Source organism: Gopherus evgoodei, chromosome 8 (assembly GCF_007399415.2).
Source record: "Gopherus evgoodei ecotype Sinaloan lineage chromosome 8, rGopEvg1_v1.p, whole genome shotgun sequence".
Taxonomy (NCBI): domain Eukaryota; kingdom Metazoa; phylum Chordata; order Testudines; family Testudinidae; genus Gopherus; species Gopherus evgoodei.
The window spans coordinates 23,332,231-23,399,146 of NC_044329.1; the positions used below are offsets into that span (position 1 = coordinate 23,332,231).

Genomic DNA, 66,916 nt, shown 5'->3' on the forward strand with positions numbered 1-66,916 from the left:
GGACCATATAAGGGTAAATATGCATGTGGTTCTAAGATTTTGCAGTATCATGCACTTACTTTGTCTATCTAGTGCCCTGGCTTTTGTTGGTTATGTAATGATATGTCAACAACTCTCTGGGGAGACAGAATTGGGGGGTGTTGCTGAACTACAGAATATATTCTAAACACAAAATTCTGATGCTGCCAGCAAAATTTTAGGTGAACTTTAAGGTAATTCTGTACCTTTGCTGGTTACAGTTTATAGAGACCCAAATGCCCTGAGGCCCAGCTATCCCAGGGATTAGCTCTCCTTCTATATCCTGTGGTACAATTTGCACTCATCACTGGAACACTTACATTCACTATCTCAAAAATGAGACTCAAAGGAGCCAGGGAGCAGACTCTCCTATTTGGAATTTGCTATATATAGAAATTGCCTAATCCTGAGCCAGGTCATTATAGTTAGGAAGCATGGCCAATGCCTCTTAATGATGAACAGCTCATTTTCCCTCACTGGTAAGGTACATGTTCTCTTTGTGTTTTTAAATTCCTGGTGCTAAAAAAGGGTTATGGGTAAAGGGTAACTGAAAGGTGTCAGATAAATGTATGCAATAAATAATAAACATTTAGAAGTAGTATTCTGGTGGGAGCTGTTATCAAATGAAACAACTTAGGTTCTTGTAAAAATATTAACATCATCATAAAGCAAACTAGAAAATGGTTAATAAACAGGAAATATATCTGAATTATTAATTAAAATGGATTTTTCCCCCGTTGCAATACAAAGAAATCATGTGAATTTCCTGGCTTGTACCCAGATTTGTGCTAAAACAGATTGCATTCTTCTAATTTTCATTTGCAGCTGGCTGTCCTTGGATAAACAACAGTCATATGTGGCATGCCGTCCTTTTAAATAAAGAATAAGGCAAATTTTCAGGTGAGACAAAGTAATATTTAAGCAGCAGAGATCTTTCTCATTCTGCGGATGAGCATAGAATAAAGCTCCATATCATTGATCTGACACTACTGAGGAACTTTGAGGCAATACATGCTCCTATTTTCTATTTTTAACTGCTGTTCTGCTTACGTTGAAAATTAAGATAAAGGCTTTCATGGTGACTAATATTATACCATCAAGATGTGGAATAAGACAGGAAGAGGAGGAATATATAGATATAGATATTTACCTAGAGAAATAAAATTGTTTCTAGAGAAATAAAAATTAATATATTTGACAGGCTTTAATGAGAAAACAACATAAAACTTTTGTGGAAAGTAGCAAATTTCATGATGATTTAGCATTAATGCAAAGAAAAGTCATGTTCATTTCAAAGGAACTATATAAAATAAATCCAGATGTCTTTTCTGAAAGGTTTTCATTTAATTCCTTTCTTGGAACCTCTCAGATCCAACACTGGGATTCTTCTAGAGATTCTTATGGTCTATTAGAACAGAGGACTCCTAGGTTGTGTTTAACTCTGCCACTGACTAATGCATTGTGTCATCTTGGCAGGAAATTTAACCTATCTGTGCATGCCTCTTTTTACACTCAACTTTCCAATGTATGTAATACTCATCTGTACTATCTCACAAGGATGTAGGGAGACAATCAGGGAATGTTTGTAAAGGACTTTGAGATCTTTAGATGAAAGGCAATACATAAGTGCAAAGTATTATTTTTTAAGAATGAGGGTGTTCTTGCCCTACCTGAATATCTGAATCACACACTGAACCTTTAAGAGAATTAACTTAAAGAAGTGCATTATGAGAAACAATTCTGTTCACTGCTTAAACAAGGGGCTGTAATTATCCACAGAGCAAAGGAGGCAGTATGTGTTGTGAGATGGCTCATTTTTCATTTTTTTCCAGTGAATTTGTAGAATTTTTTTTCTATTCTCAGTTCAAAAAAAAAGGAATGGTTTAGCCTTGTGCATGACTCGTTTCTCTGGCTTTGGCTAAATGTCAGTTTTAAAATTGGATGAACTATTGTATGCAGCAGTTCTGCAGATGTCCAAGGGTTGTTTTAGAATTATTTTGTTTTGCTTGAGTTTCCCCAAACACTTGTCTGCTGCAAACCATCCACACAATGAAGCTTGTTCCATTAGACCTTGATCCCTATTCTGTTGGCTCTTCTCTTCCCCCACAGTGTTTCTTGAATCCCCCTATTATGTTGACTGACAGTGCAATGCAGCATTGCAAACGCATTCTTACTTGGCCCTTATGCAGTGCCAGGATAACTTTCTCCACTTTAGATATGACATATTTTTGCATCCTAGAATTTGTTTGTATTTTGTCTCCTGCTAAATAGTGAAGGGTTGAGTTTCATCTTTTGGCCCAATGGTATGCAGTCTGACCTTGAATGAAGAATTCCCTCATCTTGTTTTTTGGACCTTGCCTCATTATTACCTTAATTTTCTCTGCATTAAGTTGCACAGACTCTTCATCTGCTCGTTTTCCTGGTCTAAATCATGCTGAGCTGTGTTATTACCCTTTTCCAATGTCATGATTATTCCCTGAGAAATTTGCATCATTAGCAAATGGAAAGTCTATCACTGGGGCTTGGAGGAGAAGCACAATCCATCCTTCCCAGTTTCCTACTTGTACCAGGAAACTAAAGGAAGGTGTAGCTAAAGCTTTGAGATATTGGCTTTCTTAGAGTCTGCATTATTTTAACACAAGTGGAACTCCAAAATGCTTCCTCAAGAATAAATACGTTGGTTGGCTCCAAGAAAGACATTCTGGAAGATATCTAATGACAAATCTATGGAAAGTAATAGACTAAATTAGATTGAAATATTGCCAAAGACTAATTTAAATTAGGATTTGTGTGTCACTGTGGTCATTTTAGGAACTATAATGTTAAATGTACAAAACTCATTTTCTTGCTCTTATAAGTGTATGCATGAAGGCAAAACATCTAATTAGCCAGCATGCGAGCATGGCAAATTGCAGTTCACTATCAACAATAATGAATCTTCAAGATTTAATTGGCAGTGATAACATATTTAGATTGTAGGTTCAAATTCTGAATGTGATGTTAATGTACACAGCAGGCCTGGAAAGTAACATGTCTGCAACAACAGGAAAGAAACCACAAAATCTATTTTTTTTTAACCATTGGCAAAATAGCAGCCAATCATTTAAATTGGCTTGTGTTGCAAAATTCAGATCCCAGTTTCAATCACCCCAAAGTTTAGGGGCATTTAAACCCCAGGTTTGGTTTGGCTCATTATAAATGCAGAGAACATTGGTAAAGTTCAGCTTTGGTTCCTTAGGAACACAGGAATGGCTAAAGAAGAGCAGCTGGCCCAGCTCCTTCATAACAGATCTGGGATAAAATGTTCGACTGTCTAAAAGCCAGATTTTTCAAAGATATTTAAGTATCTTAAGATGCAAATAGGAGCCTAGTAGGTTTTACAGACATGCCTAAGAAGGCTGGGAGCCTTATTCCCATTGATTTCAATTGGGAGTAGGCACATAACCTGCCTAGGCACTTTTGAAACACCAAGTAAGGGTATATCTGCATTTTTAGATGCCTAAATGCATGAAAATCTGGCTTTTAGTCACCTTTGAAGATTTTACCCCTAACCTAATATCCAGTTTCTGACAGTGTCCATTACTGATAGCTTCAGCAGCATGTGCAAGAAACATAGTAGTGAATAATTATGCAATAATCTCCAAATAAGGGAAATTTTTTCCTAACCTCTGTGTAGCTGCAGGTTTGTGCCCTGAAGCATGAAGGTTCACATCCATTTTGTCATCTGATCTAATCTAACTGTGGATGTTTTTATTACCCATATAAATGTCTAATTGTTTCAGATTCCTACTGAGCTCTTGGCCTGACTTGTTTTATGACAATGAGTAATTCCAGCTAATTATGTGTTGTGTTAAAAAAAAAAGTGTACCTCTTTTTCAATTTTAAATTTGTTGCCTTTCAATGTCAAGTTAAATATTTCAGATGGAGATTGTTTTAATAAAATACCTGAGTAATTATTTTTTTAAAGAAAATACATCAGTCTTTAGCTCTATGATGTACAACAGATGTTATTACACAGACTAAAACCACAAGTCAAAAATCATAGTAATTAGGCTATCAAATATTCAAGTTATGAGAGAGATTTCTCCTGATTTTTTTTCCATTTAATTATTTAACCTACAGAGCCTGGCCCTGTGTTAATGCTGGACTTTCATCTGCCCTTGACTCTACAGGGAGTGAAGAACACGTAGAACTGGAGCTGGATGGAAATATCTTGATGAAACTTCTTGACCAAAAAATGCCCTTTTTGTTTAAAATTGAGATGTTTTGCAAAAAGTGTGGCTTTGGAGAAAATTTCATTTATCAAGAGGCTTAGTTTCATTTTTTTCTAATGTTGGAATGCCCCATTTCAATATTTCCGGGTTAAAATTGTTTGATTCTTTTGCTTTGAAATTACTTTTCAAAATGAATTTTTCATGAAAAATATTTTAAAATTGTATAAGAGGTCAAAATCAAAAACTAAATGTTTCAATTTTATTGAAACAAAACATTTTAGCTCTCCTGAAATTTTTTAAAAAAAGAATTCATTTCCTGGGAAATTTTGTTTCAAAATGGAAAAAAATTCAATAATCACAGAATTTCCCATGTAATGAAAATAAGGTTCTCTTGCAGCCTGCTCAGAACCCTGCAGGATGGATCAGAATTTCTTTACTTTTAAAAAACATAAAGAAAAAAGTTCTTGAAATAAAGTACATGAAAATTGTATTGTAGTTTTTGAAACAAAGTCTTGTCAAGCATTGGCCTACAGAACAGGATGCATTGTTCAACTGCCAAGTTTTTAAATCTTTGGCAAAGAAAAACAACTCTTTTTCCATTAAAACCCCAATAATATTTTGGCAAACATTTCAGTGACAAACCTTTCCTTAATTTATTTCAGTCACAAATTTTACAGGGGATTAGAATGTTTTTATTCATTTTAATCCTAAAATAATTAATTTAGGGCAAAGGGAAAATTGCAGGGGAGGTTTTCATTTTAGGAATTGAGGAACATTGTTCTGAGTGAATACAGTTAGTGGCTTTCTAAATAGAAAGCCAATGGTACATAAATCCAATAGTATTTGCTGCATTAGGACCTTTTGTCTAATATGATACTGTTTACATAACTGTCTCAGGGAATATAAATGATCTCATCAACAATCTATCATTTGCTCTTGAGATGTGGATACATCCTATATAGTGAGCTCCTGGGGACAGTGATCAGGTCAAATTCATCCTTGACATCAATCCAGGACCCCTGATGTTCACCCAGAGGTCTTCACAGAATCAAACATATTCTCCATGTCCAATACATTGGGTGATAGTATACTTTGATAAAAACCATTAGAAGCCAGAACTATGTCTTAGAATTCAGGGCTTTCCATACCTTTAGCTCCAATATTGTTTCCTCAGTTACAGAAAGAAAGAATATACCTCTTCATGCAGAAGATTCTCTTTCTTCTTTGGCTTTCCTTTGGATTGCCGGTTCTCTAGAGCCACAGGCCGAGATTCTCTGGCCCAGCTTTGCTGGATTCAGTGCAGGACCAGAGAAGTGGAGGACAAGACTTTGTGCCACATGTGTGGCTTCCTGAGCCTCGGGCTCATCAGGGGCAAGTTCAGCCCCAGCACAACTTAGAACAAACTCAGCCGACTTTAAAATACACACAGTTCCAATCCAGCACCTGGCAACTGTCCCAGTGCAAAAGCACAGCAGCTGTGCCCCCTTTGTCTGCTCCCTACTTCAGAAGCACAGCGAGCTGCTATATACCACCCAGGGAGTCTTCTAATGCAGCAAGAATCCCCATGTGATCAAGAAACTCTTTAACGTTGTAGTGGATTCTGGGTAAATCAGCTCCCTATTCTATCTCCAACTTCAGTGTTTGGACATTCACCTGCAACCAGCGACTGAGTCATTATATTCAGTCTTCATGTTTCAGTCCTTGGCTACAAATCTGAAGGCCCTGCTATACATTTGGTCTTTCATTGGTTGAGAGGTATGAGTGACCAGTTTCCATCCTCTAGCTGCTTCACGTTATACATTGCAGGAGCTAATCAGGGCATTAATACTTAGTATACAGCTCCCATGCCACTTACAGACTGAATCTGATATGATAGCAGAAGTGGAAGGATTCGAAGAGGGGCAAAATAGCAAGCAAGGCAGAGAACTTTAATGACAATGTTTTGTCTAGACTAGGGGCAATATGGGCATTTGGGAGACCAGACAGGAAATGTTGCTGTAGTCAAGATTGGAAACAAGGGCCTGAATGAGAGAGACACTATAGTGGAGAAAGAAAAGAATGTCTCCTACCAATGTTCTGGAAAAAGAACCCACAGGATGGGGACATGGTCTGGCTGTGTGATCAAGGGAAAGGAAGATAACTCCCGAATCACCAACTTAAGTGATAGAGAGAATGGTGCTCTTGTCAACAGAGATAAAGGGTGAATTGGAGCAGGGTTAAGAGAGAAGAGAAGCAATTCAGATTTGGACATTTAATATTTAAGCTGAGAGGAGATGTCAGAGTCAGGCTGAGAAGCGGGAATGAATGGAAAGAGAATCCCAATTAAACCCTCAAAATAGGACTCAAGTGGGATTGAAGTGATGCTCAGGTCTTGTGCTTCAGCATAAGGGGGACGAGTAGGCTTATGAGTCATCAGAGAGAAGGTAGGTAAAGCCATGTGAATGGATGAGACTGCATAGAAACACAGTATAAATTGAAAAGAGCAGGGGGACAAGGACAGACTCCCTAGGGATGCACCCTCCCCGCATGCCAGTAGCAGAAGGCAGGAGAAAACCCACTGAAAGAACAGTCAGAGATAGGAGAGGACCTAGGAGACAGCAGTCCCGCAAAAGCCCAGTTAGGAGTCAAAAAGATGACCTCTCTCTCTGCCTTTTTTTTTATACGGTCTTCATGCAAAATAAACCCAAGATTATAGAAAATTTTAATGCTTTGATAAAAATTTCTTCTTGTTTTTGAATCTATAGTTGATGGGTAGATTTGTGGGTGTGGCTTTGTTTGTTTAGTTTAATGCTATCCTACATGGCAAACCACAACAAGCAAAACAGGCCTAGCAATTTTGGCAGGGAGGTGTTTCATGGGATTTATTAAAACAATTGCACTGTTAAATCAGACCTTACATTCTACCGTTTAGGAGCAACACCCCATAGCATGCAATCAGTTCTATTTTGTCATGCCGCAATAAAGACCCAATGGAACCTTAAAACCAGTTGTATGATTTAGGATTGTTTTTTTTAACTTTTTGCTACAGGTCCCACCCCAGAGCAAGCCCCATTTGCACAGAAGTAACTCACCACATAGCACTCCCTGGTGGCTGGGTGCAGAGTTGCTGTGCATTCCCCTGGGTCATCCCCTCCTGTTGGTCACTTCTGTCTGGGTCCCATGTGGCCTAGCCTTCTTAAGAGCTGAATTCCTTTCTGGAATAGCCAAAATTCCAAGTCCAGCAGTAACTGCTCAGGCCCTAAGCTAGCTTCTCCCAGCTGGCCTTTTCAACACCCCTTCACCCAGCTTCCCCTTTTGGCCACCAACAAAGTCTTTCTAAATCAAACAGAATCCCACTCTTCATTCATAAAGCAGCGGGTCCCAGGGCTTCTCCTGGGCCCTCCAATAGAACTCCAGCATTACAGACAAAACTAAACACTACCAGACCAACTTTCAGGCTCCAAGACTGCTTCTCTAGAGCTAGGTCCCTGGTTCCAGGGGCCATCACAGGAGTCAGTTCCACCTCTTTGGCTCAGCTCCCCAGCCCTCACCCAGTTCAACTTCTCTCCTCCATGACCAACCCCTAAATGATGAGCTTCCTCTTTTTTTAAGTCCTACACTCAGCACAGGTGTGGCAAAGCAGGGATTATTAAACAGGATTGGCTAGCCCCGGGCCTCGTGGCTCTGTTATACCCACATAACTTGCCGAAGCCAGTGATTTAGCAGTATGACTGCATACTCTGGCAAAGGGCTCCTGGACTTTTAGCAGCATACACAGATTACCCACTTCGGAGGCTAATGGAGATCTAGCTGGTCACATGGTGGACATTCATAGAGTTTAAGGCCAGAAGGGACCATTATGATCATCTAGTCTGCATAACACAGGCCACAGAATTTCACTGAGTGATTCCTGCATTAAACCCATAACTTCTGGTCAGCTAAAGCATATCTTTTAGAAGAGATCCAATCTTTATTTAAGGACTTCAAATAATGGAGAATCAGTCATGTGCCTAGATAAGTTATTTCGAATGGTTAATTACTCTCACTGATAAAAATTTGCACTTTATTTCTAGTTTGAATGTGTCTAACTTAAGCATCTGGCCATTGGATCTTGTTATGTTTTGACTGCTTAGTTATAGAGCTCTCTACTATCAGAAACTCTGTCCATTTGTAGGTACTCACAGATGGTGATCAAGCCACCTTTTAACCTTCTGTTAGATAAACTAAATAGAACGAGCTGCTTTAGTCTCTCCCTGAAAGGCGAGTATCATGGTTCCAGGGTGAAATGTACCTTAGCCCCCTTTTAGTCCCTTGTGAGTGCACCCCTCTGGTGACAGAACTGGCATTTAGCACCTTACTCTAGGTGGACCATGCAATCCAACCATTCTTAGACTGGATCCCTGAGCTACAACACCCTGTTTCCCAACCATGTTTGATGTGACAGGCCCAACTGCATTTGGTACCTGTACACTCTTTCACTCTGGAGACCTGTGATCAGTGAGTTGATTAAAGCAACTCAAAAACAGTGTCTTCCAAACAAAGCATTATTTATTAATTCCCCCAAAGGTACAATGAACATACAGCAAAGGACAATAATAAAAAAGGCCTGTAATTTGCTTATACCTTAATCTTTCTTTGCCAGCTTTTGTAAGTTTCCCTCAGCTCAGATAACCCCCATATTTGGCGGGAAGAAACAGACTGCCTTGTTCTCAGCAGACTCCTTCTATCTCTGTGTAATTCCTTGCCAACCTGTCTGCATTCACTGACACTCTTTGGGCAGCCACTCATCACTCACTCAACTCCCACCCTTTTCTAGGCACCAAGTTTCTCTAATGTTCTAGTCTTTCCTTGGATCTCTCTTCTCAGCTCTGGCAAAACAGTTCTGTCACCAGCACTGGGCCAAGGAGTTGCCTCTTCACAGCGATAAACCTGGCTATTGGGTTTGAGTGTTTGCTGGGATGCTTCTTATCTAGGCTATTGTTTTACTTATCCTGCTTGCTCTGGCAACCCCTTGTGATCTCACTCCATAGAAGTGTCCCATCATAAACAAACACATAAGCATGGATAACATTCATAAAAAAAATACAGATGTTTCCCAGTTCATCACAACAGGTTTTCCAGATCTCAAATAATTCTTGTGGCTCTCATCCCTCAGCCTGCACCACTACCCGCAGCCCCCATTGGCCTGAAGCAGTGTACAACGGCCAGTGGGAGCTGTGATCAGCCGTACCTGCGGACATGCAGGTAAACAAACTGGCACAGCCCGCCCAGGGGCTTATCCCTGTTATAGGTTATAATTTCATGTATATAGTTATGAGGCTGAAAATATGTCTTCATGGCTTAAAATGAGCCCAGGCAAAAACTCTCTAAAAGCAGAGGGGAAGTTAACACCTCATCAGGGCATGTATGGGACAAACTCAGCCCAGCCTCACAGGAACAAAGGACGCTGGTCTAGGCAGCAACAAAAGGATCTGTTGGACTCTTGAGTGAGTCAACCCTCTTCTTTTGGTCAGTTTGGGACTGCGATGAGGTAATGCTTACCTGACTCTGAAGGGGAGGATAGGCAAAGCCAAAAGGGAAGAAAGAACATGATAAAAGGGAGAGACGTTTGCCATGCTATCTCTCTCTTCCACTTACATCTACAGACACCACACCAAGCGACTGAAGGGCTGATCAAAGGGGAGAGCCTGGCTGAAGAGCAACTAGCCAGCCTGTGTTGAGAAGCATCTACGTTTGTAAGGGCATTGAAAGTGTTAAAATCAGCTTAGAATGCATTTTGCTTTTATTTCATTTAACCAAATCTGACTTGTTATGCTTTGACTTATGATCACTTAAAATGTATCTTTGTAGTTAATAAATCTGTTTGTTTATTCTACCTGAAGCAGTGTGTTTGGTTTGAAGCTTGTCAGAGACTCCCTGTGAGATAACAAGCCTGGTACATATCAATTTCTTTGTTAAATTGATGAACTCATATAAGCTTCCAGCATCCAGCGGGCATAACTAGATACCGCGAAATGGAGGTTCCTAGGGTTGTGTCTGGAACCGGAGATATTGGCTAGTGTCATTCGGTAGCACAATCCAAGGAGCAGCTTACGTGCCAGAAGCTGTGCCTGAACAGCCCAGGAGCGGGGGGTTCTCACAGCAGAGCAGGGTAAGGCTGGCTCCCAGAGTCAAGGATTGGAGTGACCTAGCAGATCACCGGTCCAGACAGCACCAGAGGGTAACGCCACAGTTCTTTTATACAGGCAGAATCATTATAACTGAGGTAAGCAGCGTGGTATATTTCATAAAAGGACTGGACACTAATTTGACTAAAATAGTGCTTTCAGGGACAATAGTTAAGATAAAAATCACAAAGGTAATCATCCTTCAGTCCTCAGGTTGAGGGCTGATCTCCAGCTGAGGTCTGGAAGAAATTTTTCCTTGGTACAGTACAACATAGTGTGGTGAATTATGTGGGGTGGACGCAGTGGCAGAGTAACAAATTTGCTGCCCCTAAGCCCTCAAAAAATTGCCGCCCACCCCCGCCAGCTCACCTCCGCTCCTCTGTGGCAAGCCTGGGAGGGAGGGGGGACAAAGGGAGTTGTGGCGCACTCAGGGAATGGTGGAGGTGGAGTGGAGGTGAGCTGGGGCAGGGAACCACTCCCTGTCCCCTTCCCCCCAGGGTTACATTTTCCTTTGAAGCATCCTGTATTGGCTACTGTAGTAGACAAGATATCAAACAGATTAGCGTGGCCATTGCTCTATTACACAGTGACAATTTTATTTACTGATGCTCACCAAACTAGGACCAGTTAGTTCTTAATAATGTCATTGGTGTAACCTTTTTAGCTGTTCTGTTATTGTTTGTTTAAAATGCTGTTCCCTCAAATGACAGAAGCTTTATAGTCCTCCTTTATGTATCCAGCCTCATTACATCTGTAACAATCCCAATAATTAACTTAAAGTTAAATTCCCTGGAAACAAGTGGCTGTGCTGGAATTTGCTCCTAGCAGTCTTACACGTGAATACTGCAAAACTCAGCATTATTAAATGCTGGACTACTGAACATTAATCCGCTTATTCACTTCGCCCCCAAATCCCCAGTGATTGCTATGTTTATAAAATCACCTAAACATATTTAAAGAAGTTGTAGTCAGGGTTAGAAGAATTTATTATCATAAAATGGAGTTGAGAAGTGAGGAGCAGAGATGAAAGAGATAAATTGAACTGGACTCTTGCTAGCCAACGTACAGTCAATTAATTGGGAATTCATTGCAGGTTATGAATTCGCCATCGGTTAGTGCCCTGTGCCTCAATCATGACTCCTTACCTAGTCTGTGTAAAGATGTATGACTGCAAGATGAGCTCACTGCAGACAAAGCTAAGTAAGCTTCACGTACTAGTAAACTGCATTTTAATTCCCACTGCTCGGGTTGCAATTAGTGTGTTGTGGAAAAACAGAAATTGTCAAATTATCTCAGTGGTAAGGGAAGGTCCAGTTTAAGCTCCAAACTATAAGTCTCATGAAATTGGCAAGGAGACCCCACGTGCTACGCATGCCTTCTGTGTCTTTTTTAATTTCAAGGCCTAGTTTATTTTATTTTATTTTCCTTTCAATAAATCCACATTTTAAGCAACAAATACAGCAAGGCAATGATTTGCCTATACATTTCAGAGTGTAATTTATATTATGTTCTTAATTCAAGTCACAATGTATTGTGACCTACCAAAACAGAGCTATTTATACAGCAACAGGGATGCCTGAACTTTCAAAAACGGGTAGAAAGGATGCAACAAAAACTATCGGTGCACATCCTGAGTAACTATAAATGGGCAGTTAGTTGCACAAGTTCAAGGAGCATGAGTGCATTTTTGAAGACAACTTTGTACCCAGACTGCTAGGCCCAATTTTCAATAGTTTGCATCCTCAAAAACATGTGTGTAGTACCAGTAATCCTACAAACACATGTGGAACATGGCCCCCAGTTTCTAATTTTCTGCAGCTTCTAAGGCCCCACAGCTCTAGATGAACAATGTACTATGAAAACATTTGTAGTTCATTATCGTTGCTTCCTTTGTCAGAAGACCAGATTTACACTTGGCTAATATGGTTTTGTAATAGCTCCATGATCTCTTCACTGTTTTCAGCTAACTTCAAGACAGCATGTCTTCCTGGAACATGTCAGGGAAGAGCTAATAAAAATGAAATCCTCCTCATCCACCACAAGAATTCATTTTTATGCACCCAAACATGTACAATTTTTGACACCAGTAAGTAGGAATACTTGAGAGCAGAAGTGCATTACATAAGAGCACTACACAAGTTATTGTCTCTGTAGAAATCTATTTTGATTATTGGTATTTATTTCTAAGGTTGGGGGGTGCTACGCCACAGAGCCAGGCATTTGTTCCACTGAGAGTCACAGTGCCGTGAGGGGAGAAAAAACATTGTTTGAACTGATAAGAGGGATGTAAATAATAAAAGAATGGCATGCTCATGCTGCAGGCCAGTTTGCCAGCCAGGCAACAGGAAAGATCGGGACTTCACCATCTTTCATGTCTTTGCCGTGCCCCCATCATTTTCCTTGTGATGCCTGTCTGTAGCTGCGTCCTCTGCGGGACCAGCTGCAGATAACATTCCCTTGGGGCGGAGAGAAGGGGTGAGTTTTTAAAGGTCAGAAACCGGATCTGGCTTTTCAAGGGGTGGCTGAAGGGCAGTATTGACAGCTGTTCAGTGGTGCTCCTGGCCTCGGGATGTTTTCCTTTGATATCGAGACTGTGTGCAGGGAGGAACATTGCTTTGAGGTGAAGTTGTTTGGGCCACAGGAGTAAGTTGAAGGATACTGGCTCTGGCTTGTCACCTCTCTCCTCTATGGAGAGAGAGGTGGCTGTTTCAGAAGGGCTGCTGGTGCTGGGGCACATGTGACAACAGCATGAGGTGGCTTGTAGGGATGTAAAAGACACGGTAGGAGTAAAGCGCCCTGTGGTGGTAGACAGGAAGTGCACACTGCCCTTCTTTTGTGAGATCTCTAGAGCAAGAACCTAGCTGCAGCACCTCTTTTGCCTTGAAAGCTCCCATTTTGGGGTGGCCAAGACAGCCTGATGTTATTGACACTCTTTGGGTATCTAATGTGCTGTCCTGGGATGCTGGGGAAAAGTGAGGAAAGCCAGAGCTTGTCCAACTGGAGACTGGGCCCACCTGACAGTGAGTGGGAATCCCTGAGATGGTATTACTGTGATCTCTGCGGCTTTTTGTTCTGTTTTTATTTAGTCTGCTTAGGTCCCAGAATTTGGACTCATCTCAGGCACTTTCTGAAAGGCAAGTCACACTCCTATACATTTAGACATCAGAAAACAGTGTACGTCTGTGACGAGGCTCTGATCAGAGTGCTGCAAGGTTGACAGACACATGCAGGCACATGACAAGATTGCATTTTCATTGATTTGAGCTGTATGTGTTGCTGGTTCCAGTTTTCTGCATGAAATGATTCTGATAAAGTGCAGCGTGCAGTAAAAGAGTGCTTTAATATGTATGAAAGATTATGCCATAAGTGCGTTTTCTTTTTGAATTTGTATATAGATATAATTTATAGGCACAGAGAATAGTTCCACTTTGTCATGTCATCATATTCTTGTGTTAATTCAATGACTGGCTAAGTGAGCAATGACTTTTAAATGAATTAGGTTTGCTCATCAGTTTTCGCAGAGTTTGTGAATCTAAAGACACACACACACACACACACACACACACACACACACACACACACACACACGTACGTGCTGGTATAGAGCTAAGCAGTCTTTTTTCACTTTATTTGTAAAGACCCACTGACAAACACAGGCAAACTTTCAAGCAGATTTTTACCGCACCTTCAATATACATGCATACATTTTTGTGCCTTTCTGTTCCTAGCATTAGTGTTTATCAAAGCATTTGTGCCCTTTGTAGGGTCTTTTGATACCTCTCAGTATGAAGCACTATATAAACACAAAATACTACTACTAGTAGTATTTATTACTTGTATTGCAATATAGCCCCAGTCATGGACCAGGACCCCATTGTGCTAGGCACTGTACATTTATTAATATTATCACCTTACCCTCCTGTCCAATTCACGGCACAATACTCATTGTTGACCTTCAAAGTGCTACCTACCATTTAAAATGCTTTTGTAGTTTGCTGCTTTGGGCAGAGTCAGTTTCACTCCTTCCCCTGTGCTGTTACTCAGTTAGACCTCCATTCAGCAACTGACTACAGGTGGGTCAATCCCTCTGCCCACACACAGAGCTCCGTTGAAGTCAATGGGTTCTGCACAGCTGAAAAGGTTCACCTGCATGAAACCACTTTTGGGACTGGAGTTTGTATAAGTGCGTTCTGTTAATTGTGTAGGTCTTAGGCACAGCAACAGGGAAGAGAAAAATATTTTAAAAAATAGAAAATGCGAGTATAAAAATAAAAATTGGGAGGGGACTTATGGGCTGGAGATGATGACTGAAATGATTAATAACTTTAAAAATTAACTAGCCAAGGTGGATTTTTTTTAACTATTGTGCCATGGGCAAGACTGTGATGTCACCAGTGCTGGATTGAGGCACTGGAAAATACAGACTGTTCAAAATTTTGAACATTGTTTGCATTTTGTTTCAGTTTATTTCAAGCCAGCAAATTTTGCTTTTATTCATGGTTTTTCATGCCCAAAACAGGAGAAAGTACAAGTGAATCTGCCTTTGTTCAAAAATAGGCCAAATGTTTCTTGAAATGTGACCCATTTTAACGCAATTTTTCTCAGCTCCACTTGAAAATGGACCCTTTTTTGAGGAGCATATGTACAAAAAAATGCAAAATGGAGCAATTTTCAATTTCACAGTGAAATACAAAAACACTCAGATACTGAGACTTCAGTGGATATTTTTTTTGCACAACTCTATCTAATGCCAACTGATTTTTAATACTCACCATCTTGTTAATTGGCAATGAAAGGAAAGGAAGAGATATATGACAGTTTAATGAAGTTTTTGTAAAATACTGTCTCTGGCTTTAAAAAAGTTTGGCTGAACATGTCAGGGTTTCTTTACAGAAAGAAAACAGATCTCAAAAACGCTGTAAAACAAGCATATCAAACTAGTGGTACCATTTTATGCACCACCTGCAATTAATAAAGCAAGCAATAAAAAGACAGAATCTAATGTCAGACAGCTTAGATGAGTAATGTTGCGGTGTCCAATGATAACAGAAAAAAGTTTTATCATTTTCTACATATCTTGTTTAAATGTTAACTTACACATGTGAGTAAAATTGCTGACATTGTTTATAAGAAATCCCTTTTTTAAGCTGCAGTCAAATGTCAGATACCAGCATGTCACTAATTCTCCCTAACCACAAATCTGCCATATCTCACAAAAAGAAACAGGCTTACCCCACTTCTCAGGAAAGATTTAATAGCAGAGACAGACCTTCAGTAAGGTCTGATATTACAAAGGTTTCATCTGTACCCATCTGTTATCTCTTGTCTTATACTTAGATTATAAACTCTTCAGAGCAGGAATAGTGTTTCTGATTGCAGAAAACCGAACACTCTTGCCCTGCCTTCTGCCCTATCCCTTCTCCAAGGCCCTGCCCCCACTCATTCCATTCCCCTCTCCTTCCGCTCTCCCCCACCCTTGTTCACTCGCTCATTTTCACAGGGCTGGGGCAGAGAGTTGGGGTGCAGGAGGGGGTGAAGGTTCTGGCTGGGGATGCAGGCTCCAGGGTGGGGCCAAAAATGAGGTGTTCAGGGTGCAGGAGGTGGCTCCGGTCTGAGGTCGGGGTGTGTGTGGGGGGTGAGGGCTCCGGTTGGGGGTCTGAGACCTGGGTTGGGGCCGGAGATGAGGGATTTGGGGTTTGGGCGGGGGCTCAGGGTTGTCTCCAAGGGGTTTGGCATGCAGGAGGGAGTTCTGGGGTGAGGCATTGGGTTGATGTGTAGGAGGGGTACAGGGTTCAGGCTCTGGGAGGGAGTTTGAGTGTGGGAGGGGGCTCCAGGCTAAGGCAGGCATTTGGGTTGCGGGCTCTGGATGGCGCTTACCTCAGGCAGTTCCCTAGTAGTGGTCGGTATGTCCCTGTGGCTCCTAGGCAGAGGCGTGGCCAGGCAGCTCTGGGCGCTGCCCCCACTCATAGGCACCACCCTTGCAGTTCCCATGGGCCCTGGTTCCTGGCCAATGGAAGCTGCGGAGCCAGCACTTGGGGCAGGGGCAGCGCACGGAACCTCCCTGGCCACCCCTGTGGCTAGAGACTGCAGGAACATACCAGCCACTTCTGGGAGCCAAGCAGAGCCAGGCACGGAGCCTGCCAGCTGTGCTGTGCCACTGACCAGACTTTTAATGGCCCACTCGCAGTGCTGACTGGAGCCCCCAGGGTCCCTTTTCGACCGGGCGTTCTTTTGAAAATCCCACCAGGTGCCTAACTCCCAGGCAGTGGTGGAAGTAGAATTCATTTCTTACCAGTACACTGCACTAGCTAAAGGGGGAGCACATAACCTTCCCATGTGACCCCTTTCGTGACTCCTCATGTGACCCCACCCTGCCCCAACCCCAGGGTCCCATGCTATCCCTCTCCCCTCCCCATGATCCATCCCATGTTACCTGGGGGGGGAAGCGCTCCCAGTGGGTGGACATGGCACAGCTGCTCTATGGGCTGCTAAGAGAAGAGGAGGGCTTGCTCTCTGGAACAATAGCCAGTTCACAGTAGCACCTGCTTTGGGAATTGCCAGCAGAAGAACTTCAAGCCAGGTCCCTCTAACTGCAGAGAATTTTTTTTTCAGACACGCTGGCAACCGAGCCCCACACCATCAGCTCCTCTGGCACAGTTGTACTGCCCCCAGCCCCGCCGCCAGTCCATCCCTGTAGCAGGTGTTTGTCCACCTGTTCTTTAAAACCTCCAGTGACGGGGATTCCACAACTTCCCTTGCAAGCCTATTCCAGAGCTATAGAAACTATACTGAGGCACTAAAATACCTTTAAAAGTCTGGCCCAAAGTGAACAAAAGACTGATACATTTTTAAAAGCACTTTGGAAAACTTTTTTAAAAAGCAACTCTACTAATTCCAAAGCTAGGCCCTGATGAGAATCTTTTTGCATCCTGGATCTGATATGGTAAAATATATTTTAAAGAGTTCAGCACATTTCAAGTTTCAAACTAGTCAGAGTCCCTTTAAAGATGTATTCCTTGTTTCCACAAATAAGTGTTCTATATTCAGTCTCTCGTTGCTTTGGAAATTTATCCATAGCACACTCACTTTGAAAGGCTAAGAGGAACAGCAATTTGTCTTACAGTAGAATGTGATTGAAACAGCTTTGAATAGGAACTCCAAACTCTACAAATCTTTTTTCAGGGAACATGGCAAATCTGAATTACAAGATAAAAGCAACTTTGCAATCAATAGGATCTATATTTCTCTGACCTTCTCTGTCTTCAGTTGCAGTAACATAAAAAACTATCTTAACTATGATGGAAAGAGAAGCCTGTTTCCTAAATGTACCTGTTCCTCTTATCCATGCAAAGGGTGGTAAAGAGTTAATGTTCATATCCATGTCTGTGCACATTATCCACTAACAATGCTTTATTAAAGAACCTGTCTTTGAAGATCTCAAACCAATTTGAAAACATTAATCAGTTACGCATCACAAGTTACTGAGGTAGGTAAGTATTATTACACAGATGAATAAACTGAGATAAAGGATAGGTAAAGGGACTCACCCAAAGCTATACAGTAACTCTGTGGCAGAACATAGAGTAAAATAGTCCCGTCTTCTGCTTTAACCACTAGACAAAACTCACTCCCTTACTAGCATTGTTGGTTTAATCTCTCTTCATTTTACACTGATTTTTACTGTTTGCATGCCAATTGCATTATTATTGTTGATGAATAACAAATTGAGAGTGATGCCCCATGATACTACACACTGTTTATGCACACTGTACGAGAAAGTCCCTGCCCTGAAGTGCTTATAATCTGAATGAACAAGACAAATGATGGGAAACAGAATCACAAATCGCAAATAAACTTGAGATAGATGATATGGGATTTCAGTGAAATAGAGCAAAATGTGAGGAATAAATGAAAAATGTAAGTCTGTCCAGCAGCAAAAGCTACAAATCCTGCTTTTATGGCCCAGACATCTCCCTACTATCAAGAAAGGGCAGAGGCAAGAGGTTAGGTCCACAAAGGGATTTATGCAGCTAACTGCCACTCCCAAAGTCCCCACTCAGCTGCTGCCTAACCCTGTAGACACTTTTACATTCTCATAGACTCATAGACTCTAGGACTGGAAGGGACCTCGAGAGGTCATCGAGTCCAGTCCCCTGCCCTCATGGCAGGACCAAATACTGTCTAGACCATCCCTAATAGACATTTATCTAACCTGCTCTTAAATATCTCCAGAGATGGAGATTCCACAACTTCCCTAGGCAATCTATTCCAGTGTTTAACTACCCTGACAGTTAGGAACTTTTTCCTAATGTCCAATCTAAATCTCCCTTGCTGCAGTTTAAGCCCATTGCTTCTTGTTCTATCATTGGAAGCTAAGGTGAACAAGTTTTCTCCCTCCTCCTGATGACACCCTTTTAGATACCAGAAAATTGCTATCATGCCCCCTCTCAGTCTTCTCTTTTCCAAACTAAACAAACCCAGTTCTTTCAGCCTTCCTTCATAGGTCATGTCCTCAAGACCTTTAATCATTCTTGTTGCTCTTCTCTGGACCCTCTCCAATTTCTCCACACCTTTCTTGAAATGCGGTGCCCAGAACTGGACACAATACTCCAGTTGAGGCCTAACCAGCGCAGAGTAAAGCGGAAGAATGACTTCTCGTGTCTTGTTTACAACACACCTGTTAATGCATCCCAGAATCATGTTTGCTTTTTTTGCAACAGTATCACACTGTTGACTCATATTTAGCTTGTGGTCCACTATGACCCCTAGATCTCTTTCTGCCATACTCCTTCCTAGACAGTCTCTTCCCATTCTCTATGTGTGAAACTGATTGTTCCTTCCTAAGTGGAGCACTTTGCATTTATCTTTATTGAACTTCATCCTGTTTACCTCAGACCATTTCTCCAATTTGTCCAGATCATTTTGAATTTTGACCCTGTCCTCCAAAGCAGTTGCAATCCCTCCCAGTTTGGTATCGTCCGCAAACTTAATAAGCGTACTTTCTATGCCAACATCTAAATCGTTGATGAAGATATTGAACAGAGCCGGTCCCAAAACAGACCCCTGCGGAACCCCACTTGTTATACCTTTCCAGCAGGATTGGGAGCCATTAATAACTACTCTCTGAGTACGGTTATCCAGCCAGTTATGCACCCACCTTATAGTAGCCCCATCTAAATTGTACTTTCCTAGTTTATCTATAAGAATATCATGCGAGACCGTATCAAATGCCTTACTAAAGTCTAGGTATATCACATCCACCGCTTCTCCCTTATCCACAAGGCTCGTTATCCTATCAAAGAATGCTATCAGATTAGTTTGACACGATTTGTTCTTTACAAATCCATGCTGGCTATTCCCTATCACCTTGCCACCTTCCAAGTGTTTGCAGATGATTTCTTTAATTACTTGCTCCATTATCTTCCCTGGCACAGAAGTTAAACTAACTGGTCTGTAGTTTCTTGGGTTGTTTTTATTTCCCTTTTTATAGATGGGCACTATATTTGCCCTTTTCCAGTCTTCTGGAATCTGCCCCGTCTCCCATGATTTCCCAAAGTTAATAGCTAGAGGCTCAGATACCTCCTCTATTAACTCCTTGAGTATTCTAGGATGCATTTCATCAGGCCCTGGTGACTTGCAGGCATCTAACTTTTCTAAGTGATTTTTTACTTGCTCTTTTTTTATTTTATCTTCTAAACCTACCCTCTTCCCGTAAGCATTCACTATATTAGACATTCCTTCAGACTTCTCAGTGAAGACTGAAACAAAGAAGTCATTAAGCATCTCTGCCATTTCCAAGTCTCCCGTTACTGTTTCCCCCTCCTCATTGAGCAGTGGGCCTGCCCTGTCCTTGGTCTTCCTCTTGCTTCTAATGTATTGATAAAAAGTTTTCTTGTTTCCCTTTATTCCCATAGCTAGTTTGAGCTCATTTTGTGTCCTTGCCTTTCTAATCTTGCCTCTGCATTCCTGTGTTATTTGCCTATATTCGTCCTTTGTAATCTGACCTAGTTTCCATTTTTTATATGACACCTTTTTATTTTGTAGGTCACGCAAGATCTCGTGGGTAAGCCAAGGTGGTCTTTTGCCACATTTTCTATCTTTCCTAACCATCGGAATAGCTTGCTTTTGGGCCCTTAATAGTGTCCCTTTGAAAAACTGCCAACTCTCCTCAGTTGTTTTTCCCCTCAGTCTTGATTCCCATGGGACCTTACCTATCAGCTCTCTGAGCTTACCAAAATCCGCCTTCCTGAAATCCATTATCTCTATTTTGCTGTACTCCCTTCTACCCTTCCTTAGAATTACAAACTCTATGATTTCATGATCACTTTCACCCAAGCTTCCTTCTACTTTCAAATTCTCAACGAGTTCCTCCCTATTCGTTAAAATCAAGTCTAGAACAGCTTCCTCCCTAGTAGCTTTTTCAACTTTCTGAAATAAAAAGTTGTCTGCAATGCAGTCCAGGAACTTATTGGATAGTCTGTGCCCCGCGGTGTTATTTTCCCAACATATATCTGGATAGGCATTCCCACTGGTAAAGTCCTCTAGGCATTTCCACTGGTGAAGTCCCCTAGGCACCTACATTTTCCCCAGAGGGCATGCACTTAACTAAGTCCTGATGCCTAAGGCCCAGCAGGAAGCTCACGGTAGGTGTTCCCCCAGTCTATCTCACCTATGGGCACAGGATCAGGCTCTGCACAAAATATAGCTGGAGACAGAATGACTCTATAGCCCAGTGAGAGTGATACTCTAGTTCCGTGGAGGGGACTCGCCCTGGGATGTGGGAGAATCAGGTTCCAGTCCCTGCTCCAATGAATATGTTTGTGCTTTATACACAGTAGAACAGCTTCAGTAGCTCAGGGACTTAGGGTACTCTGGTGGGAGATGTGGGTTCAAGTTCCCGCTCATGGCCGGAAGAGGGGTGTGAACCTGGGTCACCCACACCCTCAGTGAGTGCGCTAACCCCTGGTGGATAGTGGGTACAGAGGGAGCACCACCTCCTCTTTGTTTTTTTGCAAGAAAGGACTGACCTGGCTTAGGTGCCTAACTCCAAGAGAGCAGTCATGGCTGGGAATCCCAAGTGGCAATAGGTGCTTCCCTTCAACCAGAGTTAGGGATCTAAGTCCCTGAGAAGGGTGGAGCCTATGTCACACCTCTCTCCTTGATATTTCCTATTGGCTAACTTTGGTGGTGCCCTGTTCAGCATCCTGGCTTTTGTGGATCCCATTCTTAGGGCTTGTCTACATTACCCACTGGATCAAAGGGCAGCAATGGATCCAGCAGGGGTAAATTTATCATGTCTAGTCTAGACGCAACAAATCGATTGCCGAGCACTCTCCCGTCGACGCTGGTACTCCACCAAGGCGAGAGGTGCGGGCAGAGTTGACAGGAGAGCATCAGTTGTTGACTTACCACAGTGAAGACACCACAGTAAGTAGATCTAAGTACATCGACTTCAGCTACATTATTCACGTAACTGAAGTTGTATAACTTAGATCAATCCTCCCCAGCGTAGACCAGGCCTTAGCAACCTAACTCTCCCCAGGCATTGTATAGGGATCTTGACTGCCTGGTTCAGAGCTTTGGATTCCATTAGGTGGAAAGGCACTTAAGCTTTGCAATACTGAGCCTAAGTCCCTAGTGTCCCAAGGTGGCTGAACTTAGATATTTCAGTCTAACCAGGAAAACAGATATTCATAAAATAATTGAATTTTTCTTTTTATCACTCCAGTGGTCTCTTGACATGTTTTCACTGTGTTATTCTAGGTGCTTCGAAGAAAAGCTTTTAAACACAAGTTATTTCTCATTGCCACTGCCATTATTAAGTGCAATGCAAACATGTCATATGCTTTCTGAAATAAAATTCAAGCAGCGTTTTTGTGTACAAAATATCTTTCAAAACAACGTCCCTGTTCATTCACTGTCGCCTTATTGAAAATAAACCTTTTATTTTAAACATGGTACATTTTGTAACAGAAAAACCAATATATGGTCACTCAGAATTCTTCAGACAACAGCTGTAGGATATAATACAATGATAGAAAGAAGAAACAGTATTTTGGCAGTTTTATGCTGAGCTGATGTTTTGCTTTTACTTTTTAATGGTATTAGGCTGTGAAGCTGCAGGACTTTCCTGCATCTGGTGGTCCAAGACTACACAAAATTAGGCGGTGACAGTTTTCAGAATAAAGATCTAATTGCACCATTGCAATGCTAGGGGTAAATGCTAGTTCCACAGCTTAGCACAAATCACTTATTATTCAAAATCTTGTTTATGTTGTATTGTAAGCATACACTGCACTCCACTGTCGCTAAAAAATAACATGTCCCTGTCCTAAAGACCTCACAGTCTAAGGCACAGATGCAGCAAGGTATTTAAGTATATTGAATGCTTGCTAAGAAGTACTGAGGACCTTCAATCCCCATTAACTTCAAATGGAGTTGAGGGCACTCAGCAGCTTGCAAAACTGGAGTCTAAAGAAAGAGGGATCCAGAATAATACAATACAGAATCATGATCAAAGATCTTGCCACAGATTTTGAGTTTCATTATCTGGCACTTTTCCCCTAATTTACAGGAGAAAACTGCCTTTGAAATGAAACTAGCTCATGTGCAATTCTGTGTCACTTTCGAATACTAAGTCTGTCTATATTTGACCATAAAAACCATAAATGCTGCATTTCCCAAATCCATGTGTTCATCATTACAAGGTAGGGGATCATTAGATCTGTCAAATAGCACATGATTCATTTTGATTACAAAATAAACTACAAGATATTTAGTGAGTGAAAGCCCTAGGGTGCTGTATTATTTTGTACTGCAGTTGCTTTTTCTCCATATCCCACTGAGTATATTTTTCTCAGATAATGAAACTATTTTTTTAAGGTTTCCAATCCAGATTTCTATGTGGCAAATGCTTTAATTAAGATTGATATATTCCATTTGTTTAGTTCTGAAGCTTGGATTTGGAAGTTTTAACTTAAACTGCATTGCCCTCTAGTGCTGTTATGTGTCAGGGCTCCAGTGATGTCATTAGAGCAGCCAGTGTAAGCAAAGGCAGCTACTCCATGCAGAGCTGCCTAAATGCTTACAAACGCTTCTTGGAGACGCATGTCATAACAGCTAGGCAGGGGCATCCTTCCAACAAACCCACAAATGCACAAGAGAGGATAGTAAACCAGCCTTTTGTTTCAGAGACCTCATGATCCAAACAGCTACTCTAAGACTCAGTCCAAGAGTTCCATCTGCTAATTTCTGTTTAAATGAATTGACATGGAAAATTAACCAAGTTGAGCATCCTATTACTTTTTGACAAGCTTCAGAAGATTTCATGCTGTGCAAACTCTGCATGCTGGTGGCTCGTAATCTACAGTGGCAATGAGTTCTCACACTGAAACTGGACTTTGCCTTGCAGCAAGTTCTTTGGTGGAGAGATAACTTTCAACAGACCTGAAGCACTTTTGTGCATTGTCCAGGGGATCCAGTTACAACTTGCTATGGAGCATGATTTTTAAGATGAATATCTACCTTGATGATAACTATAATTCATCATTACCTGGATATTTGGACTACTCTGTACTAAGTAATGGGAGTCTCACTGAAAACAACTCTAATCAGTCAGCAAGCAATCTGAATTTACCTGCCTTGGATATCACTAGGGCTATAATTGTGGGGCTTGTCCTAGGTGCCTTCATACTTTTTGCTATAGTAGGTAACATCGTGGTAATTCTCTCTGTAGCTTGCAATAGGCATTTAAGAATCCCTACAAACTACTTCATAATTAATCTCGCAATAGCAGACTTGTTGCTGAGTTTTACTGTCCTTCCGTTTTCTGCTACACTAGAAATTCTTGGTTATTGGGCTTTAGGGAGAATATTCTGTGATATCTGGGCAGCAGTTGATGTGATGTGCTGTACTGCTTCTATCTTAAGCCTATGTGCAATTTCTATAGATAGATATATAGGGGTGAGTTATTCACTTCAGTATCCGACTTTGGTAACTAGGAGGAAAGCAATTCTTGCCCTCCTAAGTGTCTGGGTCCTCTCCACAGTAATCTCCATTGGACCTCTTCTGGGCTGGAAGGAACCAGCACCCAAGGACGATAAAGTGTGCCGCATCACTGAAGAACCTTTCTATGCCTTGTTTTCTTCTTTGGGGTCATTTTACATTCCTTTGATTGTCATACTGGTGATGTACTGTAGAGTCTACATAGTGGCCAAAAGAACAACTAAAAACCTGGAAGCTGGGGTCATGAAAGAAATGTGTGATTCCAAGGAGCTGACCTTAAGGATTCACTCCCGGAACATTCACGACGACACTTTCAACAGCAGCAAGAGCAAGGGGCACCACCCCAGAAACTCCATAGCTTTCAAACTTTTTAAATTCTCTCGAGAAAAGAAGGCAGCCAAGACCTTGGGAATTGTAGTTGGCATGTTTATTTTGTGCTGGCTACCTTTCTTCATAGCTCTGCCTCTAGGTAAGATGGGGATCACGGGATGAGGGTCAATCGTTTATTATAGAAATGTTAGATAAAAATCAGCTGAATGGTGTCTAGATGCCATAAAGACAGATGCATTAGAACTGTAGATAGATAGATAGATAGATAGATAGAAATACATCATAATTTCCCTCTGACACTGTTCTTGCTGAAAGTCATGGAAAAACTTTGCATTGTCTTGCAGCCTGAAGAAATCAGTTCAGTTGTCAGGTAGACAGACGGCACATGGATAAAACCTTCACATATTTTTTCTTAACACTTTATATTAAGGTTCCATTTATAAGTGTTTTATTTTTAAATGTTTTATGGATATTTTTGTAGCATGTTGAATAGCAAAAGTCATGAATTGAACAGATGCAGGCAGCCCATTCAGATGTCATACAAAGCTTTTTAACATATTATACTGTCTGCTGTTAATAATACAGACTAGGTTGTAACATTTTTAGTAGAAATGGCCTGATCCAAAGCTCTGGATCCAAGCACCTCTGAACTATGGGGCATTCAAAATCTAGATCTGGAGCCATACACTGTGACTTGACTGCATCTCTTCTTTTGGGGACTGATCCAAAGCCAAGGGAAAGTCTCCCATTGATTTCAAAGGGCTTTTGGATCAGGCCCTTGAAGAGGCTGTAGCTGGAACTTTTAGCAATCAATTATTTCATTTTTAAATGCTCTAAAGCTATGTACTTTTAACTGAAAATGTTATCAACGCATCCTACATAACCTTACACAGGGCTGCATTCCTGAAATCCTTTCGACTTTCTCCCTTTTTGTCCTTAATATTATTCACCACCTTGAATCAGCATCACAGCACAACAGCTCACAACCTGTTACCACAGAATTCTTAAAACTTCTCTAAAATCTCTGTCCAAAATCAGCTGTTACGCAAAGCAAATGATCCTACTGGCTAACCATGAAAGAAGGTGGAAAATAGCCTTCTCGGTGTTCTGTGTCTCATATTTACTTAGTCACTGTAAAACAAAATATTTCAAATCCAATCACTGTGGTAAGCTAAAGAATTTGTTTATGCATTTCACCTATGGTCCCCTGACTCCTGCTGAACAAATTGTCTCTAAACTGCCTCAAGATCTAAGGGTCCTGGTTAAAAGTTTTAAGTTTATCATTTTTACTGGATCATACTATGTGTGTGCTATTCTTTGTGCTAGATTCTCAGCTGGTGAAAATTGGGAAGATCTGGCTCGATGTGTCTAAAATTAATCATATATAAGGCTACTGGTGTGACAAACCCACAAGGGCCGGGAAATTCTGAGTTAAAGGCTCCTGAACTCAGTCTCCCTGATGTCAAACATTGTTCTCTGTCAGAGAAAATTCCACCATACTGGATAATGCTACAGACCATTGGGAAAATACGTATGTCATCCATACAGGGTAGATGCGTTGTGCAAAGCATGTTTACAAAATACAACATTACAGTCTAGATATAAAGAATCTCCAAACTCAGTCAGTAGAATCCAGTAGTTCAAGACACTGCCACATCCTGGCGTACTTACATGTAAAGGGCCAGATCCTCAACTGGCATACGTGTAGCCTTTTAAGTCAGTCGCTTCACTTGCTGATTTTCACAAGCTGAGGACCTACCCCAAAATCATAGTAACAAGAGAAGTATAGATATGGTGTAAAAAAAAAGCCATATTTTGACATGTTTTCATTTTGCCTTGAGAAAGGTTAAAAGCCGCTGCAGGCTCCCTGCTCACCCATGGGATGGCTAATGAATTATTCCTTAAGTGAGTGAGGAATTTAAATCAGTTCACCTGTTCTCTCAACCATGAGCCCAAGATGTTGCAAGTGGAGTGACTGATCAAAAAGTCTCAACACTGTTTAGAGACACAGAGATTCAGCAGGGGCTGAGGAGAAGCTATCTGGCTGAAAAGAGCTGTCCTGGCACCTGGGCTCTAAGGCCTGACCCCACAAGGTGCTAAGCTTCCACAACTCCCATTGAACAAAATGAGGAGTTGAGAGAACTTGGCACCTCATGGGATTGGGCTTTTTACTGGGATACTGAAAGTGCTGCTACTTAGATCAGTTCTGAGATTTTTTTGTTGTCAGTATCTATTCCTGTTAGAGGGTATACATACTCATCAGTACATTAGAATAGCAATCCAGTCATCTGTGTCTGCAGCCTTATCTTTCTGCCTGCCCACTCCAGGAGCCCAAATCCTTGTTCAATGCTCTGATCCCCAGAAAAATGTTAGCCAAGCCTATTTAACTGCTGTGTACTTTTCCTCTTATTACTTTTTCAATTGTTGCGAATCACCAGAAACAGAAGATGTATCAGGTCCTAATTCACCTGATCTTCTTCCTTAATTCATTCAAAGATGTCACAATTCTATTTGTTTGACAATACATAATTGTTCCACATTGATGGATGGCCATTTAGATTCACCTCTGCAGTGCTTTGAAAATGCTTAGAAGGTAAAGGTGAAAAGGGCCTGTTATGTCAGCCACATCCCCATCAATACAGGATTGTTATCTATGGTTCATTTTCTGCTGCTGGGTTCAAACTAGTTTTTAAAGCAGCTTCTTCTACTTCCCTGCAAGTTTCTCTTTATAGTTCAGCCTACATTTTCCCTTTCCGAAGTCCAACCCGTTATTTCAAGTCATACCTACATGCTCACTCCTTTGCAATCATCTGGCTTTCCCCTCCTGATTCATTCAGTGATGACATGTCCTCACAATATGCATGGATGTAAAATAGAGCAATTCTGGATTTGCAGTCATGTGAAACTGATCAGAATCTGACCCAATGCATCCTGAAACACTTTACAACTGTACAGTTATGCCTGAATCCTGGGACACTGAAAAATATTGCCTTGACAAATGATTCTGCTTGTATGTAAATAAACTCTTTTCTTCTCAAAAGTTCCTTTGCTCCTGCTGCTTGTTCCCCAGCTAAAGTTCTAATCCTTTGGTTATGATATTGCAATAATTTCCACAGCTACCTGTTGTGCTGTCCCAAACAAAGGATTATAACATTGGGGCACCAGGGGTGGGAATACGCAGCAGGATCAGATGAATCTTGAGAAACAAATATTTTGTTTAATAAATATGCTCCTTCTAATACGTGAAGATAAATAATATTTCGCATTTACAGAGTGCTTTTCAACCAGAGACTTCAAAGCACTTTACAAAGGTGGAAAAGTACTCTGGTGATTCTACAAATAGAGAAATTAAGGCATAGAGGTTGTGATTTGTTACACATCATACAACCAGTCACTATAGAACCCTGATTGCTTGACGCCCACACCTAGCTCTAACCACTGGGCCATGCTGCTTCCAGCACTAAGCATAGGATGATGCATGCACCAGAAACGTTTCCAAACAGAATAATGTGCAAAGTTTTTTTTTCCCATGAGGTACCAGCTGTTCTTTCATGTAAATAAAACATACATTGTATCCCTCTTGTGCATGTTTATAAACACTCAGGGCTTGGCTACACTCAAAACTCCAAAGCGCTCCTGTGGGAGCGCTTTGAAGTGTGAGTGTGGTCGCAGTGCCAGCGCTGGGAGAGAGCTCTCCCAGCGCTGCAGGTACTCCACCTCCCCGTGGGGATTAGCTTACAGCACTGGGAGCCGCGCTCCCAGCGCTGGGGCACTGTTTACACTAGCGCTTTGCAGCGCTGTATCTTGCAGCGCTCAGGGGGGTGTTTTTTTCACACCCCTGAGTGAGAAAGTTGCAGCGCTTTAAAGTGCCAGTGTAGCCAAGGCCTCAGTTTATATAGCCAGCTATCCTGCTATTCTAAATTATGTGTGATGCAGTATAATAAATAAAATTAAGGCATATATGCTGCCAAGGCAATTGGTAGCTCCACAAACTCAGCAACATAATTTCAAAATGTAAATATCTTGGTTATTTCAAACTAAATCTTTTTTTCACTCAAAAATATTCAAAGGCATCAGGAACATATTAAATACTCACTGTTGAAAAATGTCAAATAAAAATAGACAACTTTTAGCTAGAGTAGTGGGAAAAGAAGTCTGAAACCATTTGTGATCCAGACCCTCTTTTACATAAGGTGGAACCAATTTTGAGCCATTACATGTATAAAAAGAAATTCATCCAGGGTGAAAAGGCTCCATATGGTACAGCAGGGCTACAAGTTGCAACTCAATGATATTTCTATTACGTGGATTATTAGGCAGAGCTTTCCAAAGAAGTGTAAATGAACTAGGCGTCCAACTCATAATTTGACCAAGATGCGTTTGGCACCCAGCAGCTGCAGGTTCCTTTGAAAAGCCCAGCCGTAAAGCTTATACATGACATAACATACGTTGCAAGGAAAAAAGCCTCCACCAGCACTAAAAATTATTCACACGTAAGACACAAGTCCTGCAACTTGACTTCACTGGGGCTCCAGACAGGTACATTGCAGGCCTAAATAAACTCAGATTCTGCAACCACTGAAATGAGATGCAAAATTCCCATTGACATCAGTGGCCACAGCATGAGAGACCAGATGTGTAAAAGAAAACATTAATAATGTTACTTTCCAAAAAGCCTTTTTTTAGTAGACTTTTTAAATCTGACAATCAAATAAGTAATAATATTAGGGGTCTTACAAGCAACCAACATATAAGTTCAAAGTTACAGTGTAAGTTTGTGTTATTTGGGGCCTGATTCTGCATTCCCGGTGCACCAGGAATTGAGGATCAGGTCTCACATCTTTCCATGGAAATCATATTTTATCAAAGATTTTAGCTCTAGTCTGGCTTCTTATGTATAGGCTCCTAAAGCCTTTAGGCCTATTTCTTCCTATAACCCTCTTTATTTTAACTGTTTAAGATTGGTGCCCTCAAGTTGCCAGTTCAGTGTCCGATGGCGTTTCAGCTCTTTAGAAAAGCAGTAAAATAGCAATTTAATCCCTTTAATAGCAAATTAAAGCCCTTTAGACTAGCAATTTAATCAGTTTCAGCCCAGATCTTTGGAACAAAGTTCAATAGCTCAAACTGTAGGACAAAACAGTTCAGTCTATTCTCTGACCAATGCACATGAGGCCAAAGATCGTTATGGGCAGTTACTGCAGAGGCCCAGCACACATTGCCATGTATGGAGTACTTACCCTTCTCAAAATGATTCATTGCAGCACTAGGCCTACGCACCACTCAAGTTCCACTTAAGCCCTATTCAGACCCTTCTGCTCCATGGTGAATTTCATCCAAAATACCCAAAGCAATTAGTTATTTTGCCTGTGATGTTCTCTTTTCAAAGCAAAACTGTTTGTCAAAACACCTGAGATTGTATGAACATCCAGGAATTGGATGCTTCTTTTATTTACTAACTTTTATTTGGGGCTTTAGGTGGCAAACAGGCAAATGTTAAAACACAGCATCACACTGAAGTAAATATGCAAGTAAAATACAAAACCAGTTTGAATTCAAAGAAAAGTCACCTAAAGATAAACATCAGCACTAAACCCTACAAGTTCTAAACAGACATCACAGGACAAGAGAGGCTCTGATTTCTGGTGAGACCAACTGACCTCAGTAAAAATGATAATGAGTCTCAAGAAGGGAGGTAATATGGATATCTTCTTATTTTCTAGGTCAATATATTTCTCTGTTGTTGGGAAGGCTCATACTCTATGGAGCCAGAAAATTCAATGAAGAAATGTGGGGATTTAGCCATTGGGCAGCTATTAAACTTGAACAGAGGAAGGAATTGATTTTTCTAGTGGGGAACATTGCTCTCAACACCCAGCAGAGCAATGGACATATGTCCTGATCCTGCAGATGTTGTGAACGCGTGTAACTTTACTCACATCCTATTGCCTTCAGTGGGATTATTCATGTGAGTAAATTTATACACATGCCCAAGTGCCTACAGGATCAGTGCCATAGTAGCTGTATGGGATAGGTGCTTTTTAATGCAAAAATGGACAGGTCTATTAAATGAAGGTCAGGGGCAAGAGTACAGGGTTTAGCGGCATCTGAACAAACGGCCTGATCCAAAAACCATTGAATGCTATGGGAATATTTTGTTATTTCAATGGCTTTTGGACCGAGGCCTAAAAACCTGTGCACTAACCTGCTTAATTAAAAAGCCATGATCATCAAGGTGTGAATATCAGAGTTTAGAATGGAAGCCAAGATAGCCTCTCTATAGCTCTCCTGTTAGGTCCCCCAGCCAGAAGGTTATCCTTTACCAAAGATATCCAAGAAAGAATGGTTAGGCCATACATCAAGAATAAAAAGTTTTTAAAAACTGTTTATAAAGCAAGCCCAGTACTTGAAAATGCAAAAGTGTAATAAATGAAATGTCTCCAGACTTAGATTAGCTTTTCCCTAATCAACTAATTCTTTGCAAAACAAGTGCAAGCCCTGGCCATATCCTATCCAGTTAGCCAGCTGCAAAACTGTTTTATTCTGGCCAAAAATAATAAGATCAGACTCCCGTCCCCATTTAACTCCCAATGGCTTCAATGAAAGGTTAGGCCCTAAGAACACTATATTAGAATATAAAAATACCACAAATGAAAGTCTTGATAACAGGAGAGGAAGACAACTTAAACATAAAGACCCAGATTCCCAGCTGGTATATATTGTTATGGCTCCACTGGCTTCAGTGCAGGCACACTGATTTACCCCAGCTGAGGATCTGGCTGACAGATTTCTATTTTCATTAAAGTTATTGCTTGAATTTCCCTCTATGCATTTTTTAAGGACTGTTTTGATAGCATGTAAATAAAAGGGAGAATGAACTTAAAAGAATTTGTGCTATCCACGAAATGTCCTGTATTTCTGCTGATAGTTACAATATTACAGATGGGGCACAAAGAATTCCAAATGGTATTTTATTTAAGATATTGGCTTCCTCTTTCTTTCTTTCTTTCTTTTGCCCCAGAAGAGAAGGCTTCCATTGTCCTTCCTGTTACGAAATCATTCTTAGTATCTATTTTCAAATGCGCTATTGTACCATCACCTTGATCATCTTGATCAATCGGTCCTTCAGCCCTCGTATAGATTGCGCCAATCTTCAATTCAGCTATCAAGTCTTTTATTATAACAATAATGCTTTGTAGTTTGACAGTATCTTTCATCTGAAGATCTACATATGTGGGCTGAATTGTAGGGTGAGGCCTCAGAGATGGCCCCAATCCCTTGATGGCATCATGGAATGTGCCAGCCAATGATTCTCTATCATGTTATGAGGGTTATTATGGTCATTCCCAGTGCCTCTATTACATTCCAGGACTGAGGGGGTGAGTGGCAGCTGACTGACCATTAAAGATGTAAATGGGTGGGAGTAGAATCTTATCTATTCCATTCTGTCAATGCCTGCAGCATATGGGACATACGAGGACCATGTCAGCCACCAATGAAAAGTGACGAAAGGGCTCTGCTCTGGGCAGTGTTAAACAACACGATGGTAAAAAGGCCTGAACTCTGTCTATGCTATAGCGTCCTCCAGTGAAGTTTTGGCCAGCATGTAGACAAGTCTCTAGAATTGGAGCCTTGTATAGTGCAGAATGAAATCATACTGTGTTTGTAAGGGTGAGTTGTTCACTTGGAATTTGACACACCATTAATCACAGATAGATGATGTGGATGATAAGAGAAGGCATCTGAAAGTGTGGATTTTAATTAGGCTAAGAGGACAAAAAACAAAGCTACTCCAGGCTGCCAGAAGGCAGGGTCTACCCTTGCCAGAGCTTTTTGTCCTGTTTACCAAGGTATTAGTACAGAGAAGTGCTCTCTCAGAGTCTGATTCTGCATTCCCTGCACACCCTGTACTCCCACAGAATTCCCTGCGGAGTTTGTGTGCGTAAAGAATACAGATCAGGCTCCATGTGTGTAAATGCTATTGGCTATTTAATGATGTTGATAATATTTATAGGTTTGCACAGGTTGCATTTCCAAATTATAACAGGATGGGAGCATGAGTATGCATCATTCATAAACCACTGAGACAGATAACAGAACCTCTGTCTGTGACTTCAATTACCAAATGTTTGTAAACTAGGGATTTTTTCTGTTTTATATAAGTTTAGAGGAATGTAAACAAATATTGAATGTTGGAGGCAAAAAAATCAGAAGCTTCAGGAATCCAATTAACGTTAAAAACTTGGCATGCTGATTTGGCCAACTACACTGTAACAAGGACCACAGCAAACTAGCAAAGTTCAGCGTGTCTTCCTGTTTTTCATATATTCAGCACTCGCAATAGTTCTGGTAATAGCTAGTTTCCATGCTTCTCACTTATCCAATAAGAACCTAATTACCACATGCATATAGTGTCTGCCCTTTACCCTTAGGCAAACACAATCTTAGTTAACTTTTTATTGCTATTTAGCTTAACATTGCCTTTTACAGATAGGAAGCAATGACTTTCAACCCCATAAAAGCCAAGTTTTTCTCACTGCTAGCTAGAGGGTGAGGGATAAGTTCCTATTTTGTGGGTGCTGTTTCAGAAACTCCTAGGTAGCATTTAAGCCTCTTTCTCTTCCCCAGTGCCTTGTGGCAGGGCTGACTAAACTTGATGTAGAGTTCTTGTCTCTCTTCAGCGGTTACGAGACTTGCTGCTGTCACTGATAAGCAGGTTTAGGACCTAGACCTGGGGTGGGGATAGTCTTGCAATAAAGGACAAGGAAAAAAAATTTTTAGGGGAGAAGGATAGCTTAGTGGTATGAGCATTGGCCTATTAAATCCAATGTTATAAGTTCAATCCTTGAGTGGGCCATTTAGGGATCTGGGGCAAAAATCTTTCTGGGGATCAGTTCTGTTTTGAGCAGGAGGTTGGACTAGGTCTCCTGAAGTCCCTTCCAACCCTAATATTCTATTCTAACTAACTACAGTAATGAAAACTTGGCTTTTAGTTCATCCTTATTAAGGGAGGCAGCGTGAGATAGTGAACAGAGCAGAAGATTGGAAAAGCGGAGACTGGAGGTCTAGTCTGGGCTTCGAGAATGACAAACTGTGTGGCACTGGACAAATCTCTCTTCTAGAACACATGTGAAACACTTAGAATCATTTTCTATCAGAGAATGCATTGCTCTCAAAATTGAAATGCTTCATGAACTTGTGGCAATTTCACTAAGGAGTAAACCAGGAAAAAAAGTTCAGACAATGTCAAAACATCCCATTTTGGCATTGTAGGAACAAACATTTCTATTTTGGTGAGTTTTGAAGCTACTTTTTATTTCAATTTTTTTTAATGTTGTACAATATCATACATTTTGATTGATCTGAAATGATTTTTTTAAAATTTTCTTCCATGGAAAATTTCAGAAGGTTCAGATGTCTTTCCAATTTGGAAGGAAGCCAGATTTCAAAATCTTAAAATCCTTCATGAAGTGGAATTTCCATCTTCTGCTCAGCAATACACTCACCTCTCTGCAACTAGCAATTCTATTTCCTACATCTGCCCCTACAACACCACTAGGAAGTTTAAAAATTTAGGATTAGATTCTACCACCCACACTCAGAATCAGTAGTAACTAGCCCCCCTGCTAGTCCTAGCCTGTGACATTCACACAAGAAGGTGACAGTGTTGTCTATAGAACCCTTCTGACTCAGTGTTTGGAACTTTGGAATTCTTCGTTTTTCATTCATACTGGACAATGCTCCAACTCAGGTAGTTACTAAATGCTATTGTGTACTTTGATTTAATCTTTTTAAAAAATCTATCCAGTGAAACTTTCTCACTATCAAGTTATTCTTTCACATTACATTTCTCTATGAGAAGTGCACTCTTACCATAACGGCAATTCCAGATCATCATCCTACTTTTGTATGAACCAGTAGTGGGGGCAAAAGACATGTCTGGCTTTAAGACTAAGGTTGATAAGTTTATGGAGGGGATGGTATGATGGGATAGCCTAATTTTGGCAATTAATTTGGCAACTGATCTTTGATTATCAGCAGGTAAATATGCCCAGTGCTCTGTGATGGGATGTTAGATGAGGTGGGATCTGAGTTACTACAGACAGGGCCGGCTCCAGGCACCAGCATTCCAAGCTGGTGCTTGGGGCAGCATTCTGCAAGGGGAGGCATTCCCTGTTGTTTTGCCCCCAAGCAGTGCGCCGAATTGCCGCCGCAGAGGACAGAGGCATTCCGTGTGCCCTTAGGGTGGCAGGCACGTTTCTGCAGTGAGGGCAATTGGGCGGCAGCTTCTGTGTTCAGCTGTCCGGGGCGACTTCAGCTAAACATAGAAGCTGCAGCTGAATTGCCGCCGCCGCGGAAATGCGCCTGCCACCCTAAGGGTATACGGCCTGCCCCCGCCGCCTGCAGCAGCAATTCGGCGCACTGCTTGAGGCAGAGAAAACTGTAGAGCCGGCCCTGACTACAGAGAATTTTTTCCTGGGTGCTGGCTGGTGAGTCTTGCCCACATGCTCAGGGTTTAGCTGATCTCCATATTTGGTGTCAGGAAGGAATTTTCCTCCATGGCAGATTGGCAGAGGCCCTGGAGGTTTTTCACCTTCCTCTGCAGCATGGGGCATGGGTCACTTGCTGGAGGATTCTCTGCAGCTTGAGGTCTTCAAACCACAATTTGAGGACTTCAATAACTCAGACGTAGGTTAGGGGTTTGCTACAGGAGTGGGTGGGTGAGATTCTGTGGCCTGCATTATGCAGGAGGTCAGACTAGATGATCATAATGGTCCCTTCTGACCTTTAAGTCTATGAGTCTATAAATGAGTTCCTATAATGACAACAGATAGATTTTCCTCTAAGTGGACCCCAGTGTATATGAAACCAAATGTATAAGGTTTTTTTAATATGGTCCCTTTATCTCTAATAGCTAGAAAAGGTGACACCTGAGAACCTACATCCACCAAAACTTTGTTACTGTGTGATCATACATCTGCCAAAATAGCAAAATGATTAATCCCCAGTACTTCATCAGTCTGGCCAGAGCAGGTGTTTCTACTGTAATAGTTAGTAATTAACCTATGTGTTTAAGACCACTTCAACGTGTAATTAAAGATGGGTGATAGGCTAATGGAAAATCATAAACTGTGAAGAGAAAAGGGTGATTAGAAAATAGAAAACTAGGAAGATGGAGAGAAAAACTAGATAGGGAAGAAGAAGAGAGAAGGAATAAATGATAAAAATGAAGAGAAGAAAGGAATAAGAGAAGAAAAGTGACAGAAAGCAGAAAATAGGAAGATAGAAAAAGAAACACATGGGGAGGTATAGAGAAGGAAGAAAGGAAAAGAGGAGAATGCCAGTAATTTGGGATAAAAATGGTTTACAGTTTCCCATGGCTGGGCACAAATGAGAAATATATAAGCACTCCCAGCAAATCTATATTCCGAGAAAACTCACGCATGAAGATTGTCAACCCACTTACATTAAAACAAGGTGTAAATCAATTGATACATACCTAGAGGCTGCCTGGCTCTCAAGCCCATCACAGCAGAAACAAAATATATTCCCTGCACACAGGACCAATGAAAGGAAATTTATCCACACAATTGAGGTCCATGATGTCATAAATGATGGACAGTTTGATTTAAATGGTGTTCACAATTTATTTCCTTTTGTGTGAATGGAAATGGCATAATTAACTGCCTGGCATAAGCCGACTTCAACAGCATTTCCTTCGCAGACACATCGTATATTTTAGGTGTTTAAATTGCTGCCAATCACTGCAGCATTTGAGCACTTTAGCCAATACAAAATCAATAACAATAGCAAAGCCCCTATTGAGCTTTACGGAGTCTCTGGCGTGTGCCCTCCTTTTCAGGGTAAACACTCTGTTTGCGGTAGGGTTTTTTGGTTTAGTTTGACTAGTCTAACTATTTATGCTCAGTTCTTTCCTACAATAATGAGAACAGGACCCTCTCTGATGTTCTGTATCCATTAGAATACATTTATCCTTTGTACTTAAATTAAGAGTCTTAACGTTGCCATCTTGCTGTCACACATTACAGGAATATAGTTACTGGTGGACTGAGGTAACAGGAAACTTTTCAGCAAATATTTATACCATATTAGGCTGCTGAGAATGGATCTAGATCTTGGAGAAGAAATGCTCTTCCTAGAAATCTGCTAGTTAAGGTGTCAGCGGATCCACAAATAACTTTGTTTTTCTAGCTGTGATAATCCATACTCTGGAAATACTCCAATCTAGCTTTTAATGAATGACACAGAGTATGGCAGTGGTGGTTATTGTTATATATCTGGCTTTTCCTGTAACAGACCAGACTTCGGATAAGCCTGAATGGCTTACAGCAAAGCCTCAACAGCCAATTATTTTAAAGGTGATCTGTGTTGTTTTCCCAGATACAGAGTATTTTTAATGTTAATAAGTTTTACTTTAGATTAAAGGAAAACAAAAAAGCAAGAGAGAACATGAGAGATTATGGTGTTTGTGGAGTCTCTGTAGCAGGCTACATCTGAACTGTCCTCAAATGTGAAGTTTGGTTATGTGTGTTAGGATTTAGGGCCTGATCCAAAGCCCACTGAAGTCCAAATCTCATTCAAAGGCTCCCACTGAATCAATGTGCAATAGATTAGGCCCCTAGAGTAGGACTTGAGCCCTAATGTTTCAGAATGCTCAGATTTGGAGGGTCATTATAGAGATGGGACTGGCCACAAAGTTCTGACTTACATCCAAGCTTTCCCAGTGTTGGAGGGTATTTGCCCTCATGATTTCAGCTCCAGTCCATCGCTAGCTATTTCATAGCAGTTCCGTGGGGAAAGGCTGTGGATGCTGAATTATTTTCTATGCTTTGTTTTTCCATCTGGGAAAAAAAGAAGAATATAATCAGGTAAGAAAAGAAGAGCAAAAAAGAGAAAGGCGTATGTTTTGTATTGCACAGCCCTGGGTCCAGTCCTGCAGTCCTTACTCAGGCAAAATCCCAGATGTTAACAGGAGCCGTGAGGTGTACAAACTGCAAGATTGGGCCCATTTTCAGGAGCTGGGCCCTGGGTGCTATAAAAATAGTAGAACATAACAAAGTTATTTAGAGCATGATCCTATGAAGTGCTCAGTACCTCTCAGTGTTTTCCAGGATCAGGTCCTTGAGGAGGAACAGTCACTCTAGAGCTAGTGATAGGTTTGTTTCAATTACCCAATGCTATGCTGGTCTGATATGCTTCAAAATGTGTAATGACAGGCTAATCCCGTAGATTGTTTCCCACAGCCTTCGCCAATTTCACTGAGGGTGACTTACATAGTTTGACTGTAATAAACAGTTCATTAAAAACTGCTTGAAACGCTAATGACATTCTAATTGAAATTAACTTTCACTAGAGAAAATACCTTTTAATTCCTAATTATGTTATTCACTTTTGTTCAGTCTCCTTCCAACCTGAATATCTCTGTCATGTCTGGTGTGTACAGTTGGTAATGATTAGGGATTTTTTTTTTCCAAAATGCCGTCAAAAACTACTAGACTGATTGAGTTCCTGGTGTATTTCCTGTTCTGCATTATTACTGGATAAGGGGATTTGCAAAATAGCTAGAAGTGGAAGGTGTCAAGGCTGCAGATAGAGGTAAATCATATGCAGTGCTATATTTAGTGACTCACGATATAAACCATCATAAATAAAATAAATATAAATAAATAAAATAAAAATGAAAAGAGAAGAAAAAATACATTCCCTGGCTGGGAAGTTATTAAACATGAAGTGCCAGGAAACAGTTAGTTTAGAGTGGGGGCGTTATTCTGGCTTCCCCATCAGGAATAAATCACTGACGAGATAATTATAAGCGACATTTTTTCAGCTATTCTGAAAGGCAATCTAAATCAGGACTGGGAAATATTTAATCTGTTTATCAGACTGTGATGGGAAAATAGCTAGAGATTAGAGTAGGAAATATTAGTTTGTTGTTTGGAGACTGTGCCTGGTAGGATTAGTTTTATTGTTTTATCAAGGTACCAAAATAGCCCCCAGTTGTTTCCTCCTGGCAGGTTAATTACAAGGTAAGGCATGGATGCACGATGAAATAAAATGCATTGTTAGTACCAAGGAAGGGGCGGGGGGAAAGGGTGATGTTAAAAATATACAAGCTAATCAAAATATATTTTCCCTATCTTTACTGTAGGATAAGTGTCAAAGGAGCTCTGTGCAACAGTGGCCAAATTGTGCCCAGGTCTGCACGATTAGAATGAGGTGGTTCCTACAGAGGCCCCTATCAAACTAAAATTCCTAATAACAAAGGGTCTTCTCTCTTTGTGGGAAATCCCTATTGCTGTCTTTGGAGGTCCCGCACGCAGAAGGGGGAGAGGATATGAAACCTGAGACACTTTCTAAAGTCCTGAAGGGAACATAAAGTGCACAGGGCACTATTTGCCTACTCAAAGGCCGCAAGAGTAACTGCCTTTGAAATGAAAAAAACCCAGCATCCACCCCCGCACATGAGGCAAGCCCACCACAACCCCAACCCCAACCACAAGGCAACTCCACAACCCCCCCCCTTCAAAGGTCACTTATAGTATCTGAAGAGATAACACATGGAGATAAGATTGATAACATCCCCGTCTCCTCGCTTTCGCGTGACTCAAACCCCCTCTCTTGCACATGTGCAATGAACTTGCGTGTTCATGGGCAGACAGCTGCTGTATTTTCAACTGTTTTGATTTGTTATCACTTAAACTGCGGAAATGGGAACACGGCAACATCTTTTGTTGGACACAGAAACTTTTAACTTTAGATATCCCAGTGTATTGTGATAATAATGCCAATCTTTAAACCCACATAAAAAAACCCCTTCAGATTAAATTATTTTTCTGGCAACTGGCAAATCCATTTAAAAACCGGCCAGGCCGGTCAGCTACCAGTCAGGTGGTAACCCCAGAGGCTGCCCAAGCTATAGGCAGATGCCTAGGCAGCAGCTGCGGAAAATAAGGCTTGTTGGGCTGGCTGAGCTCCAAGGAACAGGAAGCCACAGGCAGGCTCCCGGGGAAGCACTCCCCACCCCCAGAATGGGTAACATCGTAGCTCGGGGCTGCTTGAGCTCTGCAGGGCTTTGGCCACAAGTGAAGTGATCCATCCAGGTCCATGCTGGCAGCCACCCTGCACCTATCTCCTGCTGCCCCCAGGCAGTCTTTGGGCCCACTTTCCCTACCACTATGTCTGGGCTCTGTAGACACTGCCGCGATGCAGGCTACGAGCCCGACAACAGGGCACACAGACGAGAAGGTGTGAGTCTGGGGGGGATGGGTAGATGGTGTGGGCTGGGATGTGCTGGGGGGTGCAGCCAGGAGATGCAGGGTGTAGGGGCCAGGCAGGGCACTGGCAGTTTGGGGCCAGGCCAGTGATGTGGGGGCTGAGGTACGGAGACTCCTATTGTGTCCAGTGAGAAGGAGCCTGCTGCCTCTTTGTGAGAGGGATTGTTGTCCCCAGCCTGGGTTGCTTTGTACAGAGTAGGGGTCTGCGATACCCATGACCTATGGGCTCGGAGCACTGGTGCCAGAACTGGGGGGGGGCTAGGGCAATGGCCCCCCACTTTTAAAAGCGGGAGGGCCATAGCCCCTTACTTTTTAACAAAATAAACATAAGCACAGAATTCATGTCCCCCACAGATTTTTTTATCCCCCGCAGAATAGATTATCCTGGGGAGGTGCTGCAATCACACCTTTTGCCCACCAGGACCTACTGTGGCACCAGAAGAGACGGCAGGTGGCTCATCACCAGAGCAGCCAGCGGTGGAGAGGGAGGGGGCACTTTGGCCTTGGCCTCCCCACTTCTACAACATTGACTGGGAGCTGTTCTGGTCAGTGCCTGACTGTCAAACTGCTCTCATCCCATGGGATCTGTCACTGGGGACCAGCAGCTTCTGCCTCTCCATGCCATTTTCTGCCCTGTCAGCCTCCAAGGTGACTACCCAAGGTTTGAAGGTGGAGATGACAGCTGTGGGGGAGGCACTGGGTACCTGCCACCAATTTTTTACAGAGGCAGGAGGGGATAGCAGACTAAAGATTTGCCTAAGGCAATGGATTGTCCTGAGAAGCTTCTTTGTGTAGTGAATTCAGTCTTTCTAACACCAATCCTCACTTAAATAACGGATATATTTACTGAGGGACAGATTCTCAGTGGGCCTTCATTACTGCAACTGTAAAACTTGCTGGATTGCAGAAATATATATATCTATTATCGGTGGTTCTGTGTTGGGAACATAGGAGATGGACACACGCTAGATCATTGTATGTGTCCCCATAGGAGCTGGACACAGTCCCTAGGCTTCCAACAGAGGACTAAACAGAAACTGATACTACATTTTATCTTAGGCAACAGTCAGAGAAGAAACTATGTTCAGTCTTTACAAGTTCAGCAGTAAATTAACCAAATACCTCAATCTGATTAGTGAGTGTCTGAGGGTTAGATTGCATCTATTGTTACAGTCATGCTTTGGGGCTGCTATGGAGCTCTCTACTCCACTGAGACTTTAGGGAAGGATTATCCTTCCCACAGCTGCCAGGAGTGCAGCAGAAATGTACAGAGTGCACCTAACTTTAGGACGGTGCAGCCTGCCCTGCCTGGCAGGGTTCCTCCTCCATCTCTGCCCTCCTTGGGATTAGATTCACCACTGAGGACACACAAAAGTAGCAGTCAGTGCTCCTTTTTGCTCAGGGACTAAGGCTGTTACTGGCCCTTGCGTGGGACATGTAGGAACTTACTGGCACTCTCGTTACCCTGTGTACCTGTGTAAAGGTCAGGGACAATATGACCCTAAATAAAGAAAATAAAGCATTAAAGTAAGGCAAGTTTAACCTGGTTTAGCTGATAGCAAGCTCACAGTTTCTGGGCCAAAGGATATGGTTTCAGATCCCAAACAAGGTCTTGGGTTCATAATCCAAACGGACTAGAGATAGAGCAGGATTCCATGGTAGAGGCATCATCATTCAGATGACCATTGAGTTTTTGTCAATATTCCCTCTGTCAGATAGCATGTGGGTTTTTGCTGAGCTCACAATAACTGCTGTATTTGTCTATAACCTCTGCACTGCCAACTGTAAGCATGACTCAGCAAAGTGCTCAACCTTCATTAATTTCAAGTGTCCTCAACTCTGCTTTGTGAGATTAGGACCTATCTGAGTCATTATTACAAAATCTCATTGGTTACCTAGTATTATTACAAAATCTCATTGGTTACCCAATGATAAGACAATGGTTTTGGAATTTATGAGAGGTAGGGTTCTAATCCTGGCTCAGCAAGTCAGTTTGTCTCTCCACGACTCAGTTTCCCCATTGGTAAAATGTGGATGATGATGCTTTGTAAAAGCAGTTTGAGTTGACCTACAGATGCAAAGTGCTGTGTAAAAGCAAAATAGTTATGTTTCTATTCAGGAATTTGTTAATTCTCCTTTAGCATGATAATATCTCTGTTTGCCAGTTCATCTTCAGAATAATTATCCTAACATCTAATGTGTTCCTAAAACTATGCAGTAATCCTGCATTACATACTAAATGAAATTCTCTAGCCTCCAGGGCTGTTTTTACATATTTGTAAGGCTTGCGTTGTTCAGATAAGAAGTCACTGTTTTTATACAACTGCCAAAAAAAGAGCTATTACCATACAGTTCTATAATTTAACAGCTCGAAGGATAGCCACTTGTCAAATTAGTATCTTTTTGTTCAGAAAAGCATAATTTTGGATACTATGGTGTGAGTAATGAATTCTAGGTATTGTGTGCTATCTCCACGGGTCTAAGTCTTATAGTCACAACTGTTTTTATTCATTTTTGCAGCAGTTGTGGGAAATAAAATAAATAAATTTGGAAAAATAATAATTTTATAACCAATGTTTTAAATATCTATCTTTAATCTTGTTCCCATACTACTCAGAAAAAGCAAGAGAGAAATAGGCAAAACTCTCCTTCAAATGTTGCTAGACGTGGATCATTTTTTAAGTCCAAACCTCCACTTTCCAAATTGATATGTCTTCAGATCTTTGCTGCTAAGCACTCGATTATGGATGGACTGCAGTACTGGAGTTGCTTTGTAGTTTTTTTTGTTTTTTTTTAATTATCTGCCACAGTGCAGTGAAATTTCAAGAATAAGAACTGAACACATGCTACCTCACTCCGCCTGGGATGTTAGGAAGTAATTCTCTTCACCCTTGCGAAGTTGTCCTCTCACATATGACAACTCAAACTGACTGACTGGAGATTATCATCAGTAAAAATCTGAAAACTTGATTATCCTGAGAGTGTGTGAGAGAGACATGCCTGTTATCTTCTTTCCTTAACTGTATATTATACACATTTCCACTAGCTCTTTCAAATATTACCCACTTTTCCAGGACATGGCTTTTGTTTTTACCTTTTCCACTGCTTTGTTTGAGACTTTGATCTTTGTGTGTCAGTGTGTTGTATTGTATTCTGTTTATATGCAAGACAGCACATACAGACGCATCCCATTTATCTTTCCCCATACGTATAGCCACTTATTTCTTCTGCGGAACTCCTCTTTCTTTACTTACCCATAGGCAAAGTCTTTCCAGCAACCTTTCCTTCTTCTTTAACTATTATTTATTATTTATGGGAAAAGACACTGTCAAATGGATTATGTCCAGATTTTGACCAGCCCCAAAACATTATAATCTGGTGGAGGGATTTCTTCTTGATTCTAAATGTTTCCAATATTATATATATAATATTGGAAACATTTAGAATCTAGAAGAAGTTCCTCCACCAGATTTTAATGTTTTCAGTCAATATATTCCAGTCTCCTGGGGGGAAAGAGCCAATGTTTATGTAGGACCTGCACAAGAATAATATGTGTCCCTCAGCTCCTTCATTGGTCCTACTGGTTTTTAATATCTTGAGTTCATCTAGACTTTATGGTGGTTCTGGAAAACAAAATAGAGACACTTTAAAGGATAAGCCCCAGACTAGTTCTTCCATAAAATCAGTTTTCATATTTGTGTAGTACAATCACAAAACTTTTTTCTTCAAATCCAAAGGAAAATATTTGTAATTATTGTTTAGAAAATGAATCCTGAAAGAGTTTCCGACTGAGTGTACGGGAGGACTTGGCATATCTTGCCTATATTTGCTCAAGTCGTCAGCTTGGATCAAGTTTCACTAAGATAGTATAAGGATTTCATACCTTTTTCATGGTTTATTCCCTAGAACCACATGAATGTTTGTTGAATCTTTCATTAAAAAGTACTTAAAGCTAAGCAGACAGTCAATGTGTTTGCAGTCTTTTGGGTACTTCTCACTGTTTCTCCAGTGTTAGACTCTGTGCTGCATTCATCACTTCCTGCAGTACCAAATCAGGGCCGAGTCTTGGAAGCTCCAGCAGATGGGAGGGAGAGGCCTGCAGAATATTAGGGGCAGTACAATGGTTAGAGACTGGTTTGTGCACTGAAATGCAGTCCACTGCAGAAGGCATGAACAAAGAACTATGCGCCTTTTAAATTCCACTTAAACCCTCAGAGCTAGGGGAAGTAATGTGCTATTAATACTGACAAAATGAAGATTACTTCCTGGGAGTCACCATGTCTTGCTTTGGGCAGAGGCAGGAAGTAATCTCTAGTTTGTCACTATTAATAGTACATTACTTCCCCTTCTGCACCAGCTCAGCCATGCTGGTTGGTGCATGGAGGAAAGCAGGCTGAAGCATGAGCTGCATTGCATGTGCTTCTCTCTCCCTAGCTTCATGGGAGTTAAGCTTGCTCAGCCCCTTGTAGTTACTATCAAGCCTACGATGTTGACTGGAAAAGCAGCAGCTATGCTTATCTGAATGACATAGCTGTTCCCCTACTAAATAGCACATACCTGTGTCCATTAAACAGGGTTCCCAGATCTGGACCTTAGCGTCCAAAATATGGGGGTTAGCATGAAAACCTCCAAGCTTAGTCACCAGCTTGGACCTGGTACCTGCTGCCACCACCCAAAAAATTAGAGTGTTTTGGGGCACTCTGGTCCCACTGAAAAACCTTCCCTGGGGACCCCAAGACCCAAATCCCTTGAGTCTCACAACAAAGGGAAATAATCCTTTTTCCCTTTCCCCCTCCAGGTGCTCCTGGAGACATACACAGACACAAGCTCTGTGAAACTACACAGAGACTCCCCCCCTCTCTGTTCCCAATCCTGGAAACAAAAAGTACTTTCCTATTCCCCCCAGAGGGAATGCAAAATCAGGCTAGCAATCCAACACACACAGATCTCCCTTGATTTCTTCCTCCCACCAATTCCCTGGTGAGTACAGACTTAATTTCCCTGAAGTAAAGAAAAACTCCAACAGGTCTTAAAAGAAAACTTTATATAAAAAAGAAAGAAAAAATACAAATAGTCTCTCTGTATTCAGATGACACAATACAGGGCAATTTCTTAAAAGAATATTGAATAAACAGCCTTATTCAAAAAGAAGACAAATCAAAGCACTCCAGCACTTATATTCATGCAAATACCAAAGAAAAGAAACCATAGAACTTACTATCTGATCTCTTTGTCCTTACACTTAGAAACAGAAGACTAGAAAATAGAACTACTTCTCCAAAGCTCAGAGACAGCAGGCAGACAGACTGAAACAAAGACCCAGACACACAATTCCCTCCACCCAAAGTTGAAAAAATCCGGTTTCCTGATTGGTTCTCTGGTCAGGTGTTTCAGGTGAAAGAGACATTAACCCTTACCTATCTGTTTATGACACGCCCCCCAAATTGCAGACAGTGGGGAAGCTCACTGGCGGCAATTTCCTTCTAGAACTTGAAAATAAACAGATTAATACAACACATGCACCTTTACATATACTACTAAGTATATAACTAACAGACTTTTACATTTTAAGAACACTTTTTAACTACTGGATTCTGGGAAACTCTCATGGGAGAGTGCATCAGCAACTTTGTTAGAAGCTCCTGTGATGTGTTGAATTTTAAAATCAAAATTTTGGAGAGCTAAACTCCAACGAAGAAGTTTCTTGTTGTTCCCCTTGGCAGTATGAAGCCACTTTAGTGCAGCATGGTCAGTTTGTAGTTTGAACCGCCGTCCCCAAACATATGGGCGTAGCTTTTCCAGGGCGTACACAATGGCATAGCATTCCTTTTCACTGACTGACCAGTGACTTTCCCTCTCAGACAGTTTCTTGCTGAGAAACACGACAGGATGGAAGTTGTGATCTGTTGTTTCCTGCATGAGCACTGCTCCTATACCACGCTCAGATGCATCTGTGGTTACTAGGAATGGTTTGTCAAAATCCGGGGCCCTGAGTACAGGGTCAGACATGAGTGTTGCCTTAAGTTGGGTAAAGGCCTTTTGACACTCATCAGTCCACTTAACTGCATTTGGCTGGGTCTTTTTGGTCAGGTCGGTCAATGGGGCAGCGATTTGGCTGTAGTGTGGTACAAATCGCCTGTAGTATCCGGCCAAGCCTAAGAAGGATTGGACCTGTTTCTTTGACCTTGGGACAGGCCACTTTTGGATAGCATCCACCTTGGCCTGTAGGGGGTTTATGGTTCCTCGACCCACCTGGTGCCCCAGGTAAGTCACTCTGTTTTGGCCTATTTGACACTTTTTGGCCTTAACAGTTAGTCCTGCCTGCCTGATGCGCTCAAAGACCTTTTCCAGGTGGAGTAGGTGTTCGGGCCAGGAGTCTGAAAAAATGGCCACATCATCGAGGTAGGCAACTGCAAATTCTCCCAGTCCAGCTAGTAGACCATCTACCAGCCTCTGGAAGGTGGCGGGTGCATTTCGAAGGCCGAAAGGAAGGACATTGAATTCATACACCCCCGCATGGGTGACGAATGCTGACCTCTCCTTGGCAGGTTCATCTAGCGGTACTTGCCAGTACCCCTTGGTTAAGTCTATTGTAGAGATGAACTGGGCACGTCCCAGCTTCTCCAATAGCTCATCAGTGCGTGGCATTGGATAGTTGTCCGGACGAGTTACCGCATTTAGCTTACGGTAGTCCACGCAAAAGCGTATTTCCCCATCTGGTTTGGGTACCAGAACCACTGGAGATGCCCATGCACTGGTAGATGGGCGGATTATACCCATCTGTAGCATGTTCTGGATCTCCCGTTCTATAGCAGCTTGGGCATGAGGAGACACCCGGTAGGGTGGGGTTCTGATTGAGTGAGCATTACCTGTATCAATGGAGTGGTATGCCCGTTCAGTCCGTCCTGGGGTGGCTGAGAACAATGGGGCGAAGCTAGTGCACAGCTCCTTGATTTGTTGCCGCTGCAGACGTTCCAGGGTGGTTGAGAGGTTCACCTCTTCCACGCCACCGCCTTTTTTCCCGTCGTAGTAGACACCGTCAGGCCACTCAGCATCATCTCCCTGGACTGTAAACTGACAAACCTGTAAGTCTCTGGAATAGAAAGGCTTGAGAGAATTAACATGGTACACTTTAGGCTTTAGTGAGGAATTGGGAAATGCTATGAGATAGTTTACAGTTCCCAGGCGCTCTTGGACCGTGAATGGCCCTTCCCATGATGCTTCCATCTTATGGGCCTGTTGCGCCTTCAAGACCATAACCTGGTCTCCTACCTTGAAGGAACGTTCTCTGGCATGTCTGTTATACCAGGCCTTTTGCTCTTCCTGAGCATCCTTTAGGTTCTCTCTAGCAAGGGCTAAAGAGTGTCGGAGGGTGCTTTGTAGGTTGCTTACAAAGTCCAGAATGTTAGTTCCTGGAGAAGGCGTAAACCCCTCCCATTGCTGCTTCACCAACTGTAATGGCCCCTTAACCTCGTGACCATACACAAGTTCAAATGGTGAAAACCCTAAACTGGGATGTGGTACAGCCCTGTAGGCAAACAGCAACTGCTGCAACACTAGGTCCCAATTATTGGAGAATTCGTTGATGAATTTTCGTATCATGGCCCCCAAAGTTCCATTGAACCTTTCCACCAGGCCATTGGTTTGATGGTGGTACGGGGTGGCAACCAAGTGATTCACCCCATGAGTTTCCCACAGTTTTTCCATGGTCCCTGCCAGGAAATTAGACCCTGAATCTGTAAGGATGTCAGAGGGCCAACCTACCCTGGCAAAGATGTCTGTTAGGGCCAGGCACACAGTGTTAGCTCTGGTGTTGCCTAGAGCTACTGCTTCTGGCCATCGGGTAGCAAAGTCCACTAAAGTCAGTACGTACTGCTTTCCTCTGGGCGTCTTTTTTGGAAAAGGGCCCAGAATATCCACAGCTACTCGCTGAAAAGGGACCTCAATTATGGGGAGTGTCTGGAGAGGGGCCTTGACCTGGTCTTGAGGCTTACCCACTCTTTGGCATACCTCACAAGACCGGACATACTTGGCAACATCCTTGCCCATCCCCTCCCAGTGGAAGGACTTCCCCAACCGGTCCTTGGTTCTGTTCACCCCAGCATGGCCACTGGGATGATCATGGGCTAAGCTTAAGAGCTTCTCCCGGTACTTAGTTGGAACCACCAACTGTTTTTGCGGCTGCCATTCTTCCCGGTGTCCACCAGAAAGAATTTCCTTGTATAAAAGTCCTTGGTCTATAACAAACCGGGATCGATTAGAAGAGCTGAGAGGTGGTGGGGTGCTCCGTGCCGCCGCCCACGCTTTCTGAAGGCTGTCATCTGCTTCCTGCTCAGCCTGGAACTGTTCCCTTGAGGCTGGGGTCACCAGTTCTTCCTCAGACTGTGGACTTGGGCTTGGTCCCTCTGGAAGCGATGTAGGTGATGGGGTTGTTTCCGTTGCTGGTGAACCGCTCTCCGCTGGTGCACCTGAGGGTATTTCAGGCTCTGGCTGAGCCTTTTGGGTATGGCTGTCTTTTGCTTCTGCCAGTTCTGGCTTGCTGGCGCCCTCTGGCGTTGAGTTTGAAGATGTGGTTGCACTTGCTGGTGCTGGTTGCTGTTCCAGTTCCGGGCCTGGGACTGGAGATGCTGTGGCTGTTTCAGTGGTAGGCATGGAATCCGGGTCCACTACCTCTGTCTGGGTCTCTGGTAACACAGACGGGGCGTCTGTGGACGGCTCAGGAACAGGAATGGGTCTGGAAGCTTGCCTGGTTTGGCTACGGGTAACCATTCCCACTCTCTTGGCCCACCTCACCTGGTTGGCCAAGTCTTCCCCTAGTAGCATGGGGATAGGATAATTGTCATAGACTGCAAAAGTCCACATTCCTGACCAGCCTTTGTACTGGACAGGCAGTTGAGCTGTAGGCAAGTCTACAGCTTGTGACATGAAGGGGTAAATTGTAACTTTGGCCTTTGGGTTGATGAATTTGGGGTCAACGAAGGATTGGTGGATAGCTGACACTTGTGCCCCCGTGTCTCTCCACGCAGTAACCTTCTTTCCGCCCACTCTCAAATTTTCCCTTCGCTCCAAGGGTATTTGAGAGGCATCTGGGCCTGGGGATCTTTGGTGTGATGGTGGTGTAATGAATTGCACTCGCATGGTGTTCTTGGGACAGTTGGCCTTGATATGTCCCGGTTCATTACACTTAAAGCATCTTCCATCTGATGGGTTACTGGGCCGAGGTGAGTTACTGGAGACTGGTGAGGTTGAAGAGTAGGGTATCTGTGGCTTTACTTGGGTGGTATGTAGGGTCTTTGGCTGTCCTCGGTTGTAGGGTTTATGGTCTGTGTGCCCCCTGGGGTAATCGTTCCCCTCGACAGTAGCTTTTTTGCTTTCTGCCAGTTCCATCCATTTGGCTCCAATCTCCCCCGCCTCAGCGATATTTTTGGGATTTCTATCTTGTATGTACTGTGTGATGTCTTCAGGAACACCATCCAAGAACTGCTCCATTTGTATGAGGAGGTTCAGTTCTTCCAAGGTTTGAATGTTGTTTCCTGTTAACCAGGCCTCATAGTTTTTTGCAATGTAGTAGGCGTGTTTGGGAAATGACACCTCTGGTTTCCACTTTTGGGTTCTGAAGCGCCGACGGGCATGATCTGGGGTTATCCCCATCCTGTATCTGGCCTTGGTTTGAAAAAGTTTATAGTCATTCATTTGCGGCTTAGGCATTTCAGCTGCCACCTCTGCTAAAGGTCCACTGAGCTGTGGCCTTAATTCTACCATGTACTGGTCTTCGGGGATGCTGTACCCAAGACAGGCTCTTTCAAAATTTTCCAAGAAGGCCTCGGTGTCATCACCTGCCTTGTAGGTGGGAAATTTCCTGTGCTGTGGAGCAATACTTGGCGCCGGGTTGTTAGGGTTGGCTGGCACATGCAGCCCAGCTTTTGCCGTCTCCAGTTCATGTTTTCTCTGTTTTTCCTTCTCTTCATTCTCTTTTTGTTGTTTTTCCATTTCTTTTTGTTGTTTTTCCATTTCTCGGCGGTGGGCCACCTCTTCTTCTTCTAGTTTTCTTTTGTGTGCTGCCTCTTGGGCTGCCTGTTCTCTTTGGAAGGCTGCCAGTTTGATGCTTTCTTCCTTTTCTTTCATCTCCATCTGTCGCCTGTGTTCAGCTTCTTTGATTTGTTCTTCGGCGTCAATCTTTGCCTTAGAAGTCATGGTTCCTGTTTTCTTGTGTTGGGGTGCCCTCCGGTGTTTATCTTCTGCACTGCAGGCTCTGTTGCCTCCTGAAGTCTGCCTAGCAACAGTGCTTTTTTCCTTTTCTCTCTCTAGCTAATGTTCAATGAAGGGAAACCAGAAAACCCACTTTATTTGCATGCATATAAGTGCTGGTACTTGCCTCCTAATGGGAGGGCTATTGCATGACAAAAGACCCTCAACAGTCTTCTCGCTTAACATGCAAACCACAAACTGCTAGAGAGAGCAGAAAAAAAAATTCTCTCTGGTTCCCTTTTAAAACCAAACTGTTTCTCTCTGCTAAAAAGCCCTTAGCAGAGAAAAGAAAAATATAATATTCCTACTGGCTTCTGGATTCTGTCTAGATCCCGCCGCTGCCACCATGTTATAACCTTATTCCCAGATCTGGACCTTAGCGTCCAAAATATGGGGGTTAGCATGAAAACCTCCAAGCTTAGTCACCAGCTTGGACCTGGTACCTGCTGCCACCACCCAAAAAATTAGAGTGTTTTGGGGCACTCTGGTCCCACTGAAAAACCTTCCCTGGGGACCCCAAGACCCAAATCCCTTGAGTCTCACAACAAAGGGAAATAATCCTTTTTCCCTTTCCCCCTCCAGGTGCTCCTGGAGACATACACAGACACAAGCTCTGTGAAACTACACAGAGACTCCCCCCCTCTCTGTTCCCAATCCTGGAAACAAAAAGTACTTTCCTATTCCCCCCAGAGGGAATGCAAAATCAGGCTAGCAATCCAACACACACAGATCTCCCTTGATTTCTTCCTCCCACCAATTCCCTGGTGAGTACAGACTTAATTTCCCTGAAGTAAAGAAAAACTCCAACAGGTCTTAAAAGAAAACTTTATATAAAAAAGAAAGAAAAAATACAAATAGTCTCTCTGTATTCAGATGACACAATACAGGGCAATTTCTTAAAAGAATATTGAATAAACAGCCTTATTCAAAAAGAAGACAAATCAAAGCACTCCAGCACTTATATTCATGCAAATACCAAAGAAAAGAAACCATAGAACTTACTATCTGATCTCTTTGTCCTTACACTTAGAAACAGAAGACTAGAAAATAGAACTACTTCTCCAAAGCTCAGAGACAGCAGGCAGACAGACTGAAACAAAGACCCAGACACACAATTCCCTCCACCCAAAGTTGAAAAAATCCGGTTTCCTGATTGGTTCTCTGGTCAGGTGTTTCAGGTGAAAGAGACATTAACCCTTACCTATCTGTTTATGACAGCTATTAATACTGACAAAATGAAGATTACTTCCTGGGAGTCACCATGTCTTGCTTTGGGCAGAGGCAGGAAGTAATCTCTAGTTTGTCACTATTAATAGTACATTACTTCCCCTTCTGCACCAGCTCAGCCATGCTGGTTGGTGCATGGAGGAAAGCAGGCTGAAGCATGAGGTGCATTGCATGTGCTTCTCTCTCCCTAGCTTCATGGGAGTTAAGCTTGCTCAGCCCCTTGTAGTTACTATCAAGCCTACGATGTTGACTGGAAAAGCAGCAGCTATGCTTATCTGAATGACATAGCTGTTCCCCTACTAAATAGCACATACCTGTGTCCATTAAACAGGGTTTTGCATAGCTTTGAGGTCTAGACCACAGCCTTTGCATTGCTGGGATAGGGGGGGAAATATGCCTACAATCGCATCCCTCTCACCACAGGAAGGCAGTCTGATAGCTATTGCTGACTTGGGTCCTTTCATGGCTCAGATCATCTGAAACTGCTCCAGTTTAAAAGGATTCTGTTCTCAGAGCCTTGACATGTGAGTTCAGATGCATTTCTCCATTTTTAAAAGGCCTAGAATCTATTTACCATTCCTGAAATTAGGATCCCATATTGAATCCACCTGCTCAGCTTGCTCCAGCTAGAAATGTATGAAAGGGGCCCATAATTTTAACTCAGAGCCTTCAGGCATTCTTTCAGAATGTTCCATTTTGCTAAATTTCATTTTATTGAATTAATATGTTAAATACATTAAATGCTTTGCTAATATTAGTTTTCTATGTAACAACTGCAATAGTTGATTCAAGGAAATTATGTGATAGTGAATGGGAGGGGAAATATTCATGAGATAATCCCTCTGCCTGTGCTATAAAAATGTTGAGAAGCCTTGGGCTATGCAGACCTGTATGACCTTTAACTGATTTCAGGCATAAATAGATTTTGTATCTTTTGAATATTATTTCCTATTGGTGACTTACATAACCTAGATAGGACAGGCGAGAACAAGTGCCCAAACTTAGGGCTGCCATAGCAAGTTTGTGGAAATGGCAAGTTATGTCTGAGCACAGATACGCACCAGGATGAGAGGCACAAAAGGACCTTGTGAGTATAAACAGATCTGTCCCTGCTGAAGGTGACCAACAAATGGCTCTCTGAAGTAGGAACTTTTGCTTTGTATTTTTTACAGCACCAACAACAATGGAGCCCTGATCCCCTGGTGCTACTGTAATACAAATAAATAAATAAATATAGAGAGGTTGTGTGGGGGCGGGGATTTAAATTGAACTTGTGCACCTTTTTGTAGCTGCATGATGAAAAAAGGAAATCAGGCTTCTTTATCCAAAAGAGGTTTTGTTTGTTTGTTTGTTTGTTTATTTGTTTTGGGGGGGCGAGTTGTAACTTAGAAATATCAACAATGTCAAGATGACTTTAACTGAAGTGGCAAGGGTGATATAACTTTTTAACAAAGGCATCCTCACAGGAACGTCCATGAACATCATGGGTTCACCTTATTCTCTTTATTAAAGGCAGTGAGGACCAGTTCTCTCAGATGCTTTCTCTGCTTGTTTTTCCCTGATAGGGTCTATGTTTCCTGCTTTGAAGCCACCTGAAGTCATCTTCAAGATAATTTTTTGGCTTGGCTACTTCAACAGCTGCTTGAACCCAATCATCTACCCCTGCTCAAGCAAAGAGTTCAAGAGGGCTTTTATACGGATCCTGAAGTGCCAGTGCCACCGGCGGAGGCGGCTGCGTTGGTGGGCCTACAACTACAGGAACTGGAACCAAGGCTCCTTCGAACGCTCCCGCAAAGACTCGTTGGAAGACAGTAGGAGCTTCCTAAGCGGCAGCCAGACATTATCCTCAGCCACCCCGAGCCCCAGCTACCTGGGCAAAGTCACTCACCCTCACATGGAAATGTACACATTCCAGGAGTGGAAGAGCTCCAGCTCCTTCCTGAGCCCCCTACAGGAAGGCAGCAGGCGAAAAGACTCATGCAACCTCTTCACCTTCAAGCTCCCAACAGAGCACAATGGACATATCACTGCTGGCAGCCAAGCCTCGAGCAATGGAGGCTGCAAGACCATCTGTGACACACTGAACAACACAGCTGATTGCAGAATGGCTGTTGAAATGAGTGAATTCTAAACAATGTTCCCTGGATGCAGGAGGGCCTGGATTCTGGGCTCATCTGCACACATTAAGTTGGTTAGTGTTTAACCCAGGTGAAGACATGAATCTGCACCCAATCTAGTCATGCTTGACATGGTGCCGGAAGGGAGTTCATCCAGGATGGCAGTAGCAGGCAGCCCAATGTCAGAATATTGGCATAGTCCCACCACTGCCGGGAGATCAGTGTTCCAAGCTGATTGCCAGAGATGCTGCAGAAATTTGTGCACAATGCAGGGAAGAGCCCTATAAAGACAGTGATGTGCACTCAGCCAAATATTCAACTCTGATGGAAAGGCTGTGGAGCAGCCAAACACACATAGCTATAGAAACTATATATAAGGAGAGAGAGGGAGAGAGAGAGGGAGAGAGAGAGTGTGTGTATCTTCAAGAGGAAGTGTGGTTTTATTTGTACCTCTTCAGGATAGCACCAGCTGCTTCTGGTTTTGCCAGTAAAAACCTTACCTGTTGGTGTACTTCACTGAACGCTAGCACTTTAGAAACCACAAACAATGTCAAAGATTAAAGTAACTTCACATGTATACATCACTTTTTATTAATATCCAATTGGCATTCCAGCAGAGCCTCCTTGCCCACTCTCTCATTCGTGCATGTGCGTGCAGACAGGATGGGATCTCCCACTGATATCCTTTGGGGCAGCACTATGATTTGGCAATGAGTTAAAAATGGAAGTGAACCAACTTGGTGAAACTCCTCTATTTTTTACCATGTTATTTTTTTGAAAGCTTTAAAACATCAGCAATGGTCAGGGCTCAGTATTCGTGTGCCAGCACATTAGTGATTGTCCTATAAGAGTACAGGCAACCAAAGGGTCTGGTTTCCAAAGCAAAACCCATAAATCACTCCAGATCCTTCATAAACAGCATTGCAGACATAGCACAAAAGAGCACTGACCGCTGGAAGCCCATAACCCAGCCTGAGAGCAAATATGCTGGATTTCAGTAAAACTCACTTGGTGCTTTTGGCAGTGTTTGGAGGTGACATTGCATTTCTAGTGACTTTTGCTTTGTCTCTGAAATCAGAAGTAGAAAAATCAAAAGGATGCAGTTATACAAGAGTCTCACTTTGCTTTGCATCCTTCAGCTAAACAACATGGTAATAACTGGGGGATCTCTGAGGACATCTTCTAATATGTTTTAACCCATGTTTGGAAGTTGTTTTCATCTCTTTCAACTAAGTGTGAATCATGAAACTAACAACTGTGAATTTTTACATAAAGTGGTACAAACCATGGCAATTGGTCTTTACTCCTTCCTCTGACCCGAGGCTTCCCTTATTAGGAATTTTAGCAGTGTTTTTGTGAATACTGAAACAGAGGCTGAACCATAAACAGATGTGCGGAAAACACTTAACAGATGTTTTTACAATGTTGACTCCCATGAGAGCATTTCCCTTGGTTTCATTGCATATGTATATTCCTTCATTAGGCTGATGAAGATGGATGTGATCTTGGTTGGGCCAAATATCCTCCAGCTCAGTGAGCAAAGATAGGGAAGTTTTGTGTCTAGGTCACCACATGCTCATATACTACAATGATGAGAGCCATATAAGTACATATACAGACTTAATGTACGGCACCTTGGGTCTGATCCTGATCCCCTTGAAGTTATTGGCAAATCTTCTGTTGTGTTTAAATGGCCCAATCCTGCTCCTAGTGAGCTGCAATTTCCTCTTAAAGGGACACTGCTTATTAAAATAGAAAGGATTTTAAAAATCTTTCCACTCTTTTTGACGCTCATTTATTTTTTGTACTCTACTTCGCTCAGAAAAGGAAACTAGACTGGACGATTTTGCGTTCCACTTGTGCTGCACTAGAATATTCCTGTTCTCTCTGAGTTTCCCATAATGCAGATGGCTGTGTGGGATTCTTTTGTGTAAGTTTTCATTTTAATTTTTGGAAGGGGACCTACAGGGGGAAAATGTTCTAAAAACATGTCTAGTCACATTAGGTTTTGTACATTATTGTTGATTACAGATCAGAATTTTGGGCCTAACTGTTTGATAGTGTCCTTCTATGTTTAGCTTAACAGGTAAGCCATGCAGTGTAAACCCAAACCAAAATAACATCTATCAACTTTGGAGAACTTTTCAGAGCTGATGGTAGAAGGTGCAGCACAGCCAGCATTTCACTCATCTAAAGCCTTTAACAAAGCAGCTTTGAAAGACTGACATTTCTTTTTATTACTTTTGGTTCTTAACAAAAGCTGTCTGATTCCTGATAATCATTCAAGCTCCTTAAATAATTGTATTTCATTTTAACGAGATTTCTGTAGTCACTCGTGGCAAGCCTTGAAATTTGATATTGTGCCACTCCTTGCTGGACTGACCTATGGGCACTTGTCATTTTTATACATAGGATACTCCTTACAACTTTCCAAAGAAAAGATTCCTCACTGCCAATTTAGCTTTTCTAATTTACAAAAGGGAATCTTGGTCATTTTAGTGCAGAAAAACCATCTCTCTCCAAGTAACAGAGAAGGAAACTCAGACTGATCAAAGAAACCTTAACTAAGCTTCACATTAGTCCATACCATTTGTGCAGTACCTCCCCAAATCCTCCATTTCATAATCATGCCCAACACATCAGAGGCAGCTTGCTGGGTGAGATGGTTGGGGGATACCACCTTCCAAGAGGAATAGAAATCCAGGAGACGTTCTGTTTTAGGATCCCTAACACCTAGGAAGATAACAAGAGAAAAGTTAACTTACTCCGCATGATAATCAAAATGTCAAACAGTTACAGCCAGCCAAAAGTAAATGTAGACTGTACTTTCTAGGGCTATATCTACATCACAGTTTATGTCAGTATAACTCAGTGGATCTCAAACTTTTGTACTGGTGACCCCTCTCACACAGCTAGCCTCTGAGTGCGACTCCCCTTATAAATAAAAAACACATTTTATATATTTAAAACCATTAAAAATGCTGGAGGCAGAGTGGGGTTGGGTGGAGGCTGACAGCTCGCAACCCCGCCCAATAACCTTGAGACCCCCTGAGGGGTCCCACCCCACTGTTTGAGAACCTCTGGTATAAGTCATGCCACTCAGGGATGTGAATAAACCACCCCCATGAGCAACATAAGTTACATTGACATACGCGCTTGTGCGTGCAGCAGAGCTTCTCCTGCTGACATAGCTTCTGCCATTCACAGAGGTGGTTTTATTAACCTCTTCACCAGACACGCTGCAGTGGTGCAGCTGCATCAGTACGGCTGTGCTGCTGCAGCACTGTGCATGTAGACATGCCTCAAGTAAAACATTTCCTCTACAGTCCACTGTAGGCATTCAGCAAGCCAGGCCTTGCCTGGAGCATCTCATTCAGAAGTGGTTCAAAAGCTTCACCTCTTATTACCATGACATCAGATGCATTACAGAGTGATTGATGCCACAGCTTTAGTGGAGCTGTGTGAAAGCAAACAATTCTAATGGAAGCAATGAGGTGAGGTGACACTTGACATGTAAATAAGACATCATTTCAACAAATTGCGATGTCTCATTAGCTTCATTCATATTTGTTATCCTATAATTCCTATATTTGGCACCCTGTTCCTCCACAAAATGTGGGGATTCCTCACATCTCTTTGCAATTAATATCTCATTCCCTTTTTTACAGCCACGCTGCCATTCTGGATTCCCCATGACCTCCCTTTAGATATTTCATGATCCTCCTCTTCATAGCTTCCTGCTTCCCACTTGTAGGCTCCCTGACTTTCATCTCATGAGAACCCCAAGTCCAGCTTTTTGGAGGGTCTCATTTTGGGCCACATGGTTTGGTTCTGCATGGAGCTCTGGTGACACTCTAGCACCTTTGGGAAGCAACCTGCACATACATGTGATGTTTCTGTAAAGTGGTGCCAAGCCACAGTTCGAACCTGCAGACAGACTGCCAGAGAGAAGCACCTCACCTGTAGCATCAACACATATCTGAGTCCCCATTACCAAACACAATGTAAAAACAAGTGTGAAGGACTCAGACTGTAAAATGGACTTGAGAGAATCCATTCATACCACCTATGAAGGAAAGTAGGGAGACCTGCAGGAGGAATATCTATCATGATTACATTCCAGTCATTGTTGCCCTGGGTTGGGTTTGAACAAGTGGCCAGAAGCTCCATATCCTTTCTCAGAGGAAATCTCTCTAATCTCTTTATTGTACCAGTAGAATCTTTCCAGATCTGCATCCAATCAAGTGCTGCCCAAATGAGGTCCTGCACATCTTTCTGTGTTCCCTCCGTAAGTCCTCCCTCCATTGCTACTGCTTCTTTTGGTGAAAAATTAGTCAAGGTAGAGCATCATCACCATGTCTTGTGGGACCAGTCCCCCTTTGTTAAAGAAATAATATAGATTACATAGAGAATATCTTCAGCCTATGAGGAAATAGCAGTTGGTGTGTTCTGGTGGCCTGGAGGATGCAATTATATTCCATCAAGTAGTTCTGCTTGTAGCACCGATAACCTCTCTGATAAACTAACTAGGGGTATGTCTACACTGCAGTTAGACAACCACAGCTGGCCCATGTCAGCCAAGTTGGGCTCATGGGGTTGTGCTATGGGGATGTTTAATTGTGGTGTAGGCATTTGGATTTGGGCTTCAGCCCAGGCTCTGGGACATAAGAACGGCCATACTGGGTCAAACCAAAGGTCCATCTACCCCAATTTCCTGTCTTCTAACAGTGGCCAATGCCAAGTGCCCCAGAGGGAATGAACAGAAGAGGTAATCAAGTGATCCATCCCCTGCCACCCATTCCCAGCTTCTGGTAAACAGAGGCTAGGAACACCATCTGTGCCCATCCTTGCTAATAGCCATTGATGGACCTATCCCCCATGAATTTATCTAGCTCTTTTTTGAACCCTGTTATAGTTTTGGCCTTCACAACATCCTCTGGCAAAGAATTCCACAGGTTGACTGTGCATTGTGTGAAGAAATATTTCCTTTGGCTTGTTTTAAACCTGTTGCCTATTATTTTTATTTAGTGACCCCTAGTTCTTGTGTTATGAGAAGGAGTAAATAACATTTACTTATTTACTTTCTCCCTTGCAGGGTCCTAAATGTCCACGCCACAATTAAACAACCCCTTAGCCCAAGCTCTAGTCAGCAGGCATGGACCAGCCAGGGATTTTTAATTGCAGTGTAGGCATACTCTCAGTGTCCAAATGGGTTTGCTTACATTTCAGTGGTTTTGCCACTTAGCACAGAAGATACTTTTAAACCACTGTGTTTCTCCAAGTTAAGCTACTATATGGAGCCTAATTGCTAACTAGAAACCTGCAGAAACCCATTCAGTCAAGAGCACAGCTGTAATGGCTCGTACTATATCGTTACAGCTCAGTTGCACCTACATTAAACTCATTAGGTGTCAACATTTTCATCCATCACAAGAGTACTTCTTATTTCGGCAAGAGGTGATGGTAAAATCAATCCAAGTGAATGAGATTATACCATTGGAACTCTGGGTCATAGTGCATTGTTTACTCTCGGGAAATCAAATTGTCGGTTATCTTTCCAAATGGGGTGGGAAAGGGAGAAAGCAGGGAGTGCACATTAATACTGTAAAACTGAAGTTCTAGTCTGAAAAGTGATATGTGAAACTAGCACTTCCTTATGCTACAGCAATGCTCTTTGGGTGCATTCAGAGTCATTGGAGTAGATCTTCATCTGGGGTAAATAAGCATCAAATTACACTGCATACTAATGAATGTTCTGAGGTAGTGGCTCCTGTAGCTCAGAACCAACTAGCTCTGAGAGAGTGAGGTGGCTTCTGTGCTGGCTTGTGCAACAACGGAATTGCTCACTTAGTTCCAAACTGCTCAGGAGATGATGGGGCTGGTGGCTGGGCAGATGTAATGAGGCAGAGATAGCCTGGTGGTGAAAACACACAAGACAAAGAGAATCCAACTTGACTTTCAAATCCAGGCTGAGTTTGCAGGGCTGGAACTTAGGAAAAAAAGGTTGTTTTAGCCTTTGAATGAAGCAGATTTGATGAGACTGTAATTATGCCTCAACTACCCTGAAGGCCCATCCCGTTATTTTTAGAATCACTCCAATGCAGAGAAAAAAATGTTTGCAGAAGGCTGAGGGGTGGAGCAACAAGAAAAAATGTTCACTGTAACCTTTAACCTCCGGAAGGGTTTGGACAGGGGGCTCCACTCCTTGTGAATTCGCTGCCAGACTTTAAGGTTGTTGCTGCTGGAATTTTAAGTGTGTTTGCTCTGTCTCTAACCTCCTGTGAAGAAAGAAATTAAATTTCTTGCACCTCTTCCTTCCTTTCTTTCCCTGCTTTCCCCAAGACCCATAGCAGGAAGACTTTGAGCCTAATTCTGCCCTCAGATATGCATTTACAGTTCTCATTGATGTCAGTGGGATTGCACAGGCATAAAATGAGGGCAAAATTTAGTCTTTTGATTCTCTTTTATGGTACAACTTGTATTTTAGTTAACACAGTGGATAGTTTGCAATCAAAGGGGATTTTTTGCCAGGAGGAGCTGTGTCTACAATGATGGTGTCTGGTTCCAGTTTTGGAAAAGGAAAGCCATAGTGATGTACGTGTGATTAATTAAGGCAACCCAGGTTAAGCTTGTTCAGAGGAGGAATCACTGTTGGTCAAGATTTCAGTCCAGAGTTAAAATATATGCTGCAGAGGTACCAAACAAGGCAACATCTTGCCATTCAGGGGATTTACTGCTGATTTACACCACTGTAAGTGGGATGAGAATGGCCCTGAGTCAGGAGGGAAAAGGCCCAGATCCTCAAAGGTATTTAGGCATTTAACTTTCACTGAAATCATTGGGAGTTAGTACCTACATAGGTTTGAGGATCTGGGTCTATGCTACTTAAAATAAGCATTTCTGCAGTTGAGGTAATGGAATATATGGAACATTTCCAGTATGTATTCTGCCTCTGAAGTCCACACAGATTACTAATGCTATGTCTACACTACACAGCTTTTGTATCGCTACAGCCGTGCTGCCAAAAGTTGCACAGTATAGGCGCTGTTTGTCGGCTCTCCTAACAAAAAATCTCCACCCCCAACGAGCAGTGTTTGCATTGTTGGCAGGAGAGCGCTCCTGCTAACAAAGCACTGTTTACGCTGGCACTTGTCATGGCAAAACTTTTGTCTTTCAGGGGTGCGATAACTAAGGAAAAAAAGTTTTGTCGCTCAATTGCCAGTGTAGACATAGCCTGAGATTTATGTGAGTTCATCAACAGAATAAACCCCACGTCTGCTCACAAATGCCACCTGTAGGCAATTCTCAAAGGAGCCAAGCTTCTTGGGAATCTTACTGACAGCGCTCTGCAGTGGAATATATGGATGTTAGCACATGTCTTAGGTCTCTTTTCCATACATGCAGCCAAGGTTCATGGATTTATTAACCCTGAAACTCACATTTCCTCCTGTTTGGTATGGTGGCTTAAGACCAGTACTCTACAAGCTTCTTTAGTTATCCACACATATTTTTGTCCTTTGTTGATTAATTTATCTTATCCTTTCCTCACAACAGTTGAATATATTGCTAGAGACCTCAGCAAGTATGTCAAGAAAGGGAGAAAACAAAGGCTCACATAAGAAAGCAAAACCACACGGCTGGTGTTGAACCTAGACTTTAACTCACTGCAGCCAGCTTCTCAGCCAGCATGCCATAAATATGTAAGAAGGGGATGTATTTGGTGCTATGCACATATTTTCTGAATCACTGAAGTTTTTTCTCTAGCTATTATTTACTTGCTTAAGTTTCCATATACATACAAATCTAAAAATACCCAGGAATCTCTAGGGATCTGCCATTTCTGACTCTATCTCTGAAACAGGGAAATAATTTCCCTATATAAGTGCAGCAATCAGGGAAAAATAATAATAATGACTTTTATTGTCAATAAGGATGGAAATCTATAGCCTTTTCTTTTCCTTTGGCCTCTATAAAGCCTCTTGCATCAACCAGCTGGCGAAGTGTATGGCCTTCAAAAGGCACCCATCATCTTGGCATCTATGGGCAGATATGTAATTGTAATATTTTATGAGAACAAGAGAAAGCGTTCTGCACAAGAAAGAGGCATAGTCTAGCTAGACCAAGCAGGGTCTTGGCATCAGGAATTTACTGAGTTCTAATCCTGGCTCTGACCTTTGCCTCAGCGCCTCATCTGAAAAATGGAGATAAGAATGTTTATCTCCCAAAGCTGGTGTGAGGAATGATGAGTTAACATTTGCAGAGTGCTTTGAAGATTCAGGTACCGATCCTGCAAACATTTACGCCATGTTTGATTTTAAACGCTACTCAAGTGCATAAATTTAAGCACTTGTTTGCAGAATTGATGACTATAAAGACTAAGTATGAATTATATAGATGAGGTTAACCTCCTCATTTTCCTGTTTGTTCCATTCACCCTTGTGACAACAGTATGATATTAATTGCCTCAAACTTTTATTTATATGAATCAAGTTTTCTATTACCCTGGCCAGATACTTTGATGAATGTGCTTGTGAAAAAATGTATCATTCATTAGATTGCGTGTATTTTTAGACATTGTTTACCTGCAATTCTGAGGTTAGTAATAACCACAGGATCTCTTGGTAGCCTAAAGCAAGGACATTATGTCAACTTGTGCTGCTGTGGTGTTTGCAGACGTGCCTGCATTTTTTATATTTTCCTTTGTTGTAGGGGAGTAGAGCTAGATTTTATTTACATTAACTTGTAATTTATTGACTTTTGCTTGAAAAGCTCCCAGTCTCAGGAACTGTCCATTCCACTTGGGTGTGCCGTTTGATTAAAACTTTGAGCTGAAAGAAAATGTGATTGAAGTTTTAATTTTTTCCACTCATCCACTAATGAATGTTTTCTTTTGACCATAATAAAACAGCAGCCTCATGTTAATCTTACATTGGTAGTTTATTCCTGGACCTGGGGAATTCCAGAACAATCATTTGCACATCTGAGCTACTTAACTTTCAAGGCCAGTACCAGTACCGGCGCAGGTCTAAAATCCACACAAAAGAGAAACATGATCTCTATCACGACCAGGATGACAATCTATCTCTGCAAATCGAAAATGCTTTTGGGTGTACGGAAATGGAATTTATAACAGGCTGTGGGACTTACAGCTGCAGAATTGAACTGAGGCAAAAACTGTGGCTGTTTCTTTTTTTAAATGGGCTGGATAATTTTATGATCACTAACAATCATTGTTACATGTAAACTCAAATAATAGTAGTAGTCAAATCTCATGGTTAATCTAATTTGGCAAAAGCCTCTAGCTGCATATTCCATTTATGTAATTTTAAAAGCCGTAAACTCATTCCAGCCCAGCCCCAGTACAAGTAATAAAGAGTATTTCCTATGTTTGTTTTTCCCACAGCTCGCTGCCCTGATTTCTAAGCAGGAGTAAGGGATAGGTGTGAGTTTAGCCTCTGGCCTGGTCCACACTACGCTGTTAAACCGATTTTAACAGTGTTAAATTGATTTAACGCTCCACCCATCCACGCTACACTGCTCTTTATATCAATTTGAAGGGTTCTTTAAATCGATTTCTGTACTCCTACAAAACGAGAGGAGTAACGCTAAAATCGATATTACTATATCGATTTAGGGTTAGTGTGGACGCAAATCGACGTTATTGGCCTCATTCTTTTACAGTAGCTACCCACAGTGCACCGCTCCAGAAATCGACGCTAGCCTCGGACCACGGACGCACACCACCGAATTAATAGTGTGGACGGACAGAATCGACTTTATAATATCTGTTTTATAAAATCAGTTTAAGCTAATTCAAATGTATCCTGTAGTGTAGACGTACCCTCTGAGAGGAACACATCCTTTTTTGAAGCTGGTGAGCCTCAATAGGTGTAACTGCATCTAATTAGCTTCTGGCTAGGAGGGCTTCCCTGAACAGCCTCTGAACAACAACTGGGGATTAACCTCTATGTAACTCAGCAAGGCTTCCTGCCAGGGACACCACTGGAGCAAGGAATGGCAGGGCATTGGGTCCCTTTTCATGGAGGGCTCTCCTCCAAGACATGTATTTCATGACAACCCTCCCCCCACACACACACACAAACACCCTTTTTATGAAGGTTCTCAGTATTTTTTTGCATGTACTGAGAACTCAGAGGGAAGGTTATGAGACAAACAGAATGGAGAGAACATTGACAGGAGTTGGCAGGCTCTGGAGGGGTTTGGACAGGGGGCTTCTCTTCTTTGTGAATTGGCTGCCAGACTTTAAGGTTGTTGCTGCTGGAATTTTAAGTGTGTTTGCTCTGCCTCTGAGCTTTCACTCCACTTCATACAACACTGCACAAATGCCTAGATTGGGGTGTTCAAATATTTTCATAGCATGGGGTGCATCTGAATAGAGAGATTTTCTGATGGTTGCCTCCCTTCCCATTCCTTGTTGTATACGCTGCCTTTCCTCCCCTGCATGATGGCATAACATCTCCGTAGAAACTGATTGCATGGAATAATCACCATAAATAACCAGTGTATTTTAGCTGCCTTTAATCCAATAAGTGTGTTTTCCTTTTAGAAGATCGTCAAGCACATTCTGTACTTTTGCTCTCCCTCCCATCTGTTTCATTTCTTCCAGCAGTAGTACCATGTGACCAGCCAGCTCTCTGCAGGCCACCTGGAGGTGGTCCACAGATCAGAACTTAGGAACTGCTGGGCTAATTGAATTAGGATTTTAGGTTGGCTGGTTTGTGGGTTTGTTTAGGGGAGGGCAGATTAATATCTTCTGAAGTAGCAAGTATTGCCCACAGCTGGGGCAAGCTATTTCTCTAGAAAGTGGTTTGATTCATGGCAAATCCTAAGTGACCTACACAGTATGGTCCAGATACTGCTCTGGTGTAAATCGGTGTAGCTCCATTGAATTCAATGGAGTTAAGCTGATTTACACCACCTAAGGAGCTGATCCCATGTTTATGACCGATTGTGTGTAAGAAACACAATGAAGGCAAAGAAAACCATGACTCGACATAGCTCAGAACCTTCATGTTTACACCCTCTCAACCTGACCCAAAGTCCGGGGAAGACAATGGGAGGCTGTCTCTTGACTTCAATGGGTATTGGATCAGGCATTTTCTAAGAGCAGCAGAGTAGCACGGAGGAAGTTTGGTGCCTTTCATGAAAATTCTTGTGTCAAAATATGTCAGTTTAGACAAAACAGAACATGTCTTCAGCCTCTTCATATCCAGGTTCATCCTCTAAAATCCCAATAAAAAGTTATGAAGAAACAAAAGAAGTTAATGTTAGAAATTAATAAGGTAAAAAACCTCATTCCTTTATTCAGTGAAAATTGAAGAGTGGATATAGTAAAATTGTTATTATATAGCTTTAAAAGGCTTTAATTCGCTCTTTCATTATTTCCTTTCAAACATTCATTGGGAAGCCCAATAATGTGATTCCACTGAGACAAGTGTGCAAATGTTTTACTCTAGCAAAGAATCTGAACTTTATATGACCTCTTGAAAATAGTAATTATTTCTTTGTTCTTTGCTTGATGCGTTGAAACTTTGATTTCCATGCTTTGAGGATCCAATAAGGGGGAAAATCACAGTGCTAAGTTTAGCAGAAAACCTGGTGGCATGAGTGGTCATGCTATAGCTTGGTCCTTTTCTTTGCGCTAGTTAAGGGCCTGATCCTGCACTACTGAAATCAGAAGGAGTTTTGTCATCCACTCTAATGGGAGTATATTAGGATCTATATGAAGTGATTGCAGCTGCTGGTATTTAAGATGCAATGGTGCCACCTACTGGGCCCACATTTCACCCATACTCTAAATAATAGCACAAAAAATATTTTAATTCTGCTGAGTTTGGGGGATTTCACACATCATAGTTTGAGCCTCTGTACTCATTCCATATTAGACAGTCAAAATGAGATTTTCAAAGTATATGGTCTTTAAAGAATTTTTTAAATTATTTGATGCTTTTTTTGTTTATGATTTTTTATCTTAGAACATCAGCAGCCTTAACTCTGATGATCTCTGGTGTTGCTAGAGAACTTCTTAAAGGTCTCGGAGATTCATAATGTGAGTTCCCTTAATCTAAGAAGCAAGATAGAATTCCCTTTCTTCCAAATGTCAGATAGGTATTTGTGTAAAACAGCTGTTAAAAAAAATGAAAAAGCAAAGTGTTTTAAGTAATCTGACTAAAATTCCCCTTCCCTCTCGCTGCTCAACGTTCATTTTTCTGTATTTTTTGATGTCCTAAGTTCTTCAGCTCTCAAGTCACAACAGAGTCTTCTAAGGTAGACAACAACTGATTTTTTAACGTTAAAAGGAAACGGGAAAAAATACATTTACAAAAAATTTTAGACACCATAAAGCAGGCACAAATCCATTTTTTCTCTGTTTGTGGATAACCTGTAAAGCAGGGAATTAAAAGAAAAAACAAAAAAAATCCCACATACGTTCAAGTAAATTTTTCCTATGCTTCTTTCAACATCAGATGGGAAAAGCTGAGTCAGCCCAGCATGAGCATCAGTATTTGTTAGTATTCTGTACAATGCTCAAACTGGTTGCTTACGCCAGACTAGCCTGTATTCTGCAGGCTACCAGTTTGGAAAAGAAAAATAATAACTTTTGGAGGAAAAAAAAGAGAGGGAGACACTGGAAAAAATTGGAGCATACAATCGCTTTACTGAGAAATAGCATCATCCTTCCATTCCATCTCCTCAGTTTGAGCACTGGTTCAAGAAGTTTGTTCCCATTTCATGCTGTTTCATGTTAGAGTGTCATGAGCACTTACTCATGGGAGCAGTTCCACTTATGTCAGTGAGTAGGTGATCACAAACATGAGTTAAGGGCTCCACAATCTGGCCCTTATTATCCAAACACATTCACTTGCATAGGGTCACATGTTCTTGATTTCTTCAACAGGTGTTCAGTTAAACAAACATCATTGCTCGGAAGAATCCCTTAGGATTGAGTAGATTAAACAAACTCCAAGAAGTTTCCATTTTTGGATATAAAAAAGCTTCAGCTTTTCATACATTTCCACTTAGTAGAACAAAGAATTCTATAAGGCTTATTGAAGCAGAAACGTGCTACATCTGAAGTGGGCAAGATTTAGAGGTGAAAGATGATAAATGCTGCTCTATAATCTCAGAGATATGGATGTCCTGTTACGGCACCTATGTTTGAAAATAATAATACATAGCATGTCTATGCATTTTCGAAGTACTCTCCAAACATTAAATGATTAATACTCATAATACCCCTGTCAGGTAGGTAAGTATTGGTATACTACAGGGAAAATGAGCCAGACAGAGGTTAAGGC

The 66,916-nt window shown here is 42.0% G+C and overlaps 1 protein-coding gene across 1 annotated transcript; it reads left to right on the plus strand.

Moving 5' to 3' along the window:
• Window positions 1-23,503: 23,503 nt before the first annotated feature.
• Window positions 23,504-55,544, plus strand: ADRA1B (adrenoceptor alpha 1B). Its single transcript, XM_030574001.1, has 2 exons — window positions 23,504-24,851; window positions 53,046-55,544. The coding sequence occupies exons 1-2, from the start codon at window positions 23,879-23,881 to the stop codon at window positions 53,609-53,611; spliced, it is 1,539 nt and encodes a 512-aa protein (XP_030429861.1). The 5' UTR covers window positions 23,504-23,878; the 3' UTR covers window positions 53,612-55,544.
• The last annotated feature ends 11,372 nt before the right edge of the window (window positions 55,545-66,916 follow it).

What these genes read in the sequence shown, in the direction of transcription:
- ADRA1B (XM_030574001.1), top strand. Translation starts at nt 23,879, where the DNA reads ATGATTTTTAAGATGAATATCTACCTTGATGATAACTATAATTCATCA. An exon ending in CTTCATAGCTCTGCCTCTAG is followed by an intron (nt 24,852 to 53,045) that starts GTAAGATGGGGA and finishes TTTCCCTGATAG; the next exon opens with GGTCTATGTTTCCTGCTTTG.